The following is a 72,089-nucleotide window of genomic DNA, read 5'->3' as shown; positions in this document are numbered from 1 at the left end:
ACATTTTTGCACCATTACAGCCCCAGGCAACAGTGGGTGCATGATTTGGGGGGGGGGGCAGGCTGTAGCCATGGACATGCTATGTGATCTGATGGTGAATTTGGGGTGACCCAATGCAAAGATCCTGAGAATCCCTGTGGATCCATGCTTTTTAACCACATTTTTGCACCATTGCAGCTCCAGGCAACAGTGGGTGCATGATTTGGGGGGGGGGCAGGCTGTAGCCATGGACATGCTATGTGATCTGATGGTGAATTTGGGGTGACCCAATGCAAGGATCCTGAGGATCCATGTGGATCTATGCTTTGTAACCACATTTTAAGTGGGGAGCGAAGGGACATTAGAGGGGTGTGAAGAGAAGCAGCTGGCTAAGAATGCAGGAGAGGGATTTAACGGGTTGGAGGAAAGAAAGGCAAAAGTTTCCCCCCACCCAAGCCAGCCATCTCTCTCTCTCTCTCTCTCTCTCTCTCTCTCTCTCCCTCCCTCCCTCCCTCCCTCCCTCCCCCTCTCTCCCTCCCTCCCCCCTCTCTCTCTCCCTCTCCCCCAGCAGCACCGGAGCTTGCCTGGAGGGGAGGGGCTTTCCCTGCTCTTTGTTCCGTTTCAGCAAACACAGCAACGAAACAGAGGAGGGTGGGCAGTAAGACCCTGAGGCAGAATGCAGGAAAGCAGCCGCTTCCTCTTTTCAGTTTTCCCTTCTCCGTGAAGCGCCGTGATTTGATTTTTGCGTGATTTTTCGGCTCCAGGGACCACACATTCACTCTATAACACGCACAGACATTTCCCCTTCCTTTTTAGGAGAAAAAATCTGCGTGTTATAGAGGGAAAAATACGGTACTTTAGTACTTCAGAATTGCAACCCCCCTTGGATTCCTTGCTAGAAAGGTGGCATATAAATGCAATTAATAAATAAGTAAATATATAGATAAAAGCAGAAGAAAGCAGAAGAGGTAGATAGGATCGAATGTGCCTTCTACGATGTGAATGAATTAAATCCTATAGTAAAGCATAACAAGATCTCTAACTGTCTGAAGAGACATTAGGCAAACATCATATGCCTGCAGGAAATTCATCTCTTACAAAGGGACATTGAGTTCTTAAATAGATTGGCAAAGGGGCAGGTCTGTTATTCATCTGTCCACAATAAGACATAATGTTGTCAATCATAATCATAACGAACAAATTGTGGGAATTCCAAGGTCAGTACTCCAACAAGGGATAAAAATGTATGATGATAAAAGGCCGTTTTTGATCCTATCCTCAAAATAACATTGGTATGTACAAGAGGCATATATTGGCTATGTGTGAGAATCAATAATTAGGCAAATCAGATTGATTTTGGGTTGTACACCTCCTGAGTTAAAACAGAATGCCAACAAGTCATAGCAGGCCTCCCCAAAAGCCTCATGTGGAGAGCTGTCCACTCTCTCTTTCTTCATTCGCAATAACAATTGAACAATTAACCGTTGCAGTATGAGATGTACCTCAAATTACAGGAAATAAAGCAAATGCATCAAACTAAAATAATGCTCTATAATGCCAACTGCATAATCATATCAATGGACAACCAAAGGAATCTGTGTGAGTGTCTGCAAGCGGTTGGAGGATGGATGGCAGCTAAGAGATTGAGGTTGAATCCTGACAAAACAGAAGTACTGTTTTTGGGGGACAAGAAGCAGGCAGGTGTGGAGGACTTCCTGGTCCTTAATGGGGTACTGTTCCCCTGAAGGACCAGGAGGACAGCCTGGGAGTCATTTTGGACTCACAGCTGTCCATGGAGGTGCAGGTCAATTTTGTGGACTGTCTCTCTAGATTGGTGCATGCTCTGGTTATCTCTCACTTGGACTACTGCAATGCGCTCTATGTGGGGCTACCTTTGAAGGTGACCCGGCAACTACAACTAATCCAGAATGCGGCAGCTAGACTGGTGACTGGGAGTGGCTGCCTAGACGACATAACACTGGTCCTGAAAGACCTACATTGGTTCCCAGTATGTTTCCAAGCACAATTCAAAGTGTTGGTGCTGACCTTTAAAGCCCTAAATGGCCTTGGCTCAGTATACCTGAAGGAGCATCTCCACCCCCATCGTTCTACCCAGACACTGAGGTCCAGTGCAGAGGGCCTTCTGGCGGTTCCCTCACTGCGAGAAGCCAAGTTACAGGGAGCCAGGCAGAGGCACTTCTTGGTGGTGGCACACACCCTGCGGAATACCCTCCCACCAAATGTCAAAGAGAACAACAACTACCAGACTTTTAGAAGACATCTGAAGGCAGCCCTGTTTAGGGAAGCTTTTAATGTTTGATGGATCACTGTATTTTAATATTTTGTTGGAAGCCACCCAGACTGGCTGGGGAAGCCAAGCCAGAAGGGCAGGGTATAAATAATATATTGTTGTTGTTGTTGTTGTTGTTGTTGTTGTTGTTGTTGTTGTTATCTGCATTATATCTTCTCAGGATAATAGACCAACAAAGTAAATTAAACAAGCATGAATTAGTAATTATTACAATTGATATTCCTATATCACATAAGTTGCATATAACCAGTGCTTTTTTTCCTTAAAAAATGTTTAGGGGTACTTTCATTTTCCTGCTCATATTGAAATACTGACCCTCAATGAGGCCAAACTTAGATTCACAAAATGTTTAGGCGTATGCGTACCCCTGCATCCCCCCAGAAAAAACCCCACAGCATATAACACTTCTTTATAGTTTAACTAGCTGCTAATAAACCAGTGATATATATGGAGGTGAAAATTGTAGATGGTACAGGTATAATTCAAGAATCAATTATGAATCTGTTATCCGTTAGATTAAATTTCAAGTGGAAGATATATATATATACTGGGTGACGTTCAATAATGTTTGCCCACTGTCACAAAAGAAATGAGATTGTGCAATGGTTTCTCCTTTCCACCCTATAGCCCCCAGAGGGCCTCCAAAAACTGCTCTGGATTGCCCCGCAACCCTCCAGAGCACTTGGGGAGGGGGCAAAGGGCTGCAGGGAGGAAGAGAAGAAGATGACTTCTCAGTTGTGTCTGGGTCTGATCCGTTTTCACACAAACAATGGCCTTTATCATAAATTTATATGGAAACAGCAGACAGGCTACAAAATGCTGCATGAATTATATGCACATCTTTTACAGGAAGCTTTGTATCTACCCGTTCAAGATGTTGGCCTGTGGGAGAGTCTCAGATCATGTAAATTCAACATCAAGTTCTAGGCAAGGATTATGACATGCTGGGCACCATCCCTTCAACTTTCTGCTGGTTCCTGCTGCCTTCCCACCCCTGAAGACTCTGAACATCCAGATGCAAAACTCATGTAAATGTTGTGATAGAAGCTGGCTGGGGGTGGGGGTGGAATGAAATTCTGGCATTTGGTTCCTTAAGCTTAGCACTGTTTCTGCATTCTTTCTCAGATAAAGATGGAGTGCCAGGCTTATCTTTGAATTACATTGCTTTTATCTGGGAGCTCACAATATCTTAACTGCTAAACAAACAAAAAATAAAAACCTGGGGGAAAGGAGTAACAGAAGAAATCAACATTTAAAAGGAAACTAGACTTCCATTAACACTTGTTTAGTACATAATTAAACACTAATAATTGCCTTGCCTGCAATCACTAGTTGACACCTGAAGACAACCATTCCTTTCCTTATGCTTTTCCTTTCGTTTTCTTTTTTTAAAAATAATAATCTGCCCAATATTATTTTCATTGTTGTCTTTTTAAAAACCTTACAGCCTACTGCTGCTGCTTACTCTTTTGACCTGCTAAGAAGGCCCTGTGCAAAGATGTCAGGGTGCCTGCCCACTTGAGGCCAAACAATGTCATTCTTATGTAAATTCTTGCCCAGGGCTACTTGGTTGCTACCTTAATTTTAGGCATTTCAGTCATTCCCCAACAGACTTCTCCCTGTTTGGTACCAAGAAGAGTGTGATGGGGGAAGGTAGACAAGGTATTTTAAATGGGCAATAGAACTGAGCATGTGGATCCAGCTGAATTCTGGAAGTTGTGCAAACAAGCAAAGTTGGGCAAACTGTTTGCCTTTTAATCTTTACATAGTCACGGCTGGCTGGTAATTTGGTCTCACTAGGTGATCCCTGATGGATTGGGAGCATACAACAAAGATTTATTTTTTCAAATAAAGAATAATGGTGCAGCAGCAAGAAGAGGAGATCAGTGGTTACAAGCAAGCACAAAAGGGTGGGATATTATTATTATTATTATTATTATTATTATTATTATTATTATTATTATTATTACAATCTGCTGTTGTTGTTAGACTCCACCAGCTATAGTCAGCATGGTCAGTGGCCACAGAATACGGGACTTGCAGTTCAACAACAGCTAAGATGCAAATCAGGAAGCTATAGCTAAACGATGGTACTTCAGGTTTGAAATATGCCTTTTAAAAACCCTTGTCAATTGATTGGGTGGTTGAATTTATATCCCACCTTTTTCTCCAAGGAGCTCAAGGTGGCTACATGGTTCTTTCTCTCCTGTGAGGTAGGTTATGCTAAGATGCAATGACTGTCTCAAGGTAAGCCAAGGCAAAGTGGGGATGTGAACCCTGGCCTTGCACTTCCTTGTTCAATACTCTAACTCAGCCTTTCTCAACCTTGGGTCCCAGATGTTGTTGGACTACAACTCCCGTCATCACTGGCTAGCAGTACAAAGGTGGCCAGGGATGATGGGAATTGTAGTCCAACAAGATTTGGGACCCAAAGTTGAGAAAGGCTGCTCTACCACTACAACACCAATATAATCTGTTTCATTATGATTTTTTTAAAAAAATATTTTACCCTGAAGAACTGGAATAAAAGATTGGAGCCAACTTTGGTCCTTAGCTTTTTATACCAATAATTTTTGTGTCTTAAAATGTAGGTTTCTAATTCCAGTAGTTGAAGAAAAGAACTACTTCTTTAGTAACACTAATTGCAATTTACAGCCTTGCATTTAGCAAAGTCCCTATCTGCTCTCCAAACACTGAGAGTGAGAATAATGGAAGGCAGGGTGTCTTTTAAAAAGAAAAGTATTATATCTCAGTTGCCCCTAGCATTGAAAGATATTTGAGAGATATGAAGAGATGCTTGTAAAATATAATGACAATGCGTTCTACTCCCTCTCAGAAGAAATACGTTATCAGGACTGAATTACAAGAGACTGGACTCTAAGTAGGCTAGAGAGATGTTTCCTCTTCTCTGAAGCTTATGAAATGATGCATCATTTTAAAATAAGATATTGAGCTTTGCAACTTCTATTACCATCATTCTCAGTTTCTTCCTGGATATGTTTTGCTTATATCACACAAAACTTCATTTTGCGGGTTGGGCATTGTACAGGTATGCATGAATCTCTTCTGTCTCCCACACTTCAGTTGACAAACAAATGAGTTAATTTCCCTATGGGAAAAAAAATGGAAGAGAAATTGACTAATCACCACTCCACCATCCCTCCTCCCTAGAAGACCAACTCCATTTACTCACTTTAACAATCAGTACAGTGAAGTGACGGGATGCGGGTGGCGCTGTGGGTAAAACCTCAGCGCCTAGGACTTGCCGATCGTCAGGTCGGCGGTTCGAATCCCCGCGGCGGGGTGCGCTCCCGTTGCTCAGTCCCAGCACCTGCCAACCTAGCAGTTCGAAAGCACCTCCGGGTGCAAGTAGATAAATAGGGACCGCTTACCAGCGGGAAGGTAAACGGTGTTCCGTGTGCTGTGCTGGCTCGCCAGATGCAGCTTGTCACGCTGGCCACGTGACCCGGAAGTGTCTGCGGACAGCGCTGGCTCCCGGCCTATAGAGTGAGATGAGCGCACAACCCTAGAGTCTGTCAAGACTGGCCTGTACGGGCAGGGGTACCTTTACCTTTACCTTACAGTGAAGTGACAGCAGTGCCAAGAGATATGTGTTTAGCCTCGCCCCTGAGGTTGCATGACTCCTTGAAGCTCCTCCCATAATTCAGTATCAAAGTATCTCACATGGGACATTTCCACCACATAAGTTCATTTTAATCACACAGGGAACCAATAGGAGTCATGCGGCCCCATAATGCATGAAGAGTAGGGATGAAGGGAAGCAGTGATTTCCTTCCCATTCTACCCCAGTTTTCCAGGTCTTGGGACACTCAGTTAAGAGAGGACAGCATACAAGAACCTGCTAAAAAGCAAAACAAACAAACAAACAAACAAAGTTTTCAAAAGGCAGCAGTGGCAACACTTAGCTCAAATGGAGGTTGACCAAAGGGAGGACAAATTTTGGGAATTGGTGTCCAGAGGAATGAAAGATCAGAGGAATGTGAGATCAACACATGATACTGTAATCCCAGCCTGGAAGTGGGTCAAATATTACAGCAAGTTTTTTAGTGATTATTTAAGCCCCCAAATAAGGCGGGTATGAACGTCAACCCGTCAATTTTACCCAAGTGGTGAGAGGTGTCCCCCAATGAAATAAAACATCTCATTGAAAGTTTAAAGCCCAAACAAAGCCCCAGGAGAAGACATTATGCCTCCAGAGCACATCAAAAACCATTCAGAATTGTGGTTACCTATTTTGGCCAGGCTTTTTGCACATATAAACAACATAGCCCAAATTCTTAATGGCTGCAAGGCAAATACCATTGTTCCAATCTTCAAGAAAGGGGACAGATCTCTGCTACAAAACTACCATCCCATCAGCCTGCTAGATATCCCTTCAAAGTTATATGCCCAGAATTTGCAAATAAAGTTAACAGACAGGGTTCCCGTCCTGGGTTCATTGCAATTGGTACTGTTTCTGATCTGCTACAGTTCAGCTTCCACTCAAACCTAAGTTCCACATCTCTCTGTCTGCTGCGACCAGGCTTACCTATTTAAATACACAATTAATTTCAGTGCATTTCAATGGAGGAAAAACATAAAAAAAATGTAGTAAATAACAATCATGAATATTGTTTGTGTTCAATGACCTCTGATGCATAGCTGTCAACTTACAGATTTGAAAATAAGGGACCAGCAGCCTTGAAAATAAGGGACCAGCAGCCAAAATAAGGGACCTGCAGCCTCACCTGTTCCAGGCACTCCAGTCTTCCTGTCCTCCTGCAGTCTGGTCAAACTCATGCTGGTAGCTTCGAGAACACTGTCCAACCAACTTTGTAACCAGAGGTTCAACTGAATAGAATCTGAATCACATGCACCACAAGGCCTATGCAGCCTCAACTTAAGATGGCTCCCTGGCCTGGCTTTGCACTGCAAAGTTTGCAGCAGCACGTGCAACAAAATGGCATCCAGCATTCAAAACCCCCCTCAGCTTGCATTAACTAGCCACATACAAGGCATGCAAGCTCCACCCCCCCCAGTCATTCTTAGACTTCTTATTGGGTGAGCAACACAGCCAAGCAACACAGTTGGAGCCTCCTTCCTCCCTGGCCGGCAGGGAGGGAGGGAGAGGAGCTGCTTCCTTTGAAATTTAAGGGACATTTAAGGGACATCTATCAATAAGGGACAGCAGCGGGACATGGCACTGGAATAAGGGACTGTCCCTTCAAATAAGGGACACTTGACAGCTATGCTCTAATGGGAACAGTGGGAATTTGCACTCCTCTTCCCATTTCTGGCAGGATTCTCTCACATCCCTACTGAAGAAGTGTGAGAATATACACCTTGATTACTTATAATGCATATTAATATTCTGCAATTATGTGTACTAATGTGTAAGATGTAATCAACAGGCTTCAATACTTATTTACTTAAATTTGTACTGCTTCTTTGGGGAACCTGATATATACTTTTCTATGTTCACGTTCCTAATTAAAAATCAATCTGCCAATCTAATTCTGTGCTTTACTGACTTTGAAAACAATAAAAGGGAAGGGTGTTTTGTGGATGGGGGCTCTTCTCCAGTCTGGATATTAATCTGAGCCAGTTAGATTAGTTAGGTTGAGGGGTATTTTAGAAGCCCTGGGAATCTGGGTCTGTGCCAGGGTCAATAGAACTCTTCCAACCCCCCTAGTGTTTTGGTTTTTAAAATACTTTTAAAATTTATTTCTGAAAACCCCAAAATACAGTACCACATTAAAAAGGAAAAAAATAGTAACATATCAATATAAATCAAGACACCATATTTCGCAAGCTGGCATGGGTGTTGAATGTTTGGCATCTACATCTGAAATATAAGAAATAAATTCCTACCAGCTGATGTAGAAGAATTCTGGGTCCTCCATCCTTGTGTAGACCCACATTTTATGTGTTATTTTTCACTGCAGTAGCGAAAGCCTGGAAGTTCATATACCACAAAGACAAATGTACATTTTTCAAAGTTTTCCACTGTTTGGCTATTGCAATCCCAGTTGCAGCTAGCACCCAGGACAAGGGTTCTTTATTAGCATTTATGTCTTATTTATTTTGGTGATTTTGATACTACTTGTCTCTAAGCAGTGTAAAGCAAGCCTAAACAACAAATGCTACACAAAAATGCAAAAATAAAAGCATTAATACAAATTAATAATAAATAAATACATAATCAAAATTCCTTCTTCTGACACATAGTTCTCCACTCAACAGCTCTCAGTCTCTTGGCTGCCATCCAGGGCCCAAACAAAAACAAAGAAAATAAATAAATTGCCCCCACCTACTCCAAAAAATCTTCAAAGAAAGGAGGGATCATGGATCCTTTTGACATCACCCTAGTCTCTCACTCTATGGTTTATTGACAGGCAGCAAGGTCTTAATTCCTTAGGCTTCTCACAGGTGTGTCTGAATCAACACTTAATCAGGACACATGCAGTTCCAGTCCACAGCAAGTTTGACATGGTGAGTTTCCCAAGGAGGTCCCCAAGGATGGCAAAGGGTATTAGCTGCCTTTAATCATCCGGACCTCCACTGTCTTGACCTAGGTAAGAAATGCTAATTCTTTTATGTGCTGGATAGTTATCCTGAGTGTAAAGTATTCTAAATCTGAAAGAGGAAGCCTTTCATTGTTATGACAGTGGTCAGATCAATCCTCTTCGCATGCAATCAATCTTCAAAGAACAAAGAGAAACAAAATTTCAGAGTGGTGGATAATCTTATTTTCTTCCGTGATCACACATTAATGGCTTTTTTGTGGAAAGCCTTGTTGGTCTTCTGAATGCTGTTCTGTCACTAAACAGTTGAATTGGGATCAATTCCAGAGAAAGAAAGGGAAAAAGAACATGCTCCCTATTTGCTTTATTTGAATCTTGTTTTTAATGTGTCAGTAATATCTGCAATGCCCACTGCTGATGTAATGCAGATTTAATTCTCGGCTCATTTAGTTACTGCCTCAATAGAAAAAAACAATGCCTAGTGGGAGTGATGATTAAAAAGTAACAACAGAGATATAACAAGCATGGATAAATGAAATAAATTGCAGGAAACATATTAAAGGCAGGGCTTCTGGCACTATCCTCTCATGAAGTTTTAAAAGAACACTATCTGAGTCTTTATTCCTTAATCTCAGTAATTATAGTCATCCCATAAGGTATGGAGAGAATGAAAGCTTGACAGAGCGCACCCCCTTTTCCTAATGTCATCAAGCATGGAAGAGGCATATCTCATAAAAATGAATCACACTGAGTTTGCTTCTCAAGCTGTTAACTCTTATTTAGAAGAATGAGGTACTAAGGCTGCAATCCTACTTACCTGAGAATATGCCCCACTGACTCAGTGGGATTTACTTCTGAGTAGACAGATATAGGATTGCACTGTTAATATGCTGGGAGAATGGCTTCATCAGTAGCATGCTGGAATTGAGAATTCCCAATTTCATATATACTAAACCTATGAACATTCACAAGTTTTGCATAAGCATGTGCCATAGAATTTAATTATTAGTGTTAGGGACTTCAGGAACCTCAAAGAATGGGTCCCTTTTGTGATTCAAACTATACTCATCAAGTAGTACAACAGCAAAATAACATCATACCATTTTTTCTTTTGTTACAAAGCCACAACAGGAGAAGACCAATTTTCAGTCTTTTACTTCCAACACCAAGGACTACAAACTATAATGCTGATCCCATAAGTACTGATATACTGTATATTTAACTTGAATCTTCATAATTTCTGCTTGTGACCTTGCCCAAGGTGTAACATAGTTTTTAGAAGCTGAGGTCTCATCAGATTATTGTTTGTAGACTAAGAAAAGAAGTCATTCCTCACAGCAAAATATGATTCTCATTTTGCTGGTTTCTGAAGGATAAGCTTCTCATCAATTTCCCAAAGCTTACTCTACCAACAGTCTATGGACTACTCTGTTGAGCTTTACAATTTTGCATCCTAACAAGTCTAGCTGCTAAGAACATATAGTGCACAAACTTTTGGCGTCACCTATGTGTCAATCAGGGACACGGGGGGTGCTGTGGTCTAAACCACAGAGCCTAGGGCTTGCTGATCAGAAGGTCGGTGGTTCAAATCCCCTTGACAAGATGAGCTCCTGTTGTTCGGTCCCAGCTTCTGCTAACCTAGCAGTTCGAAAGCACGTTAAAGTGCAAGTAGATAAATAGGTACCACTCCGGCGGGAAGGTAAACGGCGTTTCCATGTGCTGCTCTGGTTCGCCAGAAGCGGCTTAGTCATGCTGGCCACATGACCTGGAAGCTGTCTGCAGACAAACGCTGGCTCCCGTGGCCTATAGAGTGAGATGAGCACCACAACCCCAGAGTCATCCACGACTGCACCTAATGGTCAGGGGTACCTTTACCTTTTATGTGTCAAACACAGAAAACAACATTAGATTTGGAGTTTTCATTCATCTGTAATTTTAGACAATTCTTTTAGACTTAATCTGTGAACTACCTGGAACTATTGTGCTTAGGATTTAAAGTCCTCTTCAGGCACAGAAAGGATTTTTTAAATGTTGTTTCCTGCTTTAGGCAGGCAGTGTGAAACAAGCATAGTTCAGATGTTTCCCTTCATTCAGATTTCTTTTTTTTTTTTAAATAATTTTTATTGATTTTACAACATAAACAAAAAACAAATAAACATAACACGACTTCCCCAAACCTCCCCTTCACTGCATCCATATTTTAAAATTTTTAGCAATTCTTCATCCCATTTTTATATTTAGTTCTCTTTAAAAAAATTCTATTTTATAAATTTCAATTTATAGCTGTAATTCTTTGTATCCAATCCCTTGACATCTTAACATTCCGAAATTTTACAACAATTTTTAAGATAGATTTTAAATTTTTTCCAGTCCTCCTCCACTGTCTCTTTCCTCTGGTCACGGATTCTGCCGGTCATCTCTGCCAGTCCCATAAATTCAGTCACCTTGGTCTGCCATTCTTCCAGAGTAGGTAGTTCTTTAGTCTTCCAATACTTCGCCAAAAGGATTCTTGCTGCTGTTGTTGCATACATAAAAAAGGTCCTATCTTTCTTTGGTACCAATTGGCCGACCATGCCCAGGAGAAAAGCCTCCGGTTTCTTTACAAATGTCCACTTAAGGATTTTCTTAATTTCATTATAGATCATTTCCCAGTAGGCCTTAATCTTTGGGCAGGTCCACCAAAGGTGATAAAAAGTTCCTTCACATTCATTGCACTTCCAACAATTGTTATTGGGCAAATGATATATCTTTGCAAGCTTGACTGGAGTCATGTACCACCTATAGATCATTTTCATTATGTTCTCTTTCAGGGCACTGCATGCCGTAAATTTAATACCTGTGGTCCATAACTGCTCCCAGTCAGCAAACATAATATCATGACCAATATCCTGTGCCCACTTAATCATAGCTGATTTAACCGTTTCATCCTGTGTATTCCATTTTAGCAGCAGATTATACATTCTAGACAAATTCTTAGTATTGGGTTCTAGCAATTCTGTTTCTAACTTTGACCTCTCCTTCTGAAATCCTAGTTTTCTGTCCTGCTTAAAAGTTTCATTGATCTGGAAATAATGTAACCAATCTCGGACTTTAGGTTTCAATTTCTCAAAACTCTGTAGTTTCAACTTTTCACCATCATATTCTATAATTTCACAATATTTTGGCCAATCTGTATCCATGTTCAGTCTTTTTACCGCCTTGGCTTCCATTGGTGACAACCACCTGGGGGTTTTACTTTCAAGCAAATCTTTATATCGATTCCATACATTATACAATGCTTTCCTAACAATATGGTTTTTAAAATTTCTATGTACCTTTACCTTATCGTACCATAAATATGCATGCCAACCAAAACTATTATCATAACCTTCCAGGTCCAGAATGTCTGTATTCTCAAGAAGTAGCCATGGTTTCAGCCAGCAAAAAGCTGCTGCTTCATAATAAAGTTTTAAGTCCGGCAGGGCAAAGCCCCCTCTATCCTTTGCATCAGTCAAAATCTTAAATTTTATTCTGGGTTTTTTGCCCTGCCAGACAAATTTAGATATGTCTTTCTGCCACTTCTTGAAACAGTCCATCTTATCTAGGATTTGCAATGTCTGGAACAGAAACAACAATCTCGGCAATACATTCATCTTGATAACAGCAATTCGGCCTAACAAGGAAAGTCTCAATCTTGACCATATATCGAAATCTTTCTTCACTTCGGCCCAGCATTTCTCATAATTGTCTTTAAATAGGTTCACATTCTTAGATGTTAAATTCACCCCCAGATATTTTACCTTTTTAGTAATTTCCAAACCAGTTTCTCTTTGAAAACTATCTTTTTCCCCCGCCGTAAGATTTTTTTCCAACACCTTTGTCTTATGTTTATTTAATTTAAAACCTGCTACCTGACCAAATATTTCAATAAGTTCCAGAACTCTTTTTGTACTGGTCCCTTCATTCAGATTTCTTCCCAGATCTTGGAAGTTTTTGATTGCCTCCTGTTGTTTCTGGTAGAATCAATATACCGTAATAAGAATTCCCACTTTTATTCTTGAACTTTTTTACAAACCATGGTTCATGCATTGATTGCTGCACCTTTCATTTTTTTTCAGTGTACCTCCCCCCTCCCACATTACTAATATACATTTGTGCATTGATAATACCCTGGAAAACAAAACAAAAGAAAAGAAAAACAGGACATTATATTGTGATTATGTGTATGAGTGCATCAGGTTCTTTTGTTGGGCACATGCAGTTGCATCATGGGTCAAAACACCACAAAGCGAACCCAATATGCTAGCACATATTATTGTATCAATGTTTTATGTGTGGGGTATTTTATTAATGTGCAAAAATGTGTATCAGTAAAATATTGATCCAAATATGCATAGCCATATCAGTACTGTTTTGATTTTGTCTTGTTTTCTGCAGTGTTTTCTCAATGTTCATGTGCAAATTGGTGCAAAAATGCAAAGAAACTGAAAGAACTGAAATGTCAGAATTGCCCAGGCAGGTGCATTATGTGACCCATGAGAGCAGCAAAATAACCAGACCGTATGACAGTGATGGGATAAAATCAGGCCAAATTCATTGACAGCAGCAGGCAGAGCGAGGGTTGGCATGGCATTGGGTCCCAGGATGAGTTCATCATGCTACATGCCCCATGTTGATGGAATGGATCTGCTGGGTTAGGATTGCTCCAAAGCTGTACTACAGGAGTTAGCCTGTGTTGAACCTTGCCGTGGTGCAAGCCAAGCAAGCAAAGTCTCACTGGGGAAACAGGGTGCAGATTCACACCAGGCAGATATGAAATCCACGCTTGGGCTTGCTGTGGTCAGTCCTCCCCTCATGCCCCTTGGAAAGAACACAATATTGCGTGGTGACACAGATGGTTGCCTGCAACATTTTCCTGGCCAAGGATTGTTCCTCACTGAGCTTCCAGTGGAAGTTGGTGGGCAAGTTGCCACTTTGCTTATTCTGATGCAAATTCCCTTTCCTATCGCCTCTAAATCTGATTGCAAAACACACAGTTTAAAAGGAAGAAAGGGGATGGGGAAAGATATCCCACAATAATCATAGTTGCCTGTTAAGATTATTGAAGCCAGAAGTAATCCTCAGGCTAAAGCTTTTCACATTACAGAAGCAAAGGTAGCTGCAGAGGAGAGGAGAGAATCTGGTTTCCCTAGGAACAAGGAGGAACCCATGTGAGAGCTCCTCTTTGCTCCTCCTATCGTGACAGTGTTCTGTTCAGCTTAGCAGCTCTCGAAGAGAACCAGACAGCTCTTGCTTTCTGATTCAAAGCTGTCAACTGAACTGATAGGGAGAGATCAAGGTGCAGATGCCAGCAAGGAACAGCTTGTGTACAAACCTGCTAAAGCATCTTTGCTCCTGTATAAATTACTATCTATCTACCTACCTACCTACCTACCTATCTTCCATCCAATCTGCAGTATTTTGGATTGTGTTTCTCCCACCCCTCCTGAATAGCAATATGAATTTTACAAGAAGAATGGATATGAAGACAGAAGAACAAGTAGAAGAAAAGAACGAGATTAAAACCCATCTCTAATTCAATGACAACAGCACAGTGTGAAAGAAAATGCAATTCTTTGTGCCACTTTTTTTTACCGGTCCAAAAGGAGGACACTGGAAGAGTTTTCTTATCACTGCAGATCATTCCCTTATTTGTGATCTCCCCGCTCTGTCTATCCACAATTCCTCCATGCCCCCTTCTCTCAACCTGCAGTGACTGGTCTTCACAAACTACTGTGTGTTCACTGCTATGTGATCCCGATGGTCTTTTTATCACAGTCTTTCAGAAAATCACCGGCAACAGGCAGATCACTGACACAAGCAGAAGAAGCAAGAAATATTCACAGCTAAGGGAGCCAAATACAGCTAATGAAGTGGTGTATTGCTGCTGATCAGTGACTGGTATTGTTCCCTAAGGTGACTCTGAGGAAGCTGGGGGGAGAGGGGATGGACTGTGAGTATAAAATGCAAGGTTGAGGTCACTATCTAGTGACCTCACAGGGGTGTAAGTAACCAGAGGCGAGCAATCAGTCACTATCGAGGGCAGAGTGGCCGCTGAATGGCAAGTGTTTTGCAGGAATTTGCCAGAGTGCAGCCCTAATTATCCTTCTGCTAGATTGTCCAGATTGTCCTCATCAAGAGGAATTGTGTCTGATGGGTTTTCTCCCCAGAGTTCTCATAAAGAATTTTATAGCTCGTATTAGAAGGCTATCAAAGACAGTGAGAAAAATTAACTGCATACTATTTTTTTTATAACCCCCCCCCAAAAAAACCTCAACAACTTGGATTCAGACACGATTGATCATCATCATTCTTGCAGTTCTAAAGGGTATTTCGTCCTTATGATTTTATTTAACTTGTGTGTTTTAAAATTTTGGTTTGTTGCTTTAAAATTAAGGGAAGTAGGATGTGCCTGGGAAGAGAGGAACTAGGGAGAGCAGGAATGACCCCAGTCACAGTAGTTCTGGGCAAGAGGAGGTATGGATGTGGGGTTGGGCAGGCCGGGTAAGGGACACATGACATGGGCTGTTAGTGACTGTGTGGTATGTTAGCCCCCCATCCAACCTCAGGTATTTCAGCCAGCAGATCTGTGGCTGCTCTTGCTGAATTCCAGGTTGGCTCTGAGTAAGACTTCCTTCATCCATGCTCTGATTATGAATGAGGAGGCTGATTTGGCCTGTATCACTGAGTCCTGGGTGGATGAGCAGGATGGAGTTGGTTTCCCTGAGCTGTGCCCACCTGGGTACTCAGTGCAACATCAAGGTAGACTTGAGAATCAGGGAAGGAGAGTTGCTGTGATCTATAAAGAATGTACCTCTCTCTCCAAGCTCTCTGTCCAGTTATGGGGAGAGGGATCTAGAGTGTGTGTTCCTGGCACTGGGAAATCAGGATAGATTAAGGGATTCTGTTGGTTTACCATCTGCTCATCTGTCTCCCTGTCTGCACTGACAGAGTTGATCTCAGAAGCAGTGCTGAAGATTCCCAGATTGCTGATTTTGGGGGACTAACACCCATACTTAGGCAACTGGCTCTGGGGTGGCTCAGAACTGGATTTGATCTATAAAGCCTTAAACAGCTCAGAACCACAATGGCTCAAGCACTGCGTATCTCTATATGAACCAACCTGGATCCTGCAATCAACATTTGAGGCCCTTCTTTGTATGTCTCCTCCATGAGAGGTCTGGAAGGTGGAAACACAAGAACGGGCCTTTTCCACGGTGACTCCCCATTTCTGGAATGCTTTTCCCAGGGAGGCTCACCTGGGCTGGATCTAGGCAAGGCAAAGAAGCGATTCAGTTAAACGCATTGTAAACGCATTCCGCGAAATCCAGTAGGAAAAGACAGGACTCCACAGTGCCATCTGGTGTCATAGTGTTATGTTGCATATACAACACATATAAAACACTTTTTCTTTACCAATCTAACTGAGTCCCTGGTGCCTTAATTTTTAGGAGCCAGGAAAAACCATTTCTCTTTGACATACTATGTCATTTTAACTGTGTTTTTGGAAGCGTGGTTATTGGTTTGCTTTTGTTCTTGTTCTTATTATGTGTTTTGTGTTCTCATTTGTACTTTAATGCTAGGCTTCTATATTAACCTGCATACCTGCTTCACTTTTAAAGATAGAGTTTTGAAAGTCATTATGATTCTGGAGTTCATACTTAGGGTGTCTGGTTTTCTTTCTTTCTTTCTCTTGCTCTTTCCTACAGCAAGTAAGGCCATATGCAAATTTCTTCCTGAAACCAAAACACAGATGGAAGAGAAGTCGTAAAAGGAATTGTATTATCATTTGTCTCAGACATGTAATAATAGATAACACACTGACATCCCAAAGCCTGGAGCAAGAGAATCAGCTAATCAACAAGATATCATGAGGGAAACTATTTTACAGGTTAGAAATGACTGATAATTATGATTGAAACTGACCATTTCAGCACACAGACAGTGATGAACACTTCATATATTAACTCTGTGGCTCTCTCTACAATTTCTTTTAAAAATGTATTTATAGTCTCCATATAATACAACAAACCCAGGATAACCCTTATTGAATTTTCTAAGCACTGTGGCATTGTGCATAAACAGTCTTCGATATGTCTAGCAGTGCTAAATACTACAGGCAAACACCAGCACTATCTGAATGAACTTCTACTCAGGTGACAGGACTTCTCAACCTGTTGTTGTTGTTGTTGTTGTATTTTTATGCTGTAAACTGCCCTGTGACCTTTGGGTGAAGGGTGACATACAAATTTAATAAGTAATAATAATACACCTCCCTTTTGCCTGACGGGACTCAAAGTGGCTTACAAATAAAGATAAGAACTGCTTTAAAAAATCATTAAAGACAATTAAATATTGATAAAATTAAAATTTACACACATATATAAAATCTATTATATCCATACAAATAATTACAATAAAAAAGCAAGGTACAAGCCCTTTCATAAAAACAGTCTGTACCCTAAAGCTTTTTGGAAGAAGAAAGTATTCACCTGCTGACAGAAAAGCAACAAGGATGAAGTCGGTCTAGCCTCTCTAGAGAGGGAGTTCCAAAGTCTTGCAGCAGCCATTGAGAAGGCCATCATCATCCAATCTCAGTCATCCAATCTCATTCAATCCAACTGTCCTGCAGTGCACCTCCTATTCCAGAGGATCTTCTGATGCTCTGGAGCAGATTTTGAGGGCACACAGAGGTCTGCAGGCAAGAAGGAAAGGACAGTGAAGCCCTGCTGTGTTAGGGGAAACCTGTTCCATTTGTGAATGGAGAATATGTGCTAGAAACCTCTGTTTTACTTTTGTACATGGATATCCATACTGAGAACTAGTCATATGGACCTGCCAGGCGTTCAACAAAAGTGTGAGGAGGATTGAGGAATGCTCAGAAGCCACGCCCTGGATAGTGAGTTAACAGCAAAGCAGGTCACATTACAAACACACCTTTTCTAGAAACAATTCCTCTCTTGCCATCCCACCATGTCTTTCATGGTCTAGCTTTGCTCTACAGAATCAATGATGGACTGAGGGAGTTGTCAGAAGAAGAAAAATGCACGGCCCCATACTCAGCATTTCACAAATTTTGAAGTCGCCTACTATGACAAATGAGAGTGGACAAGCTGGTACCAGAATGTATCTGATGGCAGTTTCACTCAATGTGATAGCATTACTACAACTCCCATCAACCCCAGCCAGCTTAGACTATAGACAGGGATGATAGGAATTTTGGTCCAGCATCTGGAAAGCGCCACATTGGGTACCATGATGTAGAATGTTCAATGTACATACATTTGCTGTAATCTTGACCACGCCTCACAATCTTATTACAAAGGTGGTGGGGTGAACTGAGTCTGAGAGATTGTGCCTTGCATGTGGGAATCTTGTGTGTTGATCAGAGGCAACATTTGAAATGGGAACATCCTGATACTCATTGCATTCCCTTTGCTGCTATGCTGTGGTTGCTCTCTAAAGACTTGGAGAGATACTGGCCTTCGTTATGAGCTATAAACGGAGACCTTATCACCTCAAGGGTCAGATTTTCAAAAAGTCTCAAAGGTGCAGCTCCATTGATTTCAATTTGTACTCACAGAGGAGCTTGCCTGAAGACTTTTCAAGGTTGAAAAATGGGCTAGCTTTTCTGTAAAGGTAAATCATTTTAACACAACTATTACTAAAATAATGCCTTTCTCCTTTACAATGTAGAAACTTAACCACTGGAACATGCTTGGGAATGTGGAACAATCTCCATTCCTTGAAGTCCTCGTATTAAGAAAGGGCTTTCTTTCTTAAGACAAATACTTTAATGTTGCTGAATCCATAGAATCTACATTAATCACAACTAGAACTGAAACGAATATTCATAAATATTTGAAACTTGTTCCCCCCCATTTCACTGATCCATATTGGCCCATACTGTGCTCCACCCTCCAGCTCTGAAGCTTTCCTTGCCTCTTGATTCTTGCTTCCTGGCTCGTATACATCCCCACAAATCTTTGCTCCCCTCTGCCTTCCCCCTGCCCCTGGCACATACTCATCAGCAGCTTGCCAGTCCCTGACAGTGCATATGTATCTCAAAATGTGTATAGATATGGTGTATCCAAAGATATAGAATGTGTTAGAATTAAACGTTCATGAATCCCAAACCACTGGAACACTATAAAATAATTTGTTTTTATATGGATAAGGATCAAATGATACTTCTCCGAAGTTGTGATGCTTGATGGTTAAGCATTTATAGTTTGAGTATCTTTCACTTTCACTTCCTAAGTACTGTATGAATCTGAAAATAATTTCAGATCCCCATAATCTGCATGGATAAACAGTGTCTGCCATTAAAGACTTTACAGTGGTACCTCGGGTTAAGTACTTCATTCCGGAGGTCCGTACTTAACCTGAAACTGTTATTAACCTGAAGCACCACTTTAGCTAATGGGGCCTCCTGCTGCTGCCGCACCGCCGGAGCACGATTTCTGTTCTCATTCTGAAGCAAAGTTCTTAACCTGAAGCACTATTTCTGGGTTAGCGGAGTCTGTAACCTGAAGCGTATGTAACTTGAAGTGTATATAACCCGAGGTACCACTGTATACTGCAACTCACCTGAAAGTTAGTCCTATCAAACTCAATTATTCCTGAGAAGACATGTATAGGATTACACTATTAATTCAGCAGTTAGAATAGTTGGGTAAAGAGTAGTGAGAATGAAGGTCGCTAGGAGATGGGAATTTGCTGAGGGGTGAGTTTACCCTTTTCTGCTGTTCCTGAGGGACAACTTTGCTATGCAGACTGTTACTAAACTGAGGACTTTCATCAGCAGTATTGTCTCTTGTTTAGCTAAGTAGCAGCAGGTAAAGGTAAAGGTACCCCTGCCCGTACAGGCCAGTCTTGCCAGACTCTAGGGTTGTGCGCTCATCTCACTCTATTGGCCTGGAGCCGGCGCAGTCTGAATACACTTCCGGGTCACGTGGCCAGCATGACGGAGCTGCAACTGGCGAGCCAGTGCAGCACACGGAACGCCGTTTACCTTTCCCGCCAGTAAGCGGTCCCTATTTATCTACTTGCACCCGGAGGTGCTTTCGAACTGCTAGGTTGGCAGGCGCTGGGACTGAATGACGGGAGCGCACCCCGCCGCGGGGATTCGAACCACCGACCATGCGATCGGCAAGTCCTAGGCGCTGAGGTTTTACCCACAGTGCCACCCGTGTCCCGAAGTAGCAGCAGCAAGAGTGCAAAACACTATATTAAGCCAGCATTACATTTTGGTGATTCCATTGAGCAACTTCAGACAAATATTTATACAAGGCAATACAAATTGTGTGCTGCCAATATCTAGTTATCATGAAAAAACAATGTATCTGTTTTTTCAGGTCAGGCAGACATTGGAAAGATATGATTGCCACCATTTTAAATTCTGCAGTCTTTTCCAATAGTAATGTTTTAAGGTAGAAATTGACTGTGGTTTAAAACGTTTTTAGATAACCATTATTTTCCTCTTTCTTCTAACTTTTCAACTGTAAACACAAACTTGGCTCATTTCATCTGTTTCAACATCTCGGAAATGCTTAATTCAGTGATATTTCTTGATAAGCTTAAATAGCACCCAGTATAAAGCGTTTTGTATTTACATATGGGGGTTGCCTATGAATTCAATTGCTGTGTACAATAAATCTCTCCTAAATGTGACAGAAAGTGGGGGGAATTCTGTATTAATGCTTCATAATGGGTGTATAGTTAAATAAATTTTATGAAAGCAAAGGTGTCTCATTGTTACCAAGCCTGCTTTCCTGTAGCAATATTTTCACATGATTAAGTTAGAGATCAGATAACCTTCTTATGCAGTATATACCCAATAGCAATTTAAAAACTCAATATCTACTGTATTATTCTAAAGACTCATTCCATTTTCAGTGGGAAATGAATACAAAATAAAGAGATAAACTAAATATAAAATGTAAAACATGAGAAAATTTATCATTTCCAAACATAAAAGCAAAAAAAGGGTAGAGAAAGGGAACAAAAGGTAGGCAGAGCTCTAGAAGAACATGGGGGGAAAGTAGATAAATCTGCAATGTTCTCTCCCCCCCCCCCCTTATGCCGTTTGGCTTGGTTTTTATTAAGGTGCATACGCTTTAGTTCAGGAAGTGTGAATTGTATAATCATCTCCATAATGCACTTTGCTACTGCAGGCTACATATCAAATTAATTTATGCCCCTCTGCAAATTTTCAGCTTCGCTTGATACAAAACAAAAGGGAGCATTAGACCCAGCAGTGAAGCAACCCATGAACCAGTTGATTTACCTTACTCCTTGCACCTGAGATAGGTTTTAAAGACTAGAATATTGATGGTTTTGGAAACAGCAGAGAATCAGATGAGTCTGAGTCTGAAGCATCATGATAGATAGATTTTCAGGTTGTTGCAACTGTAAATTATTTTGAATGTCAGTGGCTAAGAATCTGTCGGTAATCTCATCTATGTGGTATCGTTGGATAAGAGCCAGGCCATCCATTTCTTATTGTACGGATCACTTCAATGAAAGGAGACTCACTGAAGTCAATACTTCCTTTTGACAAGAATGCACAGTCATTTCCTACAGCATTTCCTACAGCATTCCTACAGGAATCAGTTTTCAACCAAACGGGTTTTTCCCCCCAAGACATTTTTCATCCAGTTTTAGGCAAAAGCTTCTAAAAGGACCCATACATATCCAATAGTGGAAGGTTGCAATATCTATATCTTTCTCAAGCTTTGGGCCTTATACTGGGAGAAGAGAAGTGCAAGTTTTTAAACAATTATGTATTCACAGAAGCTTCCAGTGTTATCTCGGCTCAATGCTACTTTGTCCCACTTAAGAGTGCTCCAGAAATCAACCAGGAAAAGTATATTTATCATTAGACATTCCAATTTTTTTTGCCCAAATATGTTGCTTCTTCAATAAGGGGTAGCACACATGAGAGTTACCCCATTTAATCCCTGGAGCTACCCTCTGCAGGATGATTATTGGAGTGAGGATTTCTAAGAATGTGTTTTGGCAAGGACCCAAAATCACTTTGAAAAATATGTTTTAATGGAAAAATTGAGACTGCAAACTTCAGACTGGAAAAATGAGAAACTGAGAGGAAATAAAGTTGACAGATTCACCCATCTGTACCTGGCAGTGACCCAGGACTCCTATCCCTAGTCTAGCCCTCTAAAATCACACCAAAGTAGCTATTTGTTGTGCTTCACAATGTCACCTTCCATGTGCCATTGTTGTCAATAGGACAACATTGTTGTCAATGTTACGTCCAACAGTCATAGTTGGATGGGACATGTCTTGATGAAGACATGAAATGGGCACATTTCCTCTTTCCTAGTGTGCTGTAGAAAGATTTGCATGTGGCATGGCTTACAAATCACAATGTGAAGAAATAGTGCCTCTTAAAAATGCAGACATCACTACTGAAGAAAACACTATTTAGGCGGGAGAGAGAGAGAGAGAAACAAAAATCATGAATAAAAAGGATGGGGTGGTGATGGAAGGTATTGTTTAGAGTTGCTTATAGGCTTGAGGAAGTAACAGCCTTTAAAGAGCGATGCAGAAACCGAGAGCAGCGAAAGCCAGACAAAGGCTTTGTGTAAGAAATGCTGTTCTCCTTTGCTGAAGGAAAAGCACCAAGTGAAATTCCCTTAATTTCTGCCAGCACCTAGTAAGATGAGGACAAATTTCAGTCGGCATCATATTCCGCCTCTGAGAAAGGGACCACTAGGTCTAGCATCCCTTATTGACGACACAATGCATATAGCAGTCTCGTTTAAACTACCTATGAGCTCCGAGGCTGCTAGAGTGATAAGAACACCCAGCAGAGCTATCTATGGCTTTGATGGATCACTGGTATTAACCGTCCTAATCTTGAGTGGGTCTGACAGCCTGAAGTATTAAAAAGGATCTTGCATTCTTTCATTCATTTCAAGAAATACCTAAGAGCTTCTTGTTCACACCCTTACAGTTAAGGTTGTGCCAGCAGTTCCATTACAAACTATTTTTTCAGCATTACATAATTACATTAGTTCTTCCATAAAAGCTCCCTCTGATTTGACACTTGACAGACAAGATCCTTCTTCAAACCCAAATGTTTGAACTGAGCTGCTACTTTGGCCAGAGTAAAAATGCTCAGTTTTGAAATGCGTTTGAGCTGCCCTTTTTATTTTATGCATATTGCTGTGTCACTTAGTTTTCTGATTTAAACATCTATTTATTGATTTCTCTTTCTCCCCCTCCCCCAAGTACCGGTATTTAAAAGATTATGACATAAAACTCATTTGGTAACACACTTTAGCCGTGTATTCCAGAGACTGAATGGGATGTTATGCATGCAAAACATGTGTTTTCCCCTCAGAGTTATGACCTGTCAACGTCCACAGACTACAGGTTTCAACTCTATGATCATCAGTTACTGAAACATATGACTTGTCCTGCAGTTATACAATTGGCTGAGCAAGATGACTGCTGGACCTTCCCAGTCTGATGCTTAAGAAATCACTCTATGCACATATGATAGTGTCAGGTGATGTTTGGAATGCAAATAAATAAAAGTAAAAAATGGATTGACTGTTAGCAGATCTGAAACATGTTGGATCTAAATGACTAGTATTTAATTAGGTAACAATCCAACACAGAGTGAAGAATACATTAGCCCAATGAGTGTTGGACTTAAGCCCAATGCAACAATTGTAGAAGTAATACAAAAGATACTTATACATTCATAAATTTTTCACTTACAACTCCATGCCAGTTTTAAATAGTACTTCCTCACTTACTCATGGCTCTTAGGAACTTGGTTGTCATGGATACAAGACTATACCTTGTTTTTCTGAAGAGATCTATTAAATATGTGCATTGGAACCCTCTCTGTCTTTTCATTACATGTCTTTTTTCTTTCTTTTTTTACATTGGTAAATATAATTAAACAACTATGCAGTTTATGCTAGAGAAAAGATGTACTTCTCTCTCTCCCATTTTGCTACATCTATTGTTTCTGAAATTTCTGGGGTAAGGGTGGGGAATGTTATTCAAGATCCAACATGCTTTACACAAAAAACTGTTCGCTCGCTTTCTCTCTCTGTTCCCCATAATACACATCCTGTCTTTATATGTGATAGAAAAATCCCCAAAAATTGGGAAGAAAGGGAACAATGAAGACCAAGAGATCTACCGGTAACAATCTTCTGTAAGAGAGAGAGATGTTTGCTGCTATGGAAATAAACTGAAGTCCATTCTAGAAATTAAAGGAAAATAGGAAGGTGCCTTATAGGGAATCAGACTATTGCCCCACCTATTTTAGTAGACAAAGGTCTTCCCCAGAACTCTTAGGGATGCCTTGGATTGAATCTGGGCTCATTTGCATGAAAAGGTATGGCTATCACTGAGCTGTGGTCCTTCCTCAGTAATTCAGCAATGTACTTGTATTTGCATCTGCTAGAATTTGAACTACCTGGCCTGCTGACTGACTTGTTAAGGATTAGGTACCTGGAAGATGGATCTTCATCTTCAAATGTTGCTGGACAAAATGAACCCCCAACTTAGATATCCACCATGGATGGCTTAAACATAGCAACCATCAATTGGGCTGAATGGACCATGATTTTATGCTAGCTTACTATTGTCAACCTTTCAAAAGAAAAATTTACCATGCATTCCTGCATTTAAGTTACAGTGTCAAGAGATGTCTAAATTTGTCCATTATTCCAGATAATGATAGGAAGTCTGAATATTTCAGGATATCTTTACTTTTCAAGAAAAAAAATAAAATAAACCCTTCAATCCATTCTTGTTATGTGGGGGCTTATATGTTTGTTTTTGTTTTCCTTCCTGTTTTTCTTATGCAATTTCTATTTTCATATTTTTTTATTTTGTGAACCTCGCTGTGATCTTCAGATGAAGGGCAGTATACAAATTTAATAAATAATAATAATTTTCAACCACCACCAAAAATAAAAGGTAGTTGTGGAACTGGTCACATTCTAGTGGCAGGCTGCACAAGCTTAGCAACCTTTCAGGTGTACAAAGGCCTGCACAATGTTGTTGGCTGTTACACAATTTTCATTCTATTTTGCTGTCTTATTTGGATCCACTATCCTATGCACAGTTTGAGGAGGCAAGAAGAACAATCTGAAAGCACATGAGCACATTCTGGAAATGCCAGGAGGTGCTGTGGTTCATTGTTAGTACTTTGGGGACATTGGTCAAATTCCTGTAGCTGTTTGCTGCAGTGGGTTGTAGTGGAGTTCAGCCAGATTTGTAGCAATAAAGGACTGTTATGTTTTAACTGCCTGCTTGATCCTTGCTAGGGCTTCCATATGTCCGTAATTTCCTGTACATAGCTGGGATTCGGCCCTCAGAAATTGCTGGAATGTCTGGGGAAACCAGGACATATATCAAGAATTTCTTTAAAGATTTTTCTTTCTTTTTTATATTTCCTTGCCTGTTACCCCAACACAACCAATAGTTGCTTTGCTTACTTATGTTCCACATTTTCTCTCATCCAGTTTGCACATAGTTATGCATGGTTAGTTATGCTCAGTGCTATTTTTCTAGAAAAATAGGTGCTGGAACTGACCATGAATGCCTCCCTTGTTCTCTTATAATGGCAATGGCGCCCGCCTGAGAGGTGCCGGAACTGAGTTCTGGGAAGTTCCAACTGAAAAAAACACGGGTTTTGCTGCTTCTGAAGAAGAATGTGCATCTATCTCATTGAGAATGATGCAGCACTAAATTAATCCACAATCACATGTGAATGTCTATGCACTGTGAATCTCTGTTTTTTCCCTTCCACTTACCTAGCTTTTCCAAGAGTTTGTTCATCCAGATGCTGATTATGTTTTTCCTGATGAAAAGTAAATCAGATAGAATTGTTCATGAGCAAGATTCAGGATGATTGTCTATAATATCCAGATTGGAAATCTCACCTGGCAGATTAATGTGGTATTCGTAATCTCAATGAAGTCTATAAAAACAATGAAGTCTATAAAAATAGGAGAAATAAGGTTATCTCTTGTTATTAAAGCTAGTACAATTAAGTGATTATTTGGAAGCTTTGAAGATTTCATCATGCCATATCAGCAATACATTGACGATAAGCATGTCTCAACTGACACTAGAACAAAGAAAAGTAGGCCACAAGGCCTTGAAAATGCATTCATTATTAAGGCCTCCCCCTAGTGTGGAAAGAAAGAGTGACACAATTAAATATCGTGAATCACTGCCTACAACTCCTTCTCATTGTTGATCAATCTTGCAAAAGCTGCCAAGAGCAGCAAAACGATGAGAATAACATGAGCTATGATGTTAATAATGGCAAAAAATATTAACCCTACCTGTTAGAATCCCATAGCACATTGAAGAAATGTTACTTCTACAAACTCAACAATAATGCCTGCCTATCAACTTTCACGAACGGAAGAGCAATCCTAACTGGGGCAGAAAGTGGACTGGTGAATTCTGCATTGCATCTTAGCCCTGTCAGCTTCTGCTGGCCCAGGTGGAAAAATGGAGGAGCCAGTTAGTTCTTTCTTGCTGCTCCATTTCTCAGGTTTGTGGCCATCTCACTAGGAAACAGTGCAGTTTTGGATTTGGTGTCCCATTTGGGGGCCTTACAGCAGACAGTTGTTTATACTGGGAAAACACTCCTTGGGTGTATGTGTATTCCGGCATATTTTTTAGACATAAAGATTCTTTTCTGCTGTCCAAGGAAGGCCTCTTCTTCATATGTAGAAGGAGGGCAACATCAGTCACAGATTGCTGCCACTATAGACCCATAAATGTTGAACATCATGAATGCAGGTGGATAGTGGATCAAAGGGGCCATGACCCTTAGTACGTGGAAGAGTTCACAAACAAAGACTCCTGCTCCATAGCTCCATCTCTATTAAAAGGCAGAACATTAATCAGTACAATGTCTGCACACTTGTACTGCAGACAGTTGTTTATACTGGGAAAATGTGATATTATTTGCAATAGACTGCAAGGTCTACTTGTGCTGCATGACATAAATGAGCTTGTCCATGTGTAGTTAGCATAAAAATGGAATGCAACGCAGCAAGAATGAAGGTGCTATATAGTCACTACATAACAATGTAAGAATATTTGCCAACATGACTTCAAAAAGAAATTGCTAGAGGTCTCCTCCACCTCTACTGTAGTAAGCAGAAGTGTATTAGATGAATCTTCTGTTAGTCTCTTCCCTTTCCCCATCCCCACAAGACTCCAAAGCTATGCAAGCAATAAAATATAACAGAGGAACAGAAAGCTAATAATCCTTTCTTCCATTGATATTTTGAAGGACTCTCTTGAGTCGGTAGAGGTAAACAGTCTTAAGAATCTATGGCTGAGTATGAATGCATCAGCACACCAAAGTCAGAGTGGGAACTAATAGGATGAACAAAGCCTTTGGTTATTCTTAGAGCACAGCATGTGTCAACACTCTTCGTTGACAAGAGGCTGATCAGGTATGGTTCATTCAATTGTTTTAATAGCTAATTGTTCCAAGCCAGTGACCTGTGTTGCCTGCATGAGTGAAAGAAGGATGGTACTTTTAACCAGCTCTGGGAGCTTATCTGCTGCACATTTTTATTTTTCAAAAAAAGAGTTTAGGTGTGATTGCTGGTCCTCTCTACAGACAATATTGTAACAGGCGAAGCAAAGTAGGAGTACTCTGAGGGTCTGTTTAAAATTAATGTCTCGACTAAAGCTCCATAGGATTTCAAGCATGAAGTCTGCTACTTTTAACAAGGCCCTTGATTAGCAAATTTCAAAGGAGGATCAAAACCTAAGGAAAAAAACCAAATATTTAAAGGAGGCGGATGTCATCTCTCTCCTTTGTACAAAAGAGAAATGGAAAATGTAATTCTCTTTCATTTATCTGAGCATGTACGAATTAGTTTCAGATGCAATTTTGTAGCAATTACAACCATCTCCAATGGATTAGGTTTTCCAAAATATCCAGATTGCTCCTATTGCTTTCTGATTTTTTTTTCCAAGAAGAAAAAGAAGATGTTTGAGAAATTTATGGGTTCTAAGCATTTGTGTGTGTTTTAAACTCATAGGAGAGAAAAACTATGACTTTTTCGATCTGAAAGTACTGTGATACTGATCATTGTAGGGTAAGGATATTGTTATATTTGAAGAGCTCCAAATATAGCAATAAACTTCACCCTTCCTCCAGGGAGCTCAAGGCATTAGTGGACGTCAAGGGTTGAGAACCCTCAAATTTGGTTCTCTCAATTCCTAACTTTTCCAGTCTTAAATTCAGTTCTTCACATTTCTGCAGCAAATTGTTGTTGTTGTTTTAATCTTCATTAAAATGCATAAGCATTTTAGTGTGAATTTCTCCTAATAAACACTTTTGTTGTATGCAGTTTTGACTAATGTACACATTTGTGCAAGCAGTTTCACCTATATAACTGCATCACAACATTCAGAAAAGTGTGAATTTCAAAGGATGGCTGTGTTTCAGCTCCTGTATTGTTTCAGAAAGCGAGAATTAGGTAGACTTGGCTTTAAACATGAACTGAATCAATTTTCTACCCCATCCCTAATCAGGGATGCTTGCCCCTAGTGTCTGGCCATCCCAAGATGGCAGCAGAAAGGAAACAATTGAAATAGACAGAGCCTATATTGGTGGAGAGTGTCAGAGAAGTTTAGTGGTTGGGTGAGGTTGCAAACTACCCCTCCTTTATTATCAGCTCAATCACTTGATGAATGGGAAGGAGCAATAACCTCAGCTGATCTGCTTGGAGCTGCAGGGTGTGTGTCCTTTATGTGTTAGCTCCCCCCCACACGGTGTTCCTCACATTAATCTTCACAACAGTGTGGATAAGACAGAGGATCCCTGAGCAGAGATTTGAACCTTGGTTTCCCCTTTCAAAATCACTGGCTTTTCACTTTCATTGCTAAGACTAGCTCGTTGCACAATCCTGCAAATGTCTGCTCAGAAATGAATCCCACTGAGGCCAATGAGGTTTATCTCAGGTAAGTGTCCACAGCACTGCGGCATCAATGGTCTTTTCTGAATACAAAGGTTGATCATGAGCCATGACATTTTAGAAATCTAACAATTCAGAGCTTTGGCATGCAAGAGTTATTTTAGTACATTTCAGAACATCTCTGCTAGTCAATTGCACTTTTCATATTACATGGTGATGAATTATATTTAAGAAGGCGTTTACCAGTTGCCATCACTTTATTGTTTCACACTAGGTGGCCTGAGAGTTCATTGAATTATGTGATGCTGCTCAATGCTTGCTCCAAGAAATATGTGAAACAGCCATGCGGTTATGAAAATGTTACAAGCGATCATTTGGATGAATAATTGTGAAGCTATTATTATAGATGCTGGTTCAAACTGCTGTGTTGTCAGTCTGCCAGATGTTCAGTTAGAACACTTTCCTAGTATGGATTCCAGAGATTGCATGACCATTGTAAATATGACAGACATTTGACATACACTTGAGAAGAAAGGAAAATGCACAAATTGGTATGTATTACTGTGGAAGGATATACATTATGCAATGCACATATCTGACCCTATATTAGTACTGAATCATAAAAATGCTAACATAAAGAGGTCCTAAATTTGAATTGTGTGAATGAGTACCTCCCTAGGATCAAAGAGGTTTTATTATCCATCAAATGTTTTGTAGAATCATAGAATCATAGAATCATAGAGTTGGAAGAGACCACAAGGGCCATCGGGTCCAACCCCCTGCCAAGCAGGAAACACCATCAGAGCACTCCTGACATATGGTTGTCAAGCCTCTGCTTAAAGACCTCCAAAGAAGGAGGTCTGTGATGGTGCCATTTTCCAGTATGTTTTTCTTTGATTGTCGTAGCTGTAGCACAAATGAAAACAAAGGTTTTGATATGGAACATGCCTATAACACTTTGACTGGAAAGTTGCCTATGCAGCTGCATTGTGAGATTGCTCCTCCACTTCTGCAACCAATTTAAGAACTTGTATAAAATGAAGTCTTTTAAGATTTCTGTGCCAGCCACAAACCAGTTAAGTAGTTGGGACTTGAAGTAGGCTTAATTAATGGGCTTTAGACATTCAGAATCCAAGCACTGAAGTTCAACTGGTTTGTGGACTACAGAGATAATTGCTATCTTTGAGGAGAGACTGAACTTTGTTATTGATTTATTAATGTTTGTCAAACAGTCTAAAATACTGGATGAAATGACTGCGGAATTACAGGGAACTTTATGATATATCAATGAAAGACAAGTAGGACAGCACCACTAAATTCATAGAACTATGCTTCTATATGTTACTGTTGACAAAGCAACATTTGAAAAGATTAAGAAAATGTAAAGGTGGACTCTCCTGTCACATTAAGCACATCTAGGATTTTTCCGTTACACTGATTTAGGGAGATAGCCAAGCATTTTTTGAGCCATGAACTGTACTGTTGGGGGGGGGAATCAAAGAAGAGCACAACCCAAAGGGTAAGTGCCTTCTCATCTATCGGTTACTTTGGTAAGGGTGAATCAGTTTGGTTCACTGAAAAATGTCAACAAAACATCATTCTCCAGGATCCTAAATAAGAGGAATCCAGTGTTCTTTGAGATGGTTCCAGGCATAAGGACCAGTAAGAATGGATTATTGTTTAGACTAAGAATGTGCTGCTGCTAGAGCAGCTAGTTAAAACTGGATGAACCGAATTCATGGTGAGGCATATATCAGATGTTGAACTTTGGTCAAGAATAGACCCTTATATAACTCAGCTCAACGTATTTACCTTTGTGAAACCCAGTGCTCAAGAAGAAAGCTGATGCAAACACAAAGGAACAGACTCTTAATAAAACTGCAAATTGAATATGTTATGCTTCGTATTTGGCACAGGAATGGAAAACATTGTTCAATTCTCCAAACAAAAAAAAAGGGTGTGTGTGAAAGATCGTAAGTAAATGATCAGGAAATGCAATGCAATTAAACATCACCTGAAGTGTTAGAATAAGGAATTAAATAGTCCATTGTATATGGATAACTCCAACTGTACCCTATGCACGCTATTAAAGTGCTGAAGCAATAAATACCCCATCCTTCCCCCCCCCAATACAATTTCAATGGACCAGACAAGATTATTTCATTTATATTAATAGGCCCAAGGCGTAACCACCTGTGGGTGCAGGATACATAAACCATAAACTCTCCCTTTCTCCATCCATCTACTATACAGTTAGATAGCTTTTCTGGCTATATGAAAGCAATCAACATGTGTGTCAACCCTGTACACATGTACAACACAGTCTTAGTTACATTAGAGGTAGCTTTCAGTTACTCTTTGCTAAAATGTGATAGGTAGACATACCATTGATTAATTTGCTCTCACTACTACCTTTTTTTGCAGGTCGCTAGAACTAAGCTCAGCAATTAGCTCTCGATCAAATCAATAGATGGTCAAACATATATTTACGTGCCATCTAAAAATATATGCTCAACCACGAACAAGTTTCCATTTCTGTGTGTGTATGTACACACACTCTCTCTCTCACACACACACTTCTGTCTATATAACATTGCAGTTGTGAGGACTGACCTTTCAGATTTGAATAACAATATCAAAATACAGGAGTTGCACTGAGACTCCTCACAATAGAAGTATATTTTTTCACTGCAGATAGCATGCCTATTTCTGGCTTATCCCAGGAATACACTAATTTATATGCATCTGATAACCCAAAGAGGGGAAAGTGGGAATGAGTTGGCAGGTGGCCTTTCAGATTTAAAGGGCATATGGCATACTAGATGTTTGTTGCTAACTCACTCTGGAATACTAAAGACGTCATACAATATGTATATGCACCACAATGTTTCCTTTTATTCGTTTTGGAAAACACTGGATTTATTCACCCCCAAACAGCTAATAATTCCTAATGCTGTTTGAATGTGAGATGTTAACTTTGAGAGTATATCACATTTAAAGTTTTGTGTTTATGTTCCTCTTGATGTGCATGTCAGAAATGTGGTTGGCATCATCCCTGCATACAGCTTCATCTCTTCACAGCACAGGGTCATTCTTCATCCTACAAGGTAGAGCCAAATTTAATCTGTGATTGGTGGCAATGAACAGACCGCCATTTTAATTTCCCACCAAGGGTGTTGCTACATCATGGACCCTGCAGGAAAGTAAAATGGCAGGCAGTTCACAGAGACTGCCACTTCACATGGAAGACCCATGGCTGGTCCGTGGAGACCACACAAGGGTGGAAGAGCCTTGGAAGCCACATGAGGATGCTGATGCCACCCCTGGTTCTATGTGTGCCCTTACCCAACAATTTTCACATATTCCTACAGGCTGGAGATGGATTTTATTTTTCAAGAAGGTATAAATCAGACCTACTGTGTGATGTGGTGTGAACACTCAATACTTTTGTCTGCCTGCCTCTGCAAAGAAACCAAAGCAAAACAAATTTGTAACAAGTTTTCAAAGCACTGGACAATCCTTCAAACCCTGAGGTAATAGTGAAATTAGAGTTCACATCTTGGGCAATGATGCTGCCATCATGGCATGATTCAACTCAAACTATCACCTGTCTCCAGCATCAAAGGCTGTGAAACAAGGCTCTTTGTGATCAAGGATTATCCCATTCACTTCAATCAATGCACAAAGGGGGAAATCTCTTTGCACGCAGTGTTGATGTATGTGAGGGTGGCACTGAAAAGATGGCAGAAACTGGGAATGAATGCAGAGTTCTTAGACAAACCGGCATGCATATTGGAACTCCAGATCAATAGCAATAATATGCCTGGGAATAAAACTAGTCGAAACTGAACATATATCTGAGGAATCTGCCATAACAAAGATTTCCATGTTCTCCTTTTTAAGTTCCAAAGAAAGTCTCTGTCTACCTATCCAGGGAATTACAATTCATACATCAAAACATAAATTAGGAGGATAAAGACAGATGCCATAAACAAGATACGCAATTAGGCAAATCAAATGTTCTCCCAGATTTGTTGGTAACACACAGATGGATGCCTTTTAAAGTTTGCTATAGATGTTTGACTAATAAACACCAAACCATATAAAACGAGTCTGGAGTTTGTTGTCCTTACATCGGCTTTAATTGATGAGTTGTTTTCTCCAGGACAGCAATGTTCCATAAAGATTTATACCACAGGCCAAGGGTCAGTTACTGACTTTTTTCCCCATTGACAATTTATAGTCAACTCATATCCATGTGTGTGTGTTGTATTGGTTTCTGTGATTCCAGGATGTCCTGGTTAAAATGGGGCAGCTAAGGCCCAGGGGCCAGATCCAGCCCAATCGCCTTCTAAATCCAGCCCGCGGATGGTCCTGGAATCAGTGTCTTTTTATTGGAGTAGAATGTGTCCTTCTATTTCAAATGCATCTCTGGGTTATTTGTGGGGCCTGCCTGGTGTTTTTACATGAGTAGAGTGTGTGCTTTTATTTAAAATGCATCTCTGGGTTATTTGTGGAGCATAGGAATTCGTTCACCCCCCCAAAAAAAATATATAGTCCAGCCCTCCACATGGTCTGAGGGACGATGGACAAGCCCCCTGTTGAAAAAGTTTGCTGCCCCCTGGTGTAGGCAGACAGTCACCACCTTCCCAAGGCAATAATACTACAAATGAAATACTTAAAGCCCTACTGAAGACACAATCAAAGAAAAGGCCCTCTCTCTGCAATTGATTGCTGTACTTGGAAGTTAAGGAAACGCAAAGAAGAGCTTTGGATGAACTGTGAGGCAGGTCCATAACTGTGGCGAGTTCATACAGATGGTAATTTGGGATTGAAATCTTCTCTTACCTACTAAATGTAGCATTTATTTAACGGCGACAGGATGCTGCTAGACTTTGGCAACAGCAAAAAGAAAATGAAAGCAGAAATTGCGAGAATCCTAAAATTTGTGCCCAATACCATATTTTGCACTCAGTAATGTCACAGTCCTTTGCACATTGTGGAATACTTCTTTAAAAAAAAAAAAAATCTCTGAAATTTGGATCTGGGCAAATCAGATACGCAAGGTGAGGAGACTAAGCAGGCATTTATATAATAAGACATTAATCGAGAAATATTTGTCCCTTAACAGTGGGTCAAAATGAAATCTTAGTCTAACATCAGCAACATCTGTATATGTGAGGGGGAATTTAGATTTTATACAAATAATAATAATAATAATAATAATAATAATAATAATAATTTATTATTTATACACCGCCCATCTAAAAACAGTACAGCGTTAAATATTAAAAACTTCCCTGAACAGGGCTGCCTTCAGATGTCTTTTAAAGATAGGATAACTGCTTATTTCCTTCACATCTGAGGGGAGGGTGTTCCACAGGGTGGGCGCCACTACCGAGAAGGCCCTCTGTCTGGTTCCCTGTAACCTCACTTCTCGCAATGAGGGAACCGCCAGAAGGCCCTCGGCGCTGGATCTCAGTGTCCGGGCTGAACGATGGGGGTGGAGACGCTCCTTCAGGTATACAGGACTGAGGCCATTTTTACTTTGTGTTTACAAAAGTAAACACAAGTAATTTTTACCTGTTGCAGCTGCTGCTGTTCTGTTCCTGTGCCAGTTCTGCATCAAATTAGAACTCATAACATCAAATGCCACCCTTTTAAAAGTATAACTGTCTAAACCTGCTGTGTACTTTCTTCTGTTTCTCATACTTTGGGGCCACAAGGATACAAACCATTCATTCTTTTCTGAAACCTATTATCATTCAGTAACGTATATAGTAAAAGCTAATCATTCCCATGGTAACTCTCTTCTGCCACCGAATCATAATATTAAGGCTTGATTCAGTGGCACACAAGTACTTGGGACAGTATAACCCTAGTGCAGTGAATAAACACACCAGCAAACTGTCATCTTGCTAGCAGCAACAATCTGCACAAAGCAGACCCTAACTCTGAACTACCTCTCTCTTCCAAAACCTTTCCTTCCTTTCAAATGAGGACTAAATGGTACTTGTGCATATCAAATAGGAACCTAGACATTCCATACCTTGATTCATCTCTGGTCAGGCTTTGAAGCATGTGATGAGCTGAATGAGAATATATGCATTCCATCAGCAGTGCAACCCAGAGCAAAAGAAAGGGGGTGGTGGTGTGGTGGGGGCAGAGGTGCTCACCTGTCTTACTGTCAGCTGTTTGCTGCTGCTTACCAGAAGGGAGACAACGAGGGACATGGCAATGGGAAGAGCAGCATGGTACAATTGCACCAACAGGAATGCCAGATTGACTTTGCTGGTGCATTTGTCCCACACCACCATCCCCTCTTTTTTCTACAAAGCCTGGCCAAAGATGAATCAAGGTATTGGTGCAGCAGCTCACCTGGTGGGAGATGAGGTAAATACCTCTGATCCGCTACATTGTCTGGTACTGGCACAATCATTGATCAAGACCAATAGGACCATAGGAGCATCAAGTTTTCCATCCACATCAACTGCTTTTGTTGTGGATGTTCTTTGTTGGTTGGGGAAAATGGATACGTGAATTATAAATGCATGTGTTATACACCGTTGTATTTGAAGTAGCTACCTGTGTCTGTTTTGGTGAACTGTAAGTGGCCATCACACCCTGATGAATGTACAAGTGGTGAAGCAGAAACATACCCTCATTTCAGACAAAATGGTGTATGCCATGTGTACTCTTGTTGCTCTTGGTACACTTGGAGTTGGATATGGCTTCAAGAAGGAAAGAGTAGGCCATAGGATGAGTAGCACATGAACTGTGTGGCATTTGACACACAGTGCAACTGCCCCAAGTATATGGGTGTTCTGTTTTGAGTGAAAGAGATGTTTTGTTTTGTTTTGTTTTTACCTCATAACAAATTATGGGGCGTTTTCAGCCCCTCTAATATGAAATGAATTTTTGGAATGAAGGAGTAGGGATGCCTCAAAAGAATATTAATGCACAAATGAGCAAGGGGGGGGGAATCAAATGGTTAGTTCAAAAAATTTGAGTACACTTTCTAACAATGTTTTGACAGATTCGCAGAAGAAGGCTGAACAAAATTTGAAATCCTCCTTGATTATAATGTGGGGAATAAAATGTGGAATTCTACTTCTGCTGAAGGATAGTTTGAAGAACAGGTGAACATACACCTGTAACAAGTAAATAAACAAATAAGATGAAAACAGATCAAGTACATAATTAGTGAAAATAAGCATCTGATGGGGGTAAGACGGATGCTAAAATACTAGAAGAGGTACACATTAATGTAATTGTATGGAGTCACTTCTGTTAGTTGATGCATGCATTGCATGCACAAACTTTAAAAGCATCTCTTCTCAAAATGTGACTGTGAAGTATGTGACTGTGAAGATGCTAATTTGGCTGCTTGCTGATGGGTAGGCTGATGAGAAGCGGCAAGCATCTAGGTTGATGGCTGCCTGCACAGGAGCCAACTCCTAGGGACCAAGGTCCCTTTGGCTCCACCCAATAAAATATTTGAGGAGCAAGAGTGAGCAGTGTGGCTTGTAATGTATTTCTCCTCATGTGCACTGTGCTCTGCTGCTGTCCATGTGTGCCCTGGTCGCCTCACTAGCAGCACTCACAATGGGCAGGGTGGGCACAGGAGCCTCCAGTGAGTACTGGCACCCTTTTTCTAGAAAAAATGCACTGCAGAAGAGTACCCATGGTGCCACCAAAAGAACTGATCTCTTCCAAGGGACAACTTCCTTAGCTGTTACCCTGGGAGTGGAATGTTGCTATCATGCCCCTGAAGGCCTTATCCACCAAATCTCTTTGATTCTCTTTGATTTTTAAGGGACTGGGCAACTGTGTATTCATACAACTGATGTGGGCAGTGAAGAAATTTCTTCTCTCTGTTCTCCAGGCAGTTTTCATGGGAACCAAAGGGGATGAGGCTTCAAGGATAAAAGAAGGCCTGGCAGGGGTACAAGGGTTGCTTCATCAATGGAAGGGACAAAATCCCACATTTCCAACTCTCATTTTGTTTTCTGGTATAGGCCCCTGTAAAACACTACCAGTAACAAATGGTGCGCACAAACTCCTTAAAATTCTGATTCATGCCAAATGGTTTTACAACAAATCCCTTTTCCTGTGGAACTCTGGGTAATGCAATTCTGTAAAAGGAATAGGGGTCTCCTAGCAACTCTTAGGTCCCTTAACAAACTACACCTCACAGGAATATTTGGGGAAGCCACAACTATTAAAAATGGTACGATAGTGCTTTAAATATATAGTGCAAATGTAGCCTATGATTCTAACAACTCTTTTTTTTAAGCTGGCACATGGTTGGCTACCCCACAATAAAGTAATACAGTGCACATCCTGCAGGGAGTGAAAGGGTCTTCAGCAATCTGTGATGGAGAAAGGAGATCTGGTAGTAGCCTTTAGTATAGAAATACACGTTTAAAATATGCAACTGTGTCCTGTTTGTGAACTGCTGGAGGATCTGCAGTCCTTGGCTTCTCTCCTTTTGCTCTTGAACACTGGAAAACAGACTGTTCCAAGGACTCTCAGTTGATGGCCAGATAGCTAGTTTGTTGTCTTTGTAATTACAGTAAGTAGGTACCTGATGAAAGGTGAGTAACATTGCTTTAACTTTTGCGGAGTACATACAGGCTGCCGTGTGGGGGAATCAGAGGAAGGTGCCAGTCCAGTGAAAAAGCATCCCAGTAAATGTCAAGTAAATGCCTAAATGATGGCATGCAAGTAGATAAGGGCTGCTGTTTCAAATGGGATCATGCACATGGTTTGGCACAGAGACCTGTTAGCGAGGATGGCAATTTCATTAAGCCAGTTATGCAGAGCAGGCCTTTGTTCCAAGAGAGTTGGTGAGTGGCACAGACCGAGTGCATCCAAGCCAGAATATGTATTACACACAGGAGGCCTGTGGAGAAGTGTTCCAATCAAGAGAGAGGATTTATAGATAGGACAGACACTGAGAGGAGATTAAGCAGAGTGGAGCCAAGCAAAGGGCTTAAACTATATCAGCCATTCTGATTAGAAAAGGCAGGCTGACCAAAGGCACAGTATTGATGGCCTCTGAGGTAATATGAGTATGCACATACACATACATATCATAGTATATTAACACAGTGTGGACAGTTAAAAAGCATGTTTGACTCTTTCATATAATCCCACATCAGACCCTCAGAATGTGCCATTGCTGCAGTCTCTAAGCAAGATATAGCTTCTCACAGAACAGGGTGCTTTGAGTCAATATTAGTTGTCATCTATTTTCTTACATTTTATTCCACCCATTCTTCTGTCAATTAAACCAAGGTGGTATACATATGGTTCCTAGGTAGTTTCCCTTCTAGACACTGACCAGACCCAATCCTGTTTAGCTTCAAGAAGTTGGCAGCCATGTCTGCCTTCAAACCATAACATGGAGCCACTATATTTTTTATTTTGCCACTGTAGCAGGACATCTTTTTAATCCCATGGCTCCTGAACCAGCAGATCTCAAGTGTAAGATTCCAACCTAAAGTAGAAGGGTATTTATTTTAATTTTAAAATATGTATAGGCCAATTTTTTGGGCGTGCAAAGCTGTCCAAAGTGGCTTACAACAAAAAGTGTAAACGTGTGTGTGTGTGTGTGTGTGTGAGAGAGAGAGAGAGAGAGAGAGAGAGAGAGAGAGAGAGAGAGATGAAAAACAAGACTAAGCCAAGAATAAAATAGAATCTTCTTCCCAAAACTCGCCAGACTCAGACCTCCAATAACATCATACTATTCCAGTCTTCATCCAGTGAGTGGTACAAAATGGCAGGATAGTCAAATCAAACGAGTCTCTAAAGTGGAATCTGCAGACATATAAAAAACACTGTGAAAATGCTTTTAAAAAGTTTTGAAGAATACATTGAATTTTGAATAGCTCACTGTTGCTATCTAGTGTCACATTTGTATATTGCACTTAACAACACATTTGAAGCGTTTTATGTGCAGCTGTGTAGATGAGTCCTAAGTCCTTCTGAAATGTGTAGTTCCCCAGTGTAGCTCTACAGGGAAACAGTTCTAAAGGTGTGGTGCCACCACATAAAAGGCCCTCTCTCTTGTGATGGCCCACCTCACAGACCTAGAAGCCCAACACACCAAAAGGGCTTCTGGCCAAGATCTCAGTGTGCAGGCAAGATGGCACATATGTGATTTGCCTATCAGATTTATCAGGCAGGGTTGTCTGCCTCCCTTTTAGTTGTGGCTCTTTTGCTTTATTGCCAATCCACTTAAATCAACAGCCCTTCAGGGTTTCGAAGTCCATATCTCTATCACTGATTTCCAGGTAAGATCATGGGAACTGAGAGAAAGGTGATAACACATTCAGTTTCAGTGGCATCTGGGAGTGGTGTGTAGCTAAGCAAGATCATAGAGGAATAGCCACAAAAGAAAGAGAAGGGGGAGCAAGCCAAAAGTCCACAGCCAGAAAGAGAGCTTTCATTTACTTAATTTTGTTTCCAACAGGGTATATAAGAGTAAAGGAAACAGTAGGAAGCCCTAGTCTTAACAACCCTGGATTGACATCTGTTGATCGTGTCATGGCACAATCAACACTTCCCCCATTAACCTGCAGATGCTCTGTTTGCTGATCTGCAGTGCGCCTTTCCAGATGGCACTGGGGCCATGAGGACACACTTTATTACTGTTGGAGATAAATAGCAGACTTTTCCAATTAGCAGAGTATTCCAATTATTACGGCAGGCAGTGTTGCTCCATGATGATTCCCTGCTTCCCAGACTGCTGCTTATTTATCCCTGCTTAATTACAAGGCTCCTCCCTTGCATGAGATTGTCTTCAGCAGACAAATGATTAGACCTGACAAAACCTTTCAAAGGTTTGCAACACATACATTTTGCATTGCTATTCACTGGGGAAAAAATCTTTTAAAGCAGCTTGATGTCAGTTTAGAAAAATATAACATGGCCACTGAAGACTTTCCATCTATAAATGTATTTTTTCCACATCAGATACCCTACGGTGTGCTGCTTACTATAAAGTAAAAGCATCCGCAACTAAATCTCTTGCTTTCTTTGGGATCCTTTTAATATTTATCTCTGGTACTCAGAGCGATTATTTAGCTGCTCTTCCAAGTGACCTGCTTCTACTGCATCTATCCACAATGAGTCCATGTAGCACTGAGAAAACCCATAGAAAGATTTACATGTTCAAATCCATTTTCTCATCCATGGCAGTAGATTTATAGAAAAAATATCACTGCCTGATTCAGCCAGTTGGACTGTGCTGTCATGCCATCAAAAGCATATATTACTTTCTTCCTATACCATTTGGAGACAATCTGTGATGGATTATAGAATGTTTACTCATTATACACTTTTATTCACGTAGTCATTACTACCTCTAATGGTTAATTGTGTTGCTGCTAAACCTACCATATAAAACAGATTTCCTCAACCTGGTGTCCTTCAAATATTTTGGACAACAGCAACCCCTAGAAAGCTCCAGGTTGTAAAAGGGTGTTATGGTCTATTGGAATAATCTCCAGCAACGTTTGGAAGGCCACGGTTTCCCTCCTCTACCTTGTAGGTTTAGTTATCAGCATTTGTCCCTATTTTTATAGAGTTGCATCCAATGGTGGCTTTGCAGAATTGGAGAATGTATCTGGTAGTACACGGCATTGCACTCAATTTTGGCTGATTTCCCTAGCTATTGAATCCCTCCATATCATGCCACATAGTGTTACAGGGGGTCCCCATTGTCACAGCAGCAGCCATTGGGGACATAGTAGGTTTGAGAGGTGGGCAAAATTGCATGCTCTGTTTCCATTGACACAAAATCACAACCCATAGTAGTCATTCCATAGTCACCAAAGAGGACTAGGATATGTTCAAGAAGGACCCACAATAAAGTACCTTGTACTTCTGATGCCCTTCTCAGATTCTCGACTAATTTAGATAACTGTGGTCTAATCTGGGCTTCCCCCACCCCAAGCCAGAACTCACCAGGACTCAGTTCCAGCACCTTCCAGGTAGGCACCATTGGCATGATGAGAAAACAAGGGAGGCATACATGGTGAATTCTGGCATGTCTTTTTCTAGGAAAATAGTCTAATGGGTCTAATTCAGATGCTTCGTAGGGTCAAAAATTCTGTCTTGATGGTAGAGGAATGGACACTTTAAACTCGCTCCCATGATATAGATGTTAAATATGAGCATCTAAAAAAAGCCAGAAAACATATTGCAGGTTTTTTGTGGTGGAAGAACCATAGTGTCAAGGCCGTTGTGCAAATGAGCATCTGGACTATTCATGCCACATGCCATGTGATGGGTTTGGGGAAGCTGGTTGTTTACATTCACTCTTCCACTATGCAAATAGAAGCTTAAGCTTTGGTAAACATCTGAACCCTGCCTGAGGTTACTACTTAACGTCACAATTTTTCTTGGCCACCTCCACCAGCTGGGATAATGCAGAATAACTCTAAATCAATCAAGGCATAAATGGATTCTGAGTCATAAGTGAGAATGGCATGTTCCAAAGATATATTACAATAGATCTCTAGCAGTAGCCACAGGGCCCTATCCTCCATTTAGGCATGCTCTGTATTCATTGCAGGCTTCTCCTGCTTGGCCTTTGGGGAAGAAAAATCACGCTGACCATTCTTATTGTAATTTTGGCTGCGATTTGCTGAATTTCATCCCACAGTTTCTAAAGATTTGAATTACTGAGTAAATGAAATGTATGCAGATTCCACAAGACCCTGCCAGGAAGCCTTTTAGCTCTACCATTCCCCTTTGGAGGAGGAAAGCTCATGCTGCTGAATGCTCAAGCCAGTCTATGGAACATGCGTGAATTGGCAGTAGTCTTACAAGTATGGCCTATTGTTGGTAATAACATAAATTCAGGAAGGTGGGGCAAGGGAAAGGGACATATTGATTTGGTTTGTTTGTAGCTTTGATAGCATGCTGGCCGCTCTTCAACATTTGTGGATGCCAAGAGTGGCAAAGTACAGTTTGATCTGGAAAACCACTGCCAGTATCTGAGGCAATTGCTTTTTGGAAGGCTGTCCTGTGAGCTGTGACACTTGTGTCAACAAGTAGCTCTCAACATTTCCTTTGTTCATTTGAATATGTTTATGTTCTGCCAGTGACAAGGTTTTATTTATTGACTTGTCATTTCCCATTGTAGGCAAATAACGTTGTGGATTGGAAACATTAGGCTCAAAATGGCTAACTGGCACTGCTGAACTGACAGTGCAGGCAATACCTCTGTGGTCATCCCAGGATAAAATACACAGTTACAGTATACTCTTGGGTCCTTTTGGAGAATACTTTCCTTACCCTGAACCTCAGGAGGAATTGCTTGGTGAATTAGATTAGATGGTGATTAGTTGCTCCCAGTTTTACTGGGGCTGAATGTCCTCTTAAAGAATATATAAATAAAACATTTGTGGCTGCCATCATCTACTAGATTTGAAAGCAGAAGGCTCTTGAGTGTATTTAGCAGGGTGGTTGTTTCAGTTCAGAGATCTAACTGGGGTTGCAAGAAAAATTGTATCAGCTTACAGGGTCTAAGCACCTAACTTTCCAAAGGGGTTAACATAGGTTTTCTCAATAACTTTGCCAAAATGGGAAAGGCATTAATAAGTGGCAAGCTAATGTTAGAAACTGTAGAGTGGGAAGGAACCATGAGGAACATCTGGTCCAACCTCCAATGCAGGGATTTTTTTTTTGTCTGGCATGGAACTCGAACCCACAACCCTGACATTAAGAGTCTCATTTCCTTATACCCGTACCCTACACTTGTCAGTAATGGTTTTTAAAACTTTTGCAAACTATTTCCTGGAAGATGTTTTCATATGGGTTGGCATCATGCATATCCAATATCTGAAAAGGCCGCATTGCCATAGCAGAAATGTTGAAGTATCTCATTGTTCTTGCCGTAAATATGTGCCACATTTCCTCAGCTCTCTGAATGAATTCATTTCAATACTGACATTCCATATTGTCAGTTTAAATGCAGACTTAGGCAAACTCTGGAAATAAAAAATATAGTAATTAGTAACTCCATGTCTGAAAATCTGCTCTCCACCGGGTCCTCAATATTCATTTTTTTTAAATGTTATTTACAGAAATTCTTCCAGCTGTCAGTACTACTTCAGTCATGGTGCAGCACCTGTTTTATAGATATAATATGAGCAGCACTTTCCTCTTTCTATTGAGTGACATGCAATTTCATTTGGCACCGCACACTTTCCTAGTTTCTAGAGTTCAGCTTGGTATATTGTGTCAACACTCTGAATAAAACACCTGGTTGGTTTAGGAGTTGTTCCACCTTCCACCCTGCTTAATAACAATACTTTGCACAGATGTCACATTAGCAGACAAATATCTTATATCCAAATTGATGAGATGATAAAATCAATTTTGGTTTGCCATGCTGCGCCCAGGCAAATTATAATGCCTAGTCCTCACTTTAAATACGCTGCATTTTTTAATGGAATTGCTAGGTGATCCTTAGCTTTCAACAGACTCAGACAGCGCTGAAACAGTCTCACAATTGATGCAACTGCACACATCCTGTCTGCATGCGACCCAACCTGTCTTAGCGGTCCTTCCAAGAGAAGTGCACTTGATTGCATCAAGTCCTCTTTTTGAAGAACAGAAGATGCTAAAAATATAATACCTAAAGTTTGCGTTAAAAATACTTCTACATAATTTAGCTTCTAGCTTTGTTCAGTAGTAAATAATAAATGATCCAGAAAGCAGTGTTTTAGCTTGCTCCTTCTCAAATGTCAGAAGGAGTAAAAGGTGATCCGCGGGCTGTTCTGTGAGGAAAGCTGCCGCAACCATGCATTAGATTGCTTTAACTTTTTATGAGTCGGTTAAGTAAAAATTATGTATCCATTCACTGGCACCCTATGCATACTTGACTCTTTGTTTGTCATTGCTGCCAATGTAGCCTGTACAGAGGATTACACTCATGAGGCCAGGTATAGACCCCGTTATAGCCCAGTTTTCACCAAGGTGGCAAACCAGTGTCTGAGCTATAGTACTTCGGACAAGGCTGGAGTTACATGACTGAATGTTCCTCCATTGCACTTAAAATGCTGTAATGGGAAGTTTACCTTAGGCAAAAAGGTTCCACTCTGGCAAAGGCTGGTATTTTTCCATTAGAGTGAGATAAGCTACCTCTAGAAGCACAAGCTACAGAGTTCTCACTGCCAACTTGAGAAGCCTGTGTGTGCACTTGTTGGAGATGGCTAGCAGCAGCAGCACTGGTTGCAGAGAAGTTCTGCAATGATGAACAAGCTTGGGATCTGCATGTGGGACCACAGAGAGAGGACAGTTTACTGAACTGCATAAGGGACTGGACCTCATTGACTGTTTGCAATGAGTTACTTCATTATTTTGCAATGCTTCTCTTATTGTAACTAGTATTTAAGACTGTTCTGCAGCATAGCTTTGAAGCACGTTCCTGTGGTGGAGAGAATTTATTTCTACCAAAGGTCCAGATCAGGGATTCCACTGAACAACTCTAACAATCTGCACCCCCTGAAAACGTTTTCACAGCACAAACAGATGCCCTCTTGACCACTTTGGGTCTTGTCAATTATTATTGCTATTATCTTTTACAACATCATTGTCCGTTCCACAATTGGTGTGCAACTAAGTGACTGTGAGCTGAGGCTGCAATATGGTGGCTGTGCCTTCACTCTCTTCTGGCCTTCCTCCACCCTCACTGATGGCCTCTTTGGACTCGAGGGTCTCCTCATCAGCCACAAGGACTCTTTAGCTTTCTCCTGCCATTGCCAGGTTTGAACTGGGTTATTTAATTACTTCCTGGCATTGCACGTATATGTGGTCGCGTGCAAGTCGACCGTGTATAAGTGGGGGGTGTCTGTACTCTGCCAAGAGAGATTGAGCTGCCACCTTTGTTGATTTTTGAGAACACAACTGTAAAAAGCCAATAGCATGTACAAATAAATCAAAGAAAAAGAAAAAACCCAGGAGACTGGGTTCAAAACTCAGTGTTGGAGTCCCTTCCGTGTGACATTTATCACTGTGAAAACACGTCTTCTGACTCTGCTGGATGCTAGATGGCATCCCTGTGTGAGTGAGCTTTTCTGCAAAGAGCCTGCATGTGTACAGACTGTATGCATGGAGGGAATCTGCCAGTGCCATCTGAACCTTCCCAAAAAATGCAGGATGCAGATGGCACAGAGATAAAGACACACACATACAAAGTGTAGGTGTGCTGGTTCTGTGCAGAAGATCCCACTAAAGTACACAGAAGCTGAGGAAGGGAATCGGCAGGCAAGATCTCACTCTCAGTTCAGGTATTGATATCCCCAGAACGATTGTCTGCATGGAGCTTTAGCCACTATACTCTGCTGTTGTGGTGGTAGAAGGAGTCAAAAAGCTGCCTAGCCTAGCCATTCCCTCATTGACTCTGTAGTACTTCATAGATCAGTCCACATGGCTCAGATTGCAGAGTGCCGCCGTCCGAGAGCAGATGGTCTGCAAAAAGATGCCAGTACAGGAAACAGCTCCAAATGATTCAAGCAAGCAGCTCAAAAACACCAGCTTTGCAGAGAATTCTGACTATATTAGTTTGTAAATAATAAATGCATGTGAACAGGAGGGGTTTTCTCTGAAGGGGGAGGAACGAGGCTAATGAAACTTGTGAACTGCCTTTTTCATAATTTCACTTCAGCATTATCCCTTAGAGCAGGGAGTGGGAAACCTGTGTCATTTGACTACAGCTCCTATCAGTCCCTACCAGCCTGGCCAACAGTCAGGGATGATAAGAGTTGAAATGAGAACGTACAGGTCTGTATTTCTTTATGGACTGACAAGCCCTGCACTATTTTGAAGATATCAATAGAATAAGGCAAGATGTGGACCCTTTATTTGTCCAGGTTTGCCGTGTTTTCAGGTTGCCACTGCTGCTGTGCCTTTAAGAGCAGCTTAGCACAGACACTAACAGGCAATAATGTTTAGCTCTTTGCTCTGAGAAGATTCATCGGCTGACTTCTGCACATCAAGCTGATCTTGAAGGCATAAGAGAGCCGACTGCTAGAACCAAGTGTGGGAAAATACATCTTGCTGTCCACTAGGGGTAAAACTATTTCCCGTAATTAAGTGGATGAATAATGTGGCACTGCATCTTTTTAGTAATGGAGATAATGCTATTTGAGTTTGGGTGTGGATAAATTGATGGCTTTTGTCTTTGTCCCTTCTTAATGTCACCAAAGGGTTCTTGCTGAGAAGCAGTGAATAAAGCAAACAACGTCAGGGAGGAGGATGCTTGAGTTGATTCCATATTCATGCCTGAAAATGTGGGCTGTAAAGTATAAATGTATAAAAACCACTACCCTGTGACTCACCTGTGATGGACCTGTGGAACCATAAGTGCTGGCTCCAGGGGGTCAAGGCTCTTTGGGGCCCCACAATCTTCTTCCTTTTTTGAGGTCCTCAATTGTTGATGCTAAATGCAGAGCTGGACATGGAACGAAGTCAGGACACCACATGACATCACACATGTGACATCAGGAAGTCACGTTGGGCCCCCTCAATGTTCTTTGGAAGATGGCGCCTCTGTGTGGAGTCCAGCAACAAACTTCCTCAATAGGAAATTGATTGACTTGTGGCCAGATTGACAGGTGCTTTTGTATCAAGCTTTTATCCAGGCAAGCGATCCTAATATTGCTACAGCTAATAATATGCCCATGTTGTAAAAATCCACTTTTGGGTTTCACAGCATGCTCATTGGTTGGTGGGTTGAAGACCGGAAGAGCTGTTTCTTACCTACTTGGGACAGAAATTAGTCCCAACTTGTTTGTATGAGCTGTGAGGAGAACTTCCAAGGGTTTAGAACCACAGGCCTTTTAAAGCAGATAAGTATATATCCAAAGCTCTCAGAATGTTGCAGCTAGACTGACATCTGCTATTCTAAAATTATCATCTAAGGCTATCTCAACCAGTGGTTGCTTGCCTTTCTTTGGACTTCTTTGCTGTTCTGTCTTTACCATGAGTCAAGAAATGTGTGATTTTTTAAAAAAGCAAGCAAGGCATCTTTGTTTATGAACATAGCAGTATGGCTGACACTCTCCAGAAGGCTCCAGACTTCATTTTTAAAAAACTTACAATCCATAAACTGGATATTGGGACCTTGTTTTTCTGCTTCTGTTTTAAAAGTAATTGGAAACAGTCTTGGTCTGCACCATCAGATGGTCCCAGAAATGTAAATTCAACTTAAAAACAGTTGGATCACCCGCTGTTATAGCACTGATCCAGCCCAGAGATTACACTTGCAAATGCAGATTGACAGACATTCAAGCTTTCTCCAAGATGAAATGATTGCATAAATACAGATGCCCAAATGTGCTTTTCTGAAATAAAAAAATGCTTGCAAACATTCATATACATACAGACGTACATAATCTCAGCTGGCGCAGATGTGATATGATCTTCTGAAATCTATTGTAGCAGCTGAAGAGATAAAGAAGTAGAAACTCATTTTAGCTATGTGACCCACAAACATTTTTAATTCTTCTGATAATAGCTCTGGTTGTCAACAGTATACAGTGGTTACCTTAGTCAACAGAATAAGGTTATACCTTGGCATTCTTAACTAACTTGTTTCAATACAAACAGTTTGTCAAAAGAGTAAAATCATTGCACTCTCTTCTAGTGCAGGAGTGTTAGGAACCTTTTTTTGTTTACCATGCTGCATCATGGGAAACTTTATGGGATGGGGGGCACATATCAGTGATGGCTGAAGTGAGCAGATCAATAGATGTGCCTCTTGCCTTTTGTACCTTTTGACCTTTGCTTCAGGCAGTCAAATGTCTAGGGCTTCAAACTGATCCAGAAATGCATGTCTATCATGCTAAATAGACTAGAGCCTGGAAGTCATACAGTGGATGCTTTATTTCTGACATCACATATGGGAGGTCTCGGCCTCTATAGGGAAATGCACTCCGCATCTGCTCAGGAAGACTTTCGCCTCTTCTTTTGTCATAGGACTGAACCTAGGCATTGAAAACAGATGTTGTGGCATAACTTCATCCACGGCCCCAAATTTCATCTTGCTTCTTGCTCTTATTTGACATCCTTGTGATACGCTGAATCTGCATGCTTCTGGCAGCAGAGAGCAATCATCGTTGAGACCATGCCACACCATTTAAAAGCTAGGAAACTGCAAGATTATTGAGCGCTGGATTTTCACAGCACACAGTAAATAGAGATATTTCTGTAGCCGATAAAGTGGGGAAATTCACAGTCTGGAATGCAAGTTCACACTTCCTCATGTGTCACAGTCTGGTGACTGTTAAAGTTCTTTGGGCAATAATGTGAAACATATAGGCTTGGGCAGGAAAAGTTGTGATTATTTTAAAGTGGACTTTGCTGTTTTATTATATCCACATTAATTATAAGCAAAGCAGTATGGAAAGCAAAAGTGTTTACAAGCTTTGCTGGGTTATTATTATTTGTAATTAGCTGACAACCTTTCCTTATAACTGCTATAAACGCCTTTGCCTTTCTGTGTGGAATTGCTTACACTGATGTAGGTTTTCAGTTTTCATCTGTCTCTGGTGTCTGCTGAAAGGGAACAAAAAATCCAGTCAGGCATAGATTTAGTAATCTGTCTGAACTGGAACAAAAATCTTTTTTTGTACAAAGTAGATTGTGTGGACTGATTAGCAGATAAAATTTCAATAGATTTCATTTGAATGGAATTCTAGTAATCAATATAGTGTAGCAAATGTCTATTTTATGGGAATGTGATTTACCCTGAAGCACTTAGTGTATGTGCATTGTCTTAAAGTACAGTACATGGAACGAACCTCTGTTGCCCTCTCTGGAAGTCTGCATAATGCCTTCGGGCTTATATTACAGAACTTTGATTTGTTAAAATTCATCATGATGCAGAGCTACTAAGGATGAAAATTGTGTAAGAGCATAAGAGCCCCACTGGATCAAATCAAAGGCTAATCTAGTCTATCATTCTGTTTTAGTTGTGGCCAACCAGATTATGGTGATAATGATGATGATTTATATTTGTTAGCTGCTTTACTCACAGAGTGACCCAAAGCGACTTACACACCCATCGATGCCTATAGCATGCCCCCCACACACAACAGGACCCAAGCACACACCATGTTTCCACCCATCTTTCCCAACAACTTGACAATCAAAAGCATTCTGCCTCCAATGCTGGATGAACACAGTTTTCATGTTACAGATAGGTAGCCGTGTTGGTCTGCCATGGTCAAAACAAAATAAAAAAATTCCTTCCAGTAGCACCTTAAAGACCAACTGAGTTAGTTCTAGGTATGAGCTTTCGTGTGCATGCACACTTCTTCAGATACACTGAAACAGAAGTCACCGGACCTTTCTATATAGTGAGAAGGTGGGGAGGGGTATTACTCAGAAGGGTGGTGGGAATGGGTGATTGGCAGATAGCTGCGATGAGCCTGTTGACGACTCTTAACGACTGCAATAGGTCTAACAGGAAAAAGCAAGGGGTGAGAAGGTGAAAAATGGCTTTGTCATGTATAATGAGATAAGAATCCAATGTCTTTATTCAAACCAGGTCTCTCCAAACTTAAAACTATGTTTTAAGTTTGGTCTCTCCAAACTTAAAACACCAAACTTAAAACTATGGAGAGACCTGGTTTGAATAAAGACATTGGATTCTTATCTCATTATACATGACAAAGCCATTTTTCACCTTCTCACCCCTTGCTTTTTCCTGTTAGACCTATTGCAGTCGTTAAGAGTCGTCAACAGGCTCATCGCAGCTATCTGCCAATCACCCATTCCCACCACCCTTCTGAGTAATACCCCTCCCCACCTTCTCACTATATAGAAAGGTCCGGTGACTTCTGTTTCAGTGTATCTGAAGAAGTGTGCATGCACACGAAAGCTCATACCTAGAACTAACTCAGTTGGTCTTTAAGGTGCTACTGGAAGGAATTTTTTTATACAGTTTTCATGGCTATTCCGTTATCCCCCATGGATTTGCCTAATCCCGCTATAAAGCCATCCAAAGTGGGAGCCATCACTACATCGTGTGGCAGTGAATTACATAAATATGTACTCTTTGAGGGACTTTTGTCTGTTCTGAACATTCATCTTAATTGAACACCCCCAGCTCCTAGTACAGCCTTCCTTCCCACCAGTCATAATTTATACACCTCTGCCATTTTATACTAACTCTCTCCCCAGACCTCTCATACCCAGCAACCACCCCATTCAGTTTAGTAGGGCCATGTCCATGGGTGTAAAATCACAGCCTTTAAGGTATTTCATTTTTGCCCCCGTGCCCGCTAGTTTACACAAGATCTGAATTAAGCTACGTTGTGTTTCTGTGGGGGGCCCTGCGACCGGGACTGCAACTTCTGAAATGCCTTTAAGAAGTTCTGTAGGATTGTGATTAGGCCCTTCTACTCATGTGCCTTTAGACAGTGGTGCAACAGTGCAAGACTTTGGGGCAGACAGTTGGGATCTCTCAGGAAAATGAACAGCAAGGCCTCCGAAGGCAACAGAGGTTGGCTTGTCACATTTCATAGTAAATGAAGTATATGTTACCATCTAAATAATGCTCCCCACCAAGGAATTCATTGTACTGTAGTGCTTTACAGATCTCTTAAAAAAACAATGTCTGCTTGCCTGATGGTGCCATGTGCTCTTCCAGGGGTTCTTCCAGTCCCAAGACCCCAGTTTGGGGAGGTGTTCGGGGGGTGGAGAGTGGGGGGAAACCCCATTGCTCTCATGGAAGTCCTTTCATTGGTTTCTGCATGTGGGTCTCCTTAGCCAAATACTGCCTAATAAATCTGCAGTTTAAAATTGCCTTGAGGAGCAGCTTGATCCACTGTTCTGTGCAGGTCAGGACCTGCTGATTTCTACAAACCAAGAGGATGTTAATGACACAGGAGGAGGCCAAGCTATCTTTCTTCTTTATAGTGATATGTGTCTGTACAAATAAAAATGAATGGCACATTGTGCATATATGTATGTAGAGTATCTGTACACCGGGGGGGGGGGAATGGGTTTATGACAAGATTTATGAGGTTTATTTATATTGATTTTTTTTTATTGAGACTAAATAGTCACAAAGAAAAACCCACAAATTGCCAAGCTATCCTGCAAATGATCACATGACAAGGATGTAGTGCCAGAGAAAAAGGTATTGTTTAAAAGAATTTCAAAGTACACTGCCTCATTATCTGAAATAGTCATCTTCAGAGAGGTAAAAATGGGGGTGGATTAATGGTTTAAGAAGTAGAGAATTCCAACTTCCTTCAACAAAGAACAAAGAAGTCTGTCTTCAAAATGTTCCTGTTTTCTACAAAGGAATAAGAATTTGCTTCTGTCATCAGTTCAAGAAAGAACTTTTTTCTGCAATGATTTCTTTGCCAGAGCCAGAAGAATTGAAATCTTGAAAGTAGGAGGATGAGGGCAAAAATAAAATAAAAAATCAGGAAAAAATGAAGCAACACAGACTCTTGGGTTAGGCACGACTTATTTCAAACACTGAGGAAGAAGTGGAAACTGCACATGTTTCAAATCAACAAAAAAAGTTATTAGTCCACAAAGGAAGAGATGAATAAATTCCACATCTTCTGACAAGGATTTAGCATTGCTTTCAAAGGAGACATCACTGCAATGTGCAGCACACCTGTCAGTGAAAGAAGAGTCTATTGATTGACATAATGGTTTTGCCGTGTTCTTTTTCTTTTCTTTCCCTCCACAATGACAAATAATTGATTGGTGGGAACAATCAAAATTTTCAAATTAAAATAAAAGAAAAAGATAATGTTTTACTCACTTACAGGTAGTGTAGTGTGATTCATTTGAGATCGATAAGAACATAAGAAGAGGCTTGGTGGATCAGGGCAAAGTCCCATCTAGACCAGCATCCACTCCTTGCTGTGCTCAAGCAGATGCCCAAGGAAGCTTGCTAGCAGGACCTGAATACACCAGGACTCCCCACCTTTGTGATTCCTGCAACTGGCATTCAGAGGCATACTGCTTGCTTCCATTGCTGCAAAGATAATAAATCCTAGCAGTGCATAATTTAGCAATGAGTAAAACTTGTGAGCACCACGAGGGTCCCCAAAGCTCAGGCTGGCTCATAGCCCTGCTGCTATTACTACATTAATGCATAGCATGAAAAATGAGAACGCATGTCCACATTTTCTCAAAGATGAATAACCAGGAATATGAGTGTGACTTAGCATTAAAACTGTTTTCAGAATAGGGCCACACTGCTGCCCAGATGTCGTTCATGTACTCCCAGCATCCGGAACCCATGTCTAGAATACTCCCAGCAGTGGAATATCAATTGCAAGTTTGTAGGTACATGCTGTCTTGTAAAACAAATCGACCCAATGGCGGCACAGATGAGAGTCAGGAAGCCCCTTTGCTCTCCAAACCTCAGAATAAAGATGTGAGGCACAAGAAATGGGTTTAATGGGGGTTCAAGCCTTTGTTGAAATGGGTTTAATGGGGGTTCAAGCCTTGTTCAAGCTATTGTCTTAAGCTAGTGTCTTTCGCAATGTAAGCCCTTAGAGCTTTGGGAGCATATAGCGGTACCTCGGGTTAAGTACTTAATTCGTTCCGGAGGTCCGTGCTTAACCTGAAACTGTTCTTAACCTGAAGCACCGCTTTAGCTAATGGGGCTTCCTGCTGCTGCCGTGCCGCTGGAGCATGAATTCTGTTCTCATCTTGAACCAAAGTTCTTAACCCGAGGTACTATTTCTGGGTTAGTGGAGTCTGTAACCTGAAGCGTATGTAATCTGAAGCGTATGTGTCAGGGACTCAGGAGCAGAGGCACAGGGGAGAGAGGAAATGGAGAGCGAAGGGGAAGAATCTGAGGGCAGCGTAGGGGAGTATGACAGTGGCACGAGAGATTCCATGAGCTTCTCCAGCGATTCAGAAGATTCCCAGAGGGGGGCGCCGAGGGCCAGGGCAAGGGGGGTCCCAGGCGGGGACTCCCAAAGCAGCAGCGGGAGATCAGGACCAGCTTCCCCACCAGAGCGTAGTGGGGGGGAAGAGTCCCATGTATCAGGGCCAGCGTCTCCTCCAGCAGGGAGAGAAGATGAGTCAGGGCTGACCACGCCTCTATCGGAGAGTGAGGGAACGGAGGGGAAGTCAGGTCCAGCTAGCCTCCCCGAAGGGGGAAGCAGTGACAGGAGCAGTGTAACGGTCAGGAGAAAGGTTGCTGGCTGGGCGCGCACGCCAAGTTCAAATGTACAGGCGCGCGGGACAGCAGAGGACCCGGATTGGGAACCAGGTCCTAAAGCCCGCCGGAGGCTGGGGGAAGACTCAGGGGACTCAGCGTCAGAAGAGTCTAGAAAGGGCAAGACCACAGCGGACAGGCGGACCCAGAGGAGGAAAGAGCAAAGGAAGAGGTGGAGCAAGGCTAGAGTCTTAAACTGGTGTCTGGGGGGAGGAGATTCAGACGGAGCTTCGGCGGTCTAGAGTTGAGACGTAGAGCTGCACGCCATGACTTTGAAATCGAGACTGAACTTCAATAAAGACTTTTGTATATAACAACAAACTGGCGTTGGTCCTTTGTGAGCTGGGACCTCGGGCAGCCCTGACAGTATGCAACCCGAGATACCACTGTACATGCTACTCAACAGATAGCTAGAAGACACCCTCTCTTGTTATCCACATTGTAGAAGTGTCCTGAAGCTAGCTCCGAGGATTGACTCAGCAACACAATTGGCCTTTACCCTTAAAGTACTCTGAGGCAGTACTGGCAGTTAACAAAGCTGTGGGGGCCCAAGGTCACTTTTCTCTGCCCAATCCATAAATGTGAGAAATTAGATTGGTTCTAATCTGCCTTCTGCATGTAAAGCTGCCTCCAAATCCCATAGCTACTGAGCAGATGCAGTGGTGCTGCAGGCAAAGGGGTCAGGTAGGAAAGAGGGCTTGGGTTTCTCCCAGGAAGTTACAACTACTATTTAGGTAGGCCTTTTCCCTTTCCACATAAAAGGGCACCTCACTGAAGGAGTGGAGGAGGTAGAGCCATGTGTCACTTAGAGATAGGGCCATTTGGGTCCCAGTGTGACTCATAAGACACTGCTTCAGCACTTTAAGTGTTGAGTAGAGTAGCGTGGGCCTTTGTAGCTTGTCGTTTGTTAGAACTACTCCCCTGACCTTGCCAGACATGAACCTAGGCAGGGTCATGGGAAGCTGAACAAATGTCATCAGTACTCCCATACAGTATATAAAGCTTAAGAGCCAGTGGGAATCTCAGAGCAGAAATTGCTGTCTATACTGGTGCTACACCCATTGCCTGTGAGGCATTCAATGTGTTACCAGGGATTCTCTGGTAGCAGATGAGGCCTTAAGATGTTGCCAGTTTCCCTTTGCTTTGTTCTTTATTTTCCTCATCCTGTAAATACAGCCTGTTAAAGAGCAACTTTGATGGTCTTCATTGTCCATCAGAAATCCAAAGAACCACTACCTTAGGCAACTGGTAGTTTTGACAGAACCATAATGTGGAAGCAATGAGAAATTATGAAATTACTGCAGCTTTTCACCTTACAGTCACATTTCCCTGTTAAAAATGTTATGCTGTGAATTCTCTATAAGTACTTGTAGCATTAGAAGGGAAGGCGCAGACATATTCTAAAGAATTGTTCACTAAACTCAGCTTCAGTTGAGGTGTGAACTCAGCAACTTAGGGTATTCTAATCCTGATCAATTTACCTTTGTTACACCTTGTTAATGAGGTGTAAACAAGGTGCATTAGATGTACCAACTAGGTGCAACAAACATTTTCTCTGCTGCTACAGTTATGCAATTTTAACTAGGATGGATGCTAATTGAGATGGTAATAAGATTTTTTATTTTAAAAAAAATGGAAAGAAAGAGCAAGCTCTCCATTTTAAAGCATTAGCAAATATCACTAGATAGAAAAAACAGTATTAGAACCTTAATGCTGGAAAACTAATGCAATATAGGAGATGCAAAATGCAAGTTCATAGTAAGCATTCATTATGATCAATATATTTATTTTATTTTATTTTATTTTATTATTTTATTTTATTATTTTATTTTATTTTATTTTATTTGTTCAGTGCCGTGTACAAAAAGCCACAGGGCAACTTACAAAAAAAAGTGAGATACAATGCCCATACTATATGTGTGTGTGTGTGTGTAAAATTAAAACACAATTAACTTCTAAAACATTGCAAGTGATGATATAATGAGTCAATAAAGTAATCAAGAATCCCATGCCTTCGCCTAAGCAGGAATCATATTGGAATGCATTACCGGTAGCTAAAAAATAATTCCCAGGAAAGGCAATAGGATGTTAACATCCTGGGGAATTGTTTTCCCCTGGAGCTAAAAATATGTCAGTGTGGACACCAGGAGTATGTCTTTGGGGAGAGCATCCTACAATGCAAGGGAGGTCACCATTCTTTCTTCTCACCATCCTCTGAGCTTCTGTTGCAAGTGGTACTTGGAGGAGAGCCATTGAAGATGATCCCAGGTTCCAGATAGGTTTTTATGGGAGGAAGTGTTGTCTAAGATAATAGAGTCCCAAACCATGTAAAGCTTTATAAATTAAAGCAGACACTTTTAACTGAGAAATTATTTTGAGAAATTGTGGGGGTGGGGAACAGAACCACTGATGATGGGTTTGTTTTGGAACCAGCTTGGTCCTTGTAAGCTTTCTTGGTAGAGCATTTGAAGAATGCTGCTCTGTTTTTCAAATAGAATTGTATCCCAGTTCATAATGTTGGAGCTAATGGTACAATATTTATGCAGATTACTACACTGCCAACCCCCTGAGAATTGTATTTTGCTTTCTCTTCCATTTCATTCTCCCCACAGTACCAGCCGTTATAAAGATCAATTCGGAAATTCAGCTACCCATTCAAACAGAAACACTGGGAACACATGCACACTTTTACAAAAAGACCAGGATGGGGGATAAAAAAACTATGTAAAATATTTGCAAGAAACCATCAAGAGAATTGATTGAACTAAAGAAAGGAGGAACTTACCAAACAAATATGTGCTTAGTAAGGTATTCTGGTTCAATGACAGTGATGAAAAGGAGTTTCATCAAGAGTAGAATCCCTCAAAGCATGTCTTTGTATAATGATGATCTAGAACAGTGAGCGGTATACTAATTATGAAGTTCTCTTTCTAAATGGTTAATTGTAAATCACATGTGAAAGGTGGTGCATAAATAAAAATAAAATAATAATTACAGTATATAATCATTTAAACAGTAGCAGTAATAATCATAATAATAGATGGGATTCAAGAAATGGACCCTGACAGCAGAATCCCATGCAAGGATTGCTGCTAGCATGGTGGGGCTTTCCCTTATCCCCACACACCTCAAATTGGTTCTGGGGGTGCATGTCAGGAGAAACCCCAGAGCAGCACAAGGGAGGTGAGAAGGCTGATGGTTCCATCAGCAGATCCTCCATGTCCCACTTTTCCTTAGGATGTCCCTATATTCATTGGAGAAATACTGGAGGGTATGGAGTTATCCAACCCTGAGCCATCTGAAGGCAATCCTGTATAGGGAAGGTTTTAAAAATGTTTAATGTTTTATTATGTTCTTTTATATGTTGGAAGCTGTCCAGAGTGGCTGGGGCAACCCAGCAAGGTGGGGGTGTCTAAATAGTAAAATTATCATTATGGAATGGGACATCCCTATTTTCATTGCAGAAATGTTGGAAGATGTGCATCAGAAATGCTTGCACTAATAGGGCAATCAGCTTAGCCTCAGTTAAATTCCTAATTATAATAATTTCAATATATATAAGAAACTTTTTTAAACCTGGTCATTTCCCCTACTCCCCCAGATACTACTCTGGGACAGATCTTTGTGTGATACCTACAATGACCATGGCAGACAAATTTCAGAGCTTTTGAAACCTTGTTTATTTGGTGTGCCAAGAATGAGCTGGGCTGATAAGAAATGCTAGGTATTTCAAAATACAATGTCAACAAGCGTGTCATCAATCTGATACTTGTTTGGCTACCTAACTGTCATTGCTTAGATTCCTCCTCTAGGAGCCGCTATGTTAACTCATTAATTTGGACAGCAATACATTCAGAAATGACATTGTCGCTGAATCGTAAAACACTAATTAGCTGTCACTGCCAACAGTGTTCTGAGAAATGTCATCTTACAGAGGTTGCATGTTATTGGGAACAACAACAAATTTCATTGGTCACAATATTGGTATGTTGGGAAGAGACAGATTGATGCCTCCATGCCAGAAGTCAGCTTGTTTCCCTTTATCTGGGCTGACAATTGATATTTCTACTTCATTGGAGGAGGAATAGTAACACAGATTCATTGAATTGTGTCTGTCCTGTTAGCAGATGAAACACTTACTGTTTGTACCAGTCACTTATGCCACACCTCCAGGCAGGGAGGCAGGAGGATGCATTTTCCAGAATGTTATAAGGAGGTTATTCAGGATCCTTGTCTGTTTTGCCCAATATAATGAGTCTCTTGATCTGTGGGAAACCATTGTCTCATTCCAGGCCATGTTCAAGGTCTTGTTACTTACTAATAGATAAAACCTTGGACGACTTTAACTCAGGTTACCTGAAAGACCTTCTGTCCCTCTACAGACCACTTAGATCATCTGGGGACTCCCCCCCCCCCCATGTAGCACTGCACTCTGCAGAATATCACAGGATAGTGACCTGAAAATGACCATTTTCTGCCATTGCTTATGAACTGTGGAATGTCCTTCACTCTGCCATATAAAAAAAACACTTCTGTAGACATATCTTTTTGCCCAGCCTTTCTTTGAGCCATAAGATTGGATCCTGTTCTTTCAGAAATTCTTATCTTTTCCTATTTGTATAATGCTATTTTACAGTGCTTATGATGCTGTTTATTATTATTATTTGCCATCTTTGTCTACCACTTATATATTTTTAAATACTAAGGGGTCTAGAAATGCTTCCAAATAAAATTTTAAAACATGGTTATGTCCCCTTGTTTAACATATTTGCCTAGTGACGATTCGTCTGCCCAAGCCATGCCATTTCACTTCACATTTTGAGACCACTTATATGTACTAAAGAGAATTGGGCAGGGCCTTCTGATCCCAAATTTGCATTTTGTATAACCTCTGAAAGGACCTACAAGCCCCGTGGACCCTCGAATAAGCATAGTCCCTTGTTATATGCACAATTGTAGACACTGTGGTGCTTTCTAGGTTATGCCAAGCACAAGAAAGTCTAGGACTAGAACATGGTTCCACTTTTCCCTCTACATGTGTTCAACATAACATGTGAAGAGTTGATTCATTTTCTCAAGCTTTCTGGATTATCGGTATCTTTCACAAAGAATGTGAAATGATAAAAATCTGAAGGAGAGCAACATTACAGCTTTGGTCCAGAGTTGTTGACAGAAGGGCGGCTTCTATGAGAAGGGACATTTCATTATATTTAAGAGCTTTTCAGTGTGTGCCTTCCCTTTTTCCTACTACGGAGTTGGACAGTGTGTGCATGCTCAGATCCACAGACCATTTGGCTCGTGGCTTCATCGTTACTAAAAAAACCCCCAACACCTTCACTTTCGTCTGCAAGGAGGAAGGCACTCGGAAGCAGAATTTTATGCCTGAGAGAAAGCATATTGTTCTAACTTCATGCTTCTATAACTGTATTTTAGCAATATTTCTGTGTGTACCTTTGTGTCGGGAATACCATACTTATTATCTGCTTTTTGCAGCTAGGAGCTGCCAATATTTTTAATAATTGTCGTACCCTGCTTCATGGTAACGAAAGAAAATGAGAAGAAAGAGCCATTACTGTAGGCTTCTGAAAGACTTTATGTGTTTTTAAAACATTCAAATCCCATACCTAATATTATGGGTCCTTTAAAGATAGTGATAGAAAGCAGAAGGCGATTACAGCATAATCTCAGCTGTCTTTACCAATGTTTCAAGCTTTATTCTCCCGATTTAAAATTTCAGTACTTTGATATTCTAAACCTGTAGAATCAGACGAGACGGTTGGAGGAGGATGGCTTTGAGAATACAGGTAATAATGTCTTTCCTTCTTTTCTTTTTATTTAAATGCCACCTCGCACTCTCTCTTATGTACACATATTTTCTATACACTTCATCTTGCCGAGGCAAAGTCTGGAGGGATTTAGCTCCCCCCCCCCTTTTTTTTCTTTTCTTTTACTGCTGCTGGAACAGAGCATTGAATCAGCTCTTTGGCTAATTTATTTGATTTTGGAGCGCTGCAACATTTTTATAAGGAAATCTTAAAAGAAAATTGAACCCATTAAAACAGACATAAATTTGTTGGTGTTTTGATTCCCCCCCCCCCTTAACAAAGCAATTAACAATGCTCTTCTACCCAGCATGGTGGGTAACATTTTCAAAACATAAAAAAGTGTGCGGGGTAGCAGGGGAGGGGGCAGAGAAAGCCTAAATTACCTTCTGTTAGAAACAATGTGGGAGCTATCTCTGGTGACTTAATAAGAGGCAGAGGTTTTTAGAATTAAATATGAAGATTCGGCAGCTTCTTTATTTATGTGTTGGTAAGAGTTCTGCTGCAAATTCAGAGCACAAGGGGGAGGGGAGAACGTAAGAATATTTTTAAATGAGTGGTTGTATGTGTGTGCCTTTTGGAATGAAATGATTCCCTCCAAAAGTACCAGGGTTTATCCATGCCCCCCCCCCAAGTCTCACTTCTCAAAGGCGGTGAATGTGCATGTTTACATCAGACATTTTGCTTCATTACTGGGGGGAGGGGGAGAAGCTGCCTCATACCAGCAGAGGCTACTTTCCACAATGCCCAGCATAGCCTCCTTTGGTCTCAAGCAAAGGGAGGGCGTATGACCAATGACCCATTTTAACTGGAAGTCCTTGGGATTAAACCTGGGATATTCTGCATGGTGAGCATTTGTCTTACTATACATTGGCCTGCCTCTGAAGATGGTTTAGAAACTTCAGCTGGCTCCACAGCTGGTAGCCAAGTTGTTCACTGGGGCAAGATGCTTTGAGCATATTACACCGATCCTGGCCCAACTGTAAAGGTAAAGGTAAGGGACCCCTGACCATTAGGTCCATTTGTGACTCTGGGGTTGCGGTGCTCATCTCGCTTTAATAGCCGAGGGAGCTGGCATACAGATTCCGGGTCATGTGGCCAGCATGACTACGCCACTTCTGGCGAACCAGAGCAGTGCACGGAAACGTTGTTTACCTTCCTGCTGGAGTGGTACCTATTTATCTACTTGCACTTTGACATGCTTTCGAACTGCTAGGTTGGCAGGAGCATGGACCGAGCAACGGGAGCTCACCCCGTTGCGGGGATTTGAACCACCGACCTTCTAATCGGCAAGTCCTAGGCTCTGGTGTTTAACCCACAGCACCACCCACGTCCCTTGGCCCAACTGTACTGGCTACCAATTAGTTCCTGGGACCAAAAGTGCTGATTTTGACCTATATAATGCCTTAAATGGCTTGGGACTGCAATACCTCAAGGACAACCTCTTCCTGTATGAACTGTCCCAGACCCTGTGATCATCATCTGAAGCCCTTTTTTGTGTGCACCCTCCACGTGAGGTCCAGAGGTGGCAACATGAGGCGTGGGCCTTTTCTGTGGCGGCTTCCTGTTTCTGGGATGCTCTCCTCAGGGAGGCTCACCTGGCACTTTTATTACATATAGTTAGGTTCCAGGTGAAAACATTTCTCTATAAGCAAGCCTTGGACGGATTAACCATTCTATGACCTCTTATGTGTGCTGGGGGTGGAGTTACTGGTTTATCTTTCATTTTATTTTATTATGTATTTTGTGTGTTCATTTTGTATTGTTATGTGGCAAACTACCTTGTAACTTTTGGATGAATGGCGGTATGCAAATTTTGACAACTAAAACAACAACTGAGCTGTGGTTCCTGGATATAGTGAATCAGCACTGGCTCATCTGCAGTGGTAATTTATGGACTGCAAAATATTCCAAAGTGATGGTCAGCCAGCAGTTACACAAGTAGAGCATTGGTAAAGCAAAATTTTGGAAACCTCAGATGAAACCCCAGGAAGCAACCAATTTTATGAATGGATATGAAAGTTGCACAGGCAACTTCCAACTTGGAAAGGTGCCCTTGTTCATTTAATACGTGATACTTCTGCTTCTTCCCATTGAAGTTAATTGTGAACCCTGCCTGCATAAGCACTCAGTAGTAGTGCCAGATTGCTATTGTTTTCTTCCCATTCTCTTCCTTTGCAAAGTTGTGGACACTAAAGCACTGTAGTTAGTGCCTAACTAAACCGAATCATCTCTAACCTTGGTTTATAAGGGGCTCCTACTCTCACGATTTCTAGTGTGGGTTAATGCCATAATAAGCATACACTACTCAGAAGCAGGCCTCACTAAATTCCATTGGGAAGAATCCCAGATAGGACTGGAACATAAATTGGAGGCTTGAATGTGCCCCACATTTAACAATGCCCCCCAAAAAACTTTCAGCCCTATTGAAAAAAATTATCCCCATACCTCAACTTATTCACTTTCATGCCTTCTTTCCAGAATGTGGCCTCGGGTGTAGGAGACCAGGGTGAAAATCGCTACTCATTTATGAAGCTCCCAGGGTGACCTTGAACTTTTCACTGTCAGCCTATGTCTTAGGGTTGTGAGGAGAAAATGTGGATGAGAAGAATCATGAATGCCATGAAATGAAACCACACCCACTTGTTTTCATTGGTTCAACACACAATAGCTGGTAATGGGAAGGCAACAACATGAACAAGCAAATTCTATTGGGTCTGGTGGCTACAATTCTACCTGAGGCTACAATCCTAATTGCCAGCATAGTGCATTTTATTACTGATGCATATATATATATATATATATATATATATATATATATATATAAAAAAACACAACATAGTTGTATAGTTGACATTATATAGAATCCCACAAGGGAAATAAATACTAGGACAGCAAGAGTACATAATAAGAGAGTCCCTGTATTAATAATGATAGGGATCTAAATTTAGGTGCCTAGTTAACTGCCTTCCACTTCCAGCTGCAGTTGAATTAACTTCATCATTATGTGAGTGATACTTTCATATCCCCTCTCTAATACAAAAGTTATTGAGACCAGGACTTGGTTTCTGATGATATTCACTGGGAATAACTTTGCAGAAAGTTAAATGTACCTCTAAGAAATTGTATAGTATACACATTTTATTAGATTTGATAAAAACACACTCTGTTAAGTATCTTCAGACTGAATTTGACTTCCTGAAAGTCATACATAAACTGAACACATCTAAGAGAAACTTGCATTGATTATACCATACAGACAATGTAATATGTGTCTAATAACTGTTTCATGGATTGGGAGTGAGAAAATGCATTTTTTCCTTATCACCAAAGGCTATTGTTAAAAGAAAATAGCATAAGTTAATCAATCTTATGATAATAGCTTCTAAAACTTCTAGTGTATTTGACTTCAGTGGGGTTTTTTATTTGTCAACAGAGCAATATAAAAGAAAAAGGTTGTGCTAGAAATACAAAGAGAAGAATACAATGGTATTGATATTTCACAACTGCAGTAGAATTTTCTCCGTAAGACCAACTATCAGAAAATTAGGAAGATTCCTTTTAAACAGTGTTAAATTGCTCTTCAATAGTTCATGAATATGAGCCACTATGAAATCTGCTGAGCCTTTCAAACCCAGCTTTTCTGAGGATGTTGAGGACACTGCCAATGGGGCATATCCATAGATTTGCTGATGTAAAATACAGCATTTATCACATTTGGGTTACTCCATTTGGGTGCTTAGAGAATGTTCCATGTATATAAGTCCCACGACTGGAATGTAATAATGGAGGGATACAATCTATTTCAGAGAAACAGACCAGACAAGAAAGGAGGAGGAGTGGCGTTATATGTCAGGGATGTGTATACCTGTGAAGAGATCCAAGATTTAGAACCTCAAAGCCAAAGTGAGAGCATTTGGGTCAAAATTAAGGGAGAGAAGAATAACAGGGACCTCATTGTGGGAGTTTACTATAGATTCCCAAACCAAACGGAGGACATAGATGATGCCTTCCTGGAACAGATGGCCAAGCATGCAAAAGGAAGGGAGATAGTAGTAATGGGGGACTTCAATTACCCAGATATTTGCTGGATGTCAAACTCAGCCAAGAGCATAAGGTCAAACAGATTCTTCACTGGCCTTGCAGACAACTTCGTTGTCCAGAAAGTGGGAGAAGCAACAAGAGGAACAGCCATTTTAGATCTGGTCCTAACCAATGTTGATGACCTGGTTAGTGGGGTAGAAGTGGAAGGATCATTAGGCGCGAGTGATCATGCTCTTCTGAAGTTTACTATACAGCGGAAAGGAGCAGTCAAGCATACTAGGACTCAATTTCTTGACTTTAAGAAAGCCGACTTCATAAAACTTAGGGAAGTGCTGGGTGAGATCCCATGGACAGTAATATTAAAAGGAAAGGGAGTTCATGATGGCTGGGAGTTTGTTAAGAGGGAGATAGTAAAAGCACAACTTCAGGCAATACCAATGAGACGGAAACATGGAAGGTGCCTAAAGAAGCCAGGGTGGCTATCTAAAGAACTTTTAACTGAGTTAACATTAAAAAAGGATGTGTACAAAAAATGGAAAAGGGGGGAAACCACCAAAGAGGAATTCAAGCAAATAGCCAGCACGTGTAGACACAAAGTCAGAAAAGCTAAAGCACAGAATGAACTCAGGCTTGCTAGAGAGGTTAAAAGCAACAGAAAAGGCTTTTATGGGTATGTTCGTAGCAAAAGGAAGAAGAAAGAAACAGTGGGGTCACTCAGAGGAGAAGATGGTGAAATGCAAACAGGGGACACAGAAAGGGCTGAACTCCTCAATGCCTTCTTTGGCTCAGTCTTCTCCAATAAAGAAAACAATGCCCGACCTGAAGAATTTGGAGCAAATGATTCAGCAGAGGAAACACAGCCCAGAATAACTAAGGAGATAGTACAAGAATACTTGGCTAGTTTAGATGTATTCAAGTCTCCAGGGCCAGATGAACTGCATCCAAGAGTATTAAAAGAACTGGCAGATGTGATATCAGAACCACTGGCAGTCATCTTTGAGAATTCCTGGAGAACAGGCGAAGTCCCGGCAGACTGTAGGAGGGCAAATGTTGTCCCTATTTTCAAAAAGGGGAAAAGAGAGGACCCAAATAATTACCGCCCAGTCAGTCTGACATCAATACCAGGGAAGATTCTGGAGCAGATCATTAAGCAAACAGTCTGTGAGCACCTAGAAAGGAATACTGTGATCACCAATAGTCAGCATGGATTTCTGAAAAATAAGTCATGTCAGACTAACTTGATCTCGTTTTTTGACAGAATTACAAGCCTGGTAGATGAAGGGAACGCAGTGGATGTAGCCTACCTTGATTTCAGCAAGGCATTTGACAAGGTGCCCCATGATATTCTTGTAAAGAAGCTGGTAAAATGCGGACTTGACTATGCTACCACTCAGTGGATTTGTAACTGGCTGTCTGACCGAACCCAAAGGGTGCTCATCAATGGTTCCTCTTCATCCTGGAGAAGAGTGACTAGTGGGGTGCCACAGGGTTCTGTCTTGGGCCCCATCTTATTCAACATCTTTATCAACGACTTGGATGATGGACTCAAGGGCATCCTGATCAAATTTGCAGATGACACCAAACTGGGAGGGGTGGCTAACACCCCAGAGGACAGGATCACACTTCAAAACGACCTTGACAGATTAGAGAACTGGGCCAAAACAAACAAGATGAATTTTAATAGGGAGAAATGTAAAGTATTGCACTTGGGCAAAAAAAAATGAGAGGCACAAATACAAGATGGGTGACACCTGGCTTGAGAGCAGTACATGTGAAAAGGATCTAGGAGTCTTGGTTGACCACAAACTTGACATGAGCCAACAGTGTGACGCGGCAGCTAAAAAAGCCAATGCAATTCTGGGCTGCATCAATAGGAGTATTGCATCTAGAACAAGGGAAGTAATAGTGCCACTGTATTCTGCTCTGGTCAGACCTCACCTGGAGTACTGTGTCCAGTTCTGGGCACCACAGTTCAAGAAGGACACTGACAAACTGGAACGTGTCCAGAGGAGGGCAACCAAAATGGTCAAAGGCCTGGAAACGATGCCTTATGAGGAACGGCTAAGGGAGCTGGGCATGTTTAGCCTGGAGAAGAGGAGGTTAAGGGGTGATATGATAGCCATGTTCAAATATATAAAAGGATGTCACATAGAGGAGGGAGAAAGGTTGTTTTCTGCTGCTCCAGAGAAGCGGACACAGAGCAATGGTTCCAAACTACAAGAAAAAAGATTCCACCTAAACATTAGGAAGAACTTCCTGACAGTAAGAGCTGTTCGACAGTGGAATTTGCTGCCAAGGAGTGTGGTGGAGTCTCCTTCTTTGGAGTTCTTTAAGCAGAGGCTTGACAACCAGGAGTGCTCTGATGGTGTTTCCTGCTTGGCAGGGGGTTGGACTCGATGGCCCTTGTGGTCTCTTCTAACTCTATGATTCTATGATTCTATGAGTCTATATTTCAGGCAAAGAACCTGCACATGAAAGATTCTCATACTATTCATTAAGACTCTGATTCCTTCTTCCCACATCTATGCAGACATCAACCCAATATGTTACCCATATTGGCATCCTATATGTACTTGTCAAAGTTAGTTGTGCCTTTGCTGGATGGGGATATGAGAGGCATTCAAAGACCTCCCATTTCTTATGTTGCCAGGCATCCACAGGTCAGAACCATGGACAGTGTCCTGTGGCAACTGGTTTACACTGTCAAGCTGGATGTAACCCAAGGCTACAGATACAGTCCATGAATTTTTGCTCTAGTAATAGTCTGCAGCCAAGTGCAACCATATGGAGTGTCAAACATTCCAAAAGGGGGAACCTTTGATCTTAAGGGTGTTGTTCTGCTGTGCTCTGGTCAGGCTAGAAACCCTCCTGATGTCCCTGGACATGTGTGACTGCAGATGATACCCTCCAGAGCTATCGGTGGTTCTGGGGGCTTAGTCCTTTTAAGATAGAGGAGGGGCAGAACAGAATTGAGAGGTATTGCTTGCATCTAGGATGTCCCTTCAGTGTCAACTTTTGATGTGGTGTCTGATTCAGAAGCTTTTTCTCAGATGGCTCTTTCTCAATATTTTTCATCCCCTGTAGCATTAAACATAACCCTGTTACGGGGAGGTCTGAGCCATGGACCATGAGATCTAGTGATTTAGAAATTATTATTATTATTATTAATCATAATATTATTATCAACGTTTTAAAATTTTGGCATTTCCCGTTTATTTCAAAACTGCTGAGGGGGGGAAAACAATCACTCAAAGATTCCATTCACAATTAGTCTTCTGTTTTACCTTACATCACCACTTTATTGTATTTCAGGTCTAGCAAGTACAAGCAAACTGGAATGAGGTGATGCGACACCATTTGTATGCATCGTACAGTAGATGCAGAATTTGCAATGCCAAAAATTCTCGCTTTAAAAAATATAGGAAATAAACTGTGCAGTGATTAAAACCTCTCAAATTCCATAGTTTTCAGAGCTAGACGTGATCATACCCTTTGGATACCATCGCCTATGGTTCTTAATCAATTTGAAACCCTCTCTAATTCCAGAAATTCTATTTCTAAGGTGAGAAAATGTCAAGTATAAACAGGAACATTGCTTGAAGTTGGGGGTAGCAGCCTAGAGGATTTCCCTGTCGCTCACACTACTTTTGAACATCATTTTAAGCATTTGCCTAATCATATAAAGGAAAATAATTAATCCAAGAAACCTATTGACTTTATAGAGCATTCTAATATAGTGTTACATGCCACCCTAATCTCTGAATCCCTGAACTTCAGGGGTCCCAAGCATTCTTCTGGGGTTTGGTTTCCTTAGAAAGAAAGTCAGCAGAGACTGTGGTTTTATTTACACATACCTACAACCTGACCATAGGATGGAGGGGCTCACAGTAGAGCTCGCTTCCCCATGGTTGCCAGGGGAAGTCCCAAATTTCAGCAAAGACAGCACAGAGCTGTAACAAAAATAAAAATCTCCCTATCTCCAAACTGGTTTTGTTACAGCTGTCTCCAACACAACACTATTTTTGGTTCTCCTACCTAGCAGCTAGATTGGGCACAGAGCAGCTCCTTTGGTTATGCTAATCGTGGTGCTTAACTAGTCAGCCTAGGCCATTACATAGAAAAGAAACTGGTTTGAGAAAGCTTGTTCTTCTACATTTTAACACACACACCCCAATACACACACAGGACCACAAGTTTGGAAAGGACACAGAGTATAATCCAGATTGCCCCCCCCCAATTCATGAAAATAGATTGTGCAATGCTGTTGGTTCAGGCTCATGCCTAAAAGTGCATTCCCCAGCTACTTATCTTACATAAATCCTCACTGAAGTCAATGAGATTTGCTTCTCTGTTGACATAAGAGTAGAAACTCTATTTACTGCATCACTGAAATAACTTTCATCACTAATAAGGGAGGACCATAATATTCTACCTATGTATTAATGCTGGGTTTAAAATAAAGAGCACTGGAAGACCTTAAAGGCATAACAGAATAGGATGAGTATACTCATAAAGACTGCTCTTAAAAAAAAAAAAAAACCACCTGAAAATTAGTTTTGATTCCTCATCACTATGTTGAGGAAAAAATTACTCTAATGTCTATAGAGCAGAGATTAAAAGGAGATCTGCTGCTAAAATATAATGAATTTACACTCTTTAACATTCATTTTGAGGTGCAGAAGATGCATTACTCTACATTACGTCTATATTAGACTTAAATAAATTTCATTATGAAAACATGATTAGCGGAGAGTAGTCTAATTTGAAAACATACAGTACTTATATGAATATTTATAGTAAAGAGCTCCTGGAATGAGAATATGTGGTTCTACTTTTAGATAATTAAATTCTAAAGTATATTAAAATAATGTAAAGAGGATGATTTAAGACCAGAAAATCAATGGAATTCGAGGCTGCCATCCCTAATCTCATCCTCTTATGGAAAAACTCTCACCATTTTTTGCCAAAGATCACTAATCTTTCAAGATATGGATCAGACTGCAATCTTTAGTTATAAAAAGGGTGAAATGTGGTTGCTCTGTTGTGAAAGATGGATGTCCAAGTATCCTCCCCTAGATTTGAGATTTAAGTAAGGAAATTGATTTTTTTTTTCTCTCCCCCCCCCCCTTTGGAACATTATGGATAGGATTGTTTTGTTTCCATTTGGACCTTTTCATTATGTTTCATTATGGAACTGGTCTGCAAAGATCTGCTCATCAGGTAATAAATCAATGTGGTGGAATTTTCACAGGACGTGTTTATACAGAAGAAGTAGGTCTCCTCCCAGTTTTTGTGTCCCATGTGGAAAGATTAGCTGCAAAGATTGAAAGTATTGTGCATCTGGAATTCCACAGAATGAACTAGGAATCTAGTCTGTGAGCCACATAAAACAGGGTCTCCAGGCTCTGAAGGAAAAATTGTGAGTGAATACCTGGATCAGCCAGGCTGAATATACTATGATCCTAGTTTATTTTGCTTGCCTAGTGAACAGAAAAGTGTGTCATCCTGCTACCATTCTACAGTTTCAGTTCCACCTTCTGACTTTGACCTACATATCAATAGTCAAGAACCCAATAAAATTGCCCAGAGCTCTGTTCTGGCCCTGACATTGTCCCATACATTGTGTAGGTCACTTTCAATCAAATTATTCTCAAAGTAGCTTACATTGTGATGTAAAAATCAGATACCCCAGGTGTATATTTTTGATTTTGATAATGTTTCAATATTATTTGCATTCAACCTTTGGATAAAATGCATCCATGAATGATTCTTGTGTGTTTGCATTTTGTGACTCACATGCCTCCCTCCTATTCTACATTCCATCTCTCCCGTCTAACCCTACAAAGTGCCATTTATCATTAAATAAATTCTTCCATGCAGATATTTTTGTCTGTTTTGATGGTATCCCAAACTGTAACAACTACTCTTTCTTAGTACATCCTGTTTTCCATTTCCAACATTACAACATTGGCGTTGCCACAACCAAAAGAGTTAACATCAATGCTCCTGATTCTCATGCAGCACAAGTATTTCTCTGTTGCAAATTGTGCTTTTGAATGATTAGGATGTAGTCTGATAAAACTGGATTGGCAACATACATCTTATTAGGCAGAAATATGAAAAATTGTACAAGACCTTGACCCTTATTTATGGCTATGCCCTTTCTTTGGCGCACTAATATAATAGGAAAATGGTTAAATCCTTGGGGAACAACTTTGACATCCAGATGATGAGAGGGAAAACAATATGGATGTTGACAAATAATTCTTTCTTTGTCAACGCTGGAGAATTTTTCTGTACAAGCCCAAGAAATAAGAATAAATAAGATTTTAAACGATTAAATGTGAAGTTTGTATTTGATGTGTATGTAGATTGCTTTTCTTGTTTTTTTTTATGAAAATGCATAATTCTGATCTCAGATCAGGTTATGAAGACTTTACTTGCACCATGTGTTTGCCCCCACACCCAGAAAGAAGATTTGCAACAACTCAGTGTAATGCAAAATCAACATGAGATGCTCTACAGTGTGAAGTAGGTAAAAACAGAGTCCCTCAAGTGCCAATCAGGGGCTCACTGCAAATTCCTATTCAGCCCTATAAAAGGCAGCAAGCAGAAGATAATACAGTGGTACCTTGGGTTACAAATGCTTTGGGTTACAAACGCTTCAGGTTACAGACTCTGCTAACCTGGAAGTAGTACCTCAGGTTAAGAACTTTGCTTCAGGATGCGAACAGAAATCGTGTGCCAGTGGTGCGGCGGCAGTGGAAGGCCCCATTAGCTAAAGTGGTACCTCAGGTTAAGAACAGTTTCAGGTTAAGAACGAACCTTCGGAACAAATTAAGTTCTTAACCAGAGGTACCACTGTACTATAGAGAAGACAGGGCACTGCAAAAGGAAAACAGAGGGAGCGGAGGGCAACAGCCTTAAATACCAGGCTAGTCTAGCCCTGTTTCCAAACAACAACAACAGGGGGCTATGATGTCTCCACCATTTTTAGTTTTCTCTGAGGCATGGGGAGGAGGAAAAAGGGAAAAAAGAAGAGGATATTCCTAAGCTCGTCCCAACACCCACAAGCATGGACGGCTTGTTCATTTACAATGCCACTCCTTTGCTGCTTTTTGGGCTGCTGTACATACAAGGCAGGGGCACGGGTGGCACTTTGGGGCAAACCACTGAGCCTAGGGCTTGCCAAATGGAAGGTTGGTGGTTCGAATCCCCGTGACGGGGTGACCTCCCGTTGTTCCGTCCCTGCTCCTGCCAACCTAGCAGTTCGAAAGCATGTCAAAGTGCAAGTAGATAAATAGGTACCGCTCTGGCGGGAAGGTAAACGGCATTTCCGTGCACAGCTCTGGTTTCGCCAGAAGTGGCTCAGTCGTGCTGGCCACATGACCCGGAAGAACTGTCTGCAGACAAACGTCAGTTCCCTCAGCCAGTAAAGCAAGATGAGCACCGCAACTCCAGAGTTGTTCGTGACTGGACTTAAGTGTCAGGGGTCCTTTACCTTTACCTTTTTACATACAAGGCAAAGTGACAGGGCAGCAGGTGTGCAGTGGTGGCAGCTGAGGGGTTTGAGCCATCAGCCATCTCTCTCCCCTGAGCAAAGTGCAGGGAGAAGGCAATGAGCAAAGGGCATGTGCAGTGCAGGAGGAGAGCTAGTGGATGGAGGAGGAGCAATGGCAGAGAAGGCAGTGGGTGGACCTGCTGCCCCTCCCAGGGGGTTCAGGTCCACTTCCAAAGCAACGTGATTCACTGTGTGCCATTCGAGGGCCACCCATGTGTGTGTATGTGTGTGTGTGTGTGAGAGAGAGATAGACTTCAGATGTTTGTTATATACTGCTAATCTGCATGCTGTGCTAAGAAACGAAGGGGTGGGGGAAGCTGAGACACCTGATATATACATATATTTAAATAATCCTCCTTGCTTTGTGCTGCCTTAATATAAAGTGCTGCTCTCCAGACACTTGCAGCTTCAAGTCCAGTGCAATTGCACATTTGCAGCTGGAGGAGAAATGCCCTGCTCCTGTGTCACCTACCAAAATCGCAAACTTCTCAAGCCTGACACTGTCACTGCCTGTATAGATATGGGTCCTGCATTGTGTGATTATTATGGAAGCAGCTGCATTATTGAATCAATGTAATGCTGAAAAGAGGGTGGCCATGCTAAGGAGATAAAGTAATGCAAGCAGGAGACCGATTATGCTAATGCCTCTGTAAGCATTTCGGCATGCCCAATACGGACTTCATTTTCAAGAAAGCTAAGCTTGTGGCTTATGCATTTAAGAAATGTGCTGTGCCTTCTCTCTAGCCAATTTCCCTACTTCCTCCTTTCTCTTTGCTCATTTCTTTCTTAACTAGGAGAGGGTGGGAAATCTCCCTCCCTCACACACACTTCAGTGATGTCTCCGTCACCAGTAGCTCCTACTGCAAACCCTACTGGCAACCCTACTAGCAGCCAAGGTCAAAAAAAGAAAAAGACCAAGGCAGCTGGGCACAGGAAGAGCTTGAGTCACTGAAGAATGCTGGTTCTCTAACTGGTCTGGAGTCAAGCACAAAAAAAAAATCTGAGATAGGAATGCCACTATTGAAGAAAGCACACTCCTGGAAAACTTGCTTTTCCAGTGTTTTGGGATTAAGCATGGAATTAGAATTGGAAGTGGGTACTTAACTATGTGAGTGCCCTTTACCAAGCATTAGTGATCAAGGAAGTCCTTTGCATGTCAAGGCCCCGAGCCCCCTGCCCTATTTGTTGAATAATAGAACACACAGACACCAGTATTTTGGGTTAATGGGCTAATTAAGGCCACACCTTTTTTGGTTACAGAATGTGAGTGGTATTGGCTTAGGCATTGGAATTGAACTGACTATACAGTGGTGCCTCGCAAGACAAAATTAATCCGTTCCGCGAGTCTCTTCATCTTGCGGTTTTTTCGTCTTGCGAAGCACGGCTATTAGTGGCTTAGCGGCTATTAGCGGCTTAGCAGCTATTAACGGTTTAGCAGCTTAGCAGCTATTAATGGCTTAGCAGCTTAGTGGCTTTAAGAAAAAGGAAACAAACTCGCAAGAACTCGCAAGATGTTTCGTCTTGCGAAGCAAGCCCATAGGGAAATTCGTCTTGCGAAGCACCTCAAAAAACAGAAAACTCTTTTGTCTAGCGAGTTTTTTCGTCTTGTGAGGCATTCGTCTTGTGGGGCACCACTGTATCTGACTGCTGCCCGCCAG

Source organism: Podarcis erhardii, assembly GCF_964252035.2.
Source record: "Podarcis erhardii genome assembly, chromosome: 6".
Lineage (NCBI taxonomy): Eukaryota > Metazoa > Chordata > Lepidosauria > Squamata > Lacertidae > Podarcis > Podarcis erhardii.
This window is presented reverse-complemented; position numbering follows the sequence as displayed.